At 38.6% G+C, this 72,089-nt stretch overlaps 2 protein-coding genes across 2 annotated transcripts; both read left to right on the forward strand.

Moving 5' to 3' along the window:
- Positions 1 to 1,770: 1,770 nt before the first annotated feature.
- Positions 1,771 to 13,905, forward strand: LOC140929557 (protein FAM124A-like). Its single transcript, XM_073379311.1, has 2 exons — positions 1,771 to 1,792; positions 12,380 to 13,905. The coding sequence occupies exon 2, from the start codon at positions 12,402 to 12,404 to the stop codon at positions 13,431 to 13,433; it is 1,032 nt and encodes a 343-aa protein (XP_073235412.1). The 5' UTR covers positions 1,771 to 1,792; positions 12,380 to 12,401; the 3' UTR covers positions 13,434 to 13,905.
- Positions 13,906 to 18,872: 4,967 nt separating this feature from the next.
- Positions 18,873 to 43,588, forward strand: LOC140930843 (uncharacterized). Its single transcript, XM_073380556.1, has 20 exons — positions 18,873 to 19,234; positions 27,261 to 27,633; positions 27,957 to 28,360; positions 28,808 to 28,846; positions 29,374 to 29,742; positions 30,016 to 30,408; positions 31,524 to 31,562; positions 32,478 to 32,858; positions 33,391 to 33,441; positions 33,968 to 34,348; positions 34,824 to 34,874; positions 35,345 to 35,725; positions 36,523 to 36,573; positions 37,047 to 37,427; positions 37,899 to 37,917; positions 38,422 to 38,795; positions 39,632 to 39,676; positions 40,283 to 40,868; positions 41,391 to 41,707; positions 42,562 to 43,588. Exons 1-20 carry the CDS (start codon positions 18,901 to 18,903, stop codon positions 42,696 to 42,698), a joined length of 5,106 nt encoding a protein of 1,701 aa, XP_073236657.1. The 5' UTR covers positions 18,873 to 18,900; the 3' UTR covers positions 42,699 to 43,588.
- The last annotated feature ends 28,501 nt before the right edge of the window (positions 43,589 to 72,089 follow it).

Genomic DNA, 72,089 nt, shown 5'->3' on the forward strand with positions numbered 1-72,089 from the left:
CTTGAATGTTAATTATGTTAAGTGGCCCTAAGAGTCAGGGGTGAAGGATGATGAGTAGGAGTTAAATGAGGTCTTGCCTCTTCAGCAATACTTTCACTTGTTTTTAATTGTATGTCACCACCTACCATAATGAAAGGTTTTGGGATTTTCTTGAATGTCAATTATGTTAAGTGGCCCTCGGAGTCAGGGGTTAAGGATGATGGATAGGAGTTAAATCGGAGGTCTTGTTTCGTTGTAAACACTGTGTTATCGTCTTGTCACTGCATTGCAGTAACAAGTAGTAGATTGCAAAAACTGCCAATTTGATTTCTATACAAAGAATATGGTATAAACACGAGAGAACAAGTAGGGTAACTACGATCGCTTTTGAAACCTCTGCTTGCGCAAGACTACTTGACCAACTCATGCACCCTTAATACTTTGCATTGTCGGTTTGCCTTGTTTGTCTAAATTCATTGCTATTGGATGCTTTTGGTGGTCAAAGGTAAAACTCAAATGCTCAAGAATTCACAGTTAAAATATCTTTTTCATAGTGTATTTTTCTTATTGATTCAAACAACCAATCAAAATTACCAAAACAAAGCTTCTCTGACTTGAACCTATTCATTTTAGGCTGTATCTGATCAATATGCATTTATAAACTTTTCACACCGTGCAATTTCAGATTTTTCTCGCTTCGATACCCAAGTACGTGATCAAGCCAGTGAACTGATTAAACAAGGTTACGTAATCATTTTATAATTATGGTTTGAAATTAAGTCACTCAGGTGGCAATCGAAGGAAATAGGCACAATTCCTCTCAGCAAAATTTTCTGTGACTTTACTCTCCTCACAGTAGATGAAGTCCATACCCACGCCCGGCTTTAATGCGGAAAGGTCAAAGGTTTGAAACTTTTTTTTTGTCTCACCCTCGGAACTTGACATTATGATTGCATTGGATGGGGCAGGGGGGGGGGGGGGGGGGGGGTGTGACGAGACCCTGATTACATCATCTTTCTTAATCACACATTCCTACCGTAGTTTCAAACAAAACCCTTATTGCTTAAAAGCACGTCAGTTAAGTCTTGTGAGAGGAATTGTTTTGTGTCTGATGATTTTAAGGGCGATATTTTCCTCAATTCGTCGTACCTTTATATACTTTCAGTGTATGTTTTGCTACTTTTTTTTAAACATATGGTCTTGGTTAGTATTTAGGGGCGTTTAATATATAATTTTTATTCATGGTAGTCGTTGTTACAGATGGTGTTTTTTCGTGAACATTATAATCAAGAAAAGGGATAGGAATGCATTTTTTCTGTGTACAGGTGTTGCTTGCGTCATTTACAGTAAATGTTTCGCAACCCTTAACATTCTTATTTTCTCACTCAACTTACACCGTGGGAAATGCAAATAATTTCTGCCTCGAAAATTTTTTCTTAAGGCATTCAATTATCAATTTTAAACCATTTATTGTAATTTTTAAATCTTCATCAAACAAATGCAATATTTTGTTTATTGGTCTTGCAAGAGGAAATGATGACATAATCGAGCCCTGTTTACACAGTGCACGCTGGCCGGACGCGGCGTTATTTTATCGAGGTTTCCTGTCACTTTTCATAAGTGCTCTTCAAATGGAGTACAATGACGAGTGTCGATTGGAGGGGTTCTCTTATCAATCAAGGAAAAACTTGATAAAAAGTCATTAGATAGAGACTCGCTAGAGCAACACACATTGACTTTTGAAGCTACGCTGCTAGTAGCTGCTTGGCGTAAAATCGTTGGAGAGAGAAGAAGTTCGCTACACCTAACTAAGGTAACTTAAGAAACTGAACCTTTTTTTTTGCTATATTTTATATATTTTAAATTACATTTTCCCTCAAACCAGTAAATACAGAAACTTCGATATTGATAATGTTTGATTTTAAGACCCGTTTCATAAAATCGGGTGTAAAATCAGGTTAAATGAATCTAGCGGTTCAAACAAGAGTTCTCAGTGTTTTTAGGGAATTTTTACACGAGGTTTCACATAAGAAGTTTTAAAGAAGATGCAAGCGAATGATTGATCGTTTTTTAATCGCCTTGTGTCATCACCATTTTCGCAGTGAACGACAGTTTGTTTTCCATGAAATTGTCTTAGTTGATATCGGTCTAGGTTTTTTTCTTATTCAATAATAAACGAAACTAAAGTGCTGATTTATCACTTGTGGGTCTTACAAAGTTTTTTCACGATCCAAAATCACATGTTGGCAATGTTTATCATATTTTTTGCTGTGATAACAAACCACAATATCTTGCGTTTATGAATAGCCTGAAGAGATAAATAATATACACAAATTGTTTCCAGAAAAGAGTTTCTCGCCGTCAGTTCTTCACAAAAGAAAAGAGGGGCAAAAAACTCGGAGAGTTTTGAAGTCGACTTCATAAAATATTTTATTCTTCCTGTGAATTGTACCTTTTCTTTACAGTTTACGATGAACAGTTAAGATATAATGCATTAAATTACAAATGAATTGAATTAAACGGAAGAACGAACGCCTAGGTGAACTGGCCAAAGTTTTGGGGGTATGTTGATAACTTGGCTCACGTGGTATGTTGGTAACTCCTCATAGACAGTAACTTGTTGCGCACTGTTCTTGTTTCTCAGTTGAAAAACATCAAATTATTCCCGTTCCTTTAAAAATATTTTTATTCAGACAAATTATTGTCAAAAGAAAGAGTTTAATTTCCATCCATCTTTTTTGTTCGTTTGACGACGCTCCTGGACATAAAGTTAAATCAGTATAACCAGCTCTCACTTATCCTGTTTGTTTATGCTCGTTGCCCGTCATTCTACATGATAGGTATTTAATTGTTGTTTGTCGTTCTTATCAATTTCCCTACATATCCAGTTATGAAAAATAACTTAAGATATGCTATGAATGCTAAGCTTAAGCTTTTGTGCTTTCTTCATAGTGTTTTGGTGAAACTATTAAATGAGCGTTATGAAAACTTTTCAAGACTGGTGGATGTGTTAGGAAACTTGACAGTAATCTACACTTAAAACGACATAAACACGTCACATGAGAGTATTGCAGTCACAAGGTTGTTGCTTATGTTAGTGCTACACCTAATTAACCTGCATGTATCTGTAAAATATCACTGATTCAGTACTGTATGGAAAATTTTAAGTTCAATTTTATACGAAAGAAGACGCTATGGAGCGTACACTTCGGCGTCGTGGCTGTGGAACTGATTAATTGTAAATGCGGAGGAATAGTAAGAAATGAAATATGGTAAGAGTAAGGTGTTAATTTGTGAAAATATGGGATTTGTGAGGATATTCTGAAAAGAGCAACATCCAAGAGGCAAATTGTCTCTGAGATATTAGCCCAGTTATGCTCTGATGACTCCATACAAATCCTTCTAAATTTGACTTGGGTTTAAACGTTTAGACCTAAGTCAAATATGAGGTTACTGGCGGTGAATAACAAGTCTAACAAAACAAACAGTGAAAAAAGAATTCTCCATTTTTCTTACATCAGGCTTCAAAAACAGCATAGCAGTCTCATGTACTGATTAAAGATATGTAAGGTATGGGTAGGGAGTCAATTACATAGAGCATGGAATTGGCTAAAACTCAATGTCACGAGTTCGAATGTTTTGAGGATAATTATGCACTGCCTATCAGCACGCAGGGATGTCGGATTAACACAAGGAAGATTGATACCAAAAAAACGTAGTCTTTACAGAGCTTTAAAACACAGCATCCGCCACAAACTTGTAAACACAGAACTTGAAAATCGACCTTCGTCACACTTGAGTAAACAGCAGTCCAGCTCGTGGGAAAAAACGTAGTTCATGAAAAGAACTGGCTTGAAACTTGTATACCGTTTAACATAAGGCTCTAGAAAATCCTAAACAGGCGAATAGTGGTAGCTTTTCGACATATTTTATGATTTCAGTAACGGATGCAAATCTGCTGACTCATGCTGAAATGTAAACATGCCCTAATTGATTATTCATGAATAATCCAAAAACGTAGAGAACGTTCGAGAAAGTCGCGCAACGCGCGAAAGCAATTTTACTACGTAACAATCAACAAAACAAAATGTCTTTGTGCAGCCTTTTGTAACTTTAAATTCATCATAAAACAGTTCGAAAGGAGGTCTCACTCGTAAAACGTTTTTCAACACTAGAAGAGAAATTTCGTTTCTCTGCGTGGCCACGTAATATCCTCTATTTATTCGTCGAGTAAATTAAAGACTAAACTCGAAGTGATCTCAAGATATCACGGAGTAGTCCGGTCTCATTTCGTGTAATAGCCGAAACAAGCCTAAAAGTCAGGAACTTTCACGCCTAATCTTGTCCCGAAACTAGTGCATCATTTCATGGCTATTTTTCAAATTTTGAACTATCCTGGGTAGCAGTAGAAATCGAAGGGATCTCGAGATATCTTCAACTAATTCGGCTCTCACTTCGTCAAATAGCCGAATAAAACCGAAAACCCTACAGACTTCGAGTGCTCAGTCTTGTCAAAAAAAGTCAACTTTGCACACATTCCTGAGCGCCGCGAAGCTCCGCCGAAGTAATGAACTCTCTTTCTTGCAGGTGCTCATCCTGTCCAGTGGCGGATCTAGGGGGAGGGTGCAGGGGGTGCACCCCCCCCCCCGAGATGACCTGCGGTTTTCTAATACAACTGGTATTCTGCAAAAAAAAAAAAACTATGTGGTTTATTGGTGTTGAAGTAGAGAAAGAGACGAGTGCACCCCCTCCTAAAAAAAATCCTGGATCCGCCCCTACTTTCAGTTTCAAAAATCTAACTTTTTAAATTGGGTTCAATGCACTTGCGATAATCCTTTAGAGGTGACTTAATTAAGCAAAAATAATAACCAAAAGAAAAAAACCAAAGGAAAAGGAAAGGAAAACAAAAATATGATAAACAACCATCGGATCATAAAATAGGAGGAAAGAGAGAATGAAATTTTTGAAAAACTAACCGAAGGTCAGGAACTGACCGGTTTGGGGAGGTGTCGGTACCGCAAGCCACTTTAAATTGTCAAAGGCTGGATAAGAGGGCCATCTCTCCTTTCATAGTCCCACGGAGACACTGGCGGCAGAATATTAAGAGGTTGCGTAATATTTTGCCTTTAGTAATGATAAAAGAATATCTGAGCATATTCATCTGTTAAAATATTGAATAAGAAATTTGCCTTATACGCGCTGAATTACCAAAGTCTTCATTTCCTCAGGGTTTCACAATTTAGGTATTATTTATGTCTTAAGTAATGTTTTATAGTCCTTAGTGTTCATTAGCAATTTAAATTAGGTTTGTTGAGCGTTTTTGAATTCTGGTCGGCTCTTCTTCAAAAAATGACTAGGATGGGCACCCCATGAATGTATTAAAATTCTGTTCTGTAATGTCGTCGTGGCAGATGAAAAATAGATTTCTAGAGTTTTGGTTTTTGCACTTAACGTATCGCAGCAACCTTAAAAGCGATCGTTTTGGATTTTAGCACGCCAAAACAGGTGCCAGTGCACAAATTCTTCCTTTGAACCTGATGAGCAGCCCATTCGACCCGGAATCGGTGATCACATAGTTTGCATAGTCTCCTCTCCGTATATGGTAAATTGACGTCATAGCCTAACATGGTGATAAGACTGAAGGTAGATCAGAACGTTGATATTGATGTCGTTGAATCCAGCAAGTGTTGAGGTGAGATTAAACACTTTGGGTTCTTTCTAACCAATAGAACGTACCTTGGAATCTGTCAAGGGTACCTCTTTTTTTCTTTTTCATGTATCCATGGAAATTTTCCCAAGCCTTAGCCTGAGCATCAGTCCTTCCTAAGGGGCTAGGGGAGAGGAGAATTTTTTCTCTCTCCGTTTTTCGCTTTCATCTTTCCCCTTTTCCCTCAGAAACGCCTGATACTTAGGCTATCCAAGCCTATTTCACCTTGAAAAAATCGGTCACACATTTTGAAAAGTTGCCGGCTTCCCCTCAGCAACAGCACTTAGCCCAAGGATAAAACGGTGTAACCGCACTTGTCAAAGTCCAATAACTACATTTATCATTAGTACTATCTTTAAAGGCTCTTGTATCAAATTCAGACGCTTTAATATACACTTGTATCAAATGAGAACAATAGAATTCATATTCAGTAAGGTCAAACAACAAAAAGAAAGTTCTTTTTCTCTTTAATTGCTGCTATAAATAGAAGTTTTAAATTGCCGCGTCCTCAAAATATAACATGCATTAGTTTGAAATGCAAGGTGCAAGAATATGAAGTCAGTAATTTATACCAAAAGCTGAAATATTGAATTATGAAGAAAATAATAGAAAGATTTACTGAAATAAATTTAGAAGAGTTCTACGCTTGTAACAACAAATTTGACTAATTAAATTCTCCAGCGAGTTATCTGCCTCAAATAGTCTGTGCCATTAACCAAAAACATGACAGCGTTAATTACTAAACAAGCAAAAATAATACCCTTGCTTGTTTGTTTTGCGGCGTATGCACTTAAAAGTGCTTTATTTCTACATAACTTTCTGATCAGAATCGAGGGGCTGTCACCTTTACATTTCCCAAACTCGTTATTAAACTATTGTTTATCAAAGGTGGAATCAGCTAAAAGATTTCGTTCTTCTATACTCGAGCTTTATACCTGGAGAGGCCGGGCGCTTTTAAAGACACCGGCAAAAAAAATGTGAGTACAATATGTTGTAGAGTTTCCATGAAACATTAATTTTGCCAGGGCTTTCGACTTCTTTATTTTTAATGGTTTAAGAGCTTAAAGGTCATGAAATTATGTTTTTGAATATAAGTACACTGAAGAGGAATGTTAAGCTTGCGGTAACAGATTTTCGTACTCGGGAACTATCATGGATGATAATAGTTCTATATCGTGACTATTTCAGGTGTGCATGTAGAGAAACATTCGTACAATTATGTAATTTACTAAGAAGTGTTTAATTAAAATTGGACATAAGTACGACAAGATTTTTTCAGCGCATCGTTAACGTCGTCGCTTAGACCAAGAATGATGCTCGAAACATCTGGACATTTTCAAATCAGCGCATCAAAAAAACTATTTTCTACGTGTTTCAATTGCCCACCAACGCAGCAATTGGTTTCTTTACAATATGAAATCGGTTCACAGAAAATTATCTTTGCTAAGTACACTTGTTTGGATTGTTACGAACTCTCACACATTAATCCCCCCGACTCGCAATGATTCGTCGATATTCGGCCATGCCCGGTAAGTTATGACAGCGCAACATCATGACAAACTATGCCTGAGCCTGTTTTAGAGTCGTACATGGTTGTACAAGGCTCCCGGGGTGGGGACTCCGTATATGAAAGGGGTGGGGATGCTCGTCGTCTGGCTTAGGGGTGTAAATTTCGGATTTTGGTCTCCTTTAGAGTGTTCTAGGCAAAACACCATTATATTTAGCCGTAGAGGTCTCTTTTAGGGTTGCACTCGAAGAAATATTAAAAAATTACTTATTTTCAAATCGTTTTATTTACTCGATTCATGTAATGAAAGTTTAAAATGATCTCTTTTAGGGTCAAAAAAGGGTTGGGCGACGCCCAAGTTGGTCTCTTTAAGGAGTTTAATTCAAAATTTCCGACGAGCATCCCCACCCCTTTCATATGCAGAGTCCCTCCCCCCCCCCGGGACAAGGCTTTATATATGTGTATGTCTTCATCATTTTCAACAACTCTGAATGGTATTGCTTGGTTAGTGGTTTAAGTTGTCGAGCAGCCCCGTAGGCATACTTCCGGATGTCGGAGCTAAAGATTGCAGTTGTTGTCCAAGTGGCTGCCACTAGTTGATATGCTGTTGGCATGCGTTACGGGTAGGTACTGGCCAAGCCGTGGGTTGGTGTACCTGTGTCACTTTCTCTTTTAAAATAAGTTTGTCTTACGTCGTATACAACCTAGAGAAACTTGCTGGAGAGTAGATCGAAGTGTTTTGCAAAAGAAGCATTATTTGAAATTGATGAGTCGCGCGAAGCCTTAACTTCATGTAACGTGGAGCAGAGACCTGGTATCGCATCTACTGACAGCTGTACTGAGCTAAGTTTGCGAAGGACCTTTCACCATTTTTAATAATTATTATTCGGCATCGGATTCTTAGAGTGTTATTTCACGCCTGCTTGCCTCCCCTTCAAGATGGCGTCGCAAACCGAGATAAGGTTAACTCAAAACTCTTTATCACCATGGGAACGTACCATGAGAGGATCTAGAACTTTATTGGTGTAAAGCTCAAGGCCAGGGGAGGGGAGGGAGAGATTTTGCCTCAGGCTTCAGTGCCAGAGTTTGAAAAGAACCTTCGACTGCGTCACTTCACAAATGTCACTTATTAAAAGAAAACACGTTCTTTCAAACTTTTTTTTGTTCTTATTCAAGCTCGCTTAATTTGGCAAATGTACGCGAAAAGCTTCACGCAGACGAATTCCTTAAGAAGCGTATGGCACGAATCCAAGTTTAGAAATAATAAAACGTTACTTGTGTGTTTACGTCTTCAATCAATTGTCCTTTTAAGGACATTCACGTCATATTAGTGCAGTGATGTACCAAAAAGTGTGATGCACGTGCAGGGATGTTACTTTGTTTTTATGTCGTTACTTACGATCCGACAACGGCGATGTCCTTGAAAACGTTCCTCAGAAATACTGTCTCTTCGAGTCCTTGAACTTTCTCACCACTATTTCAAGTTGTTCAGCCATTTGAAAGTCGGGAAGTTAAGTCTGGGCTACGTTAATATGAGAGGGCCGCGTCGGAGCTCAGAAAGACATAGTAAATATTTCCGCCTTGCCGTTTACTTCCTCAGACTTAAAATTCGGTCATTTCATGTCGTAGTCGTGGAGGAACGGCAACGAAATAAAAAGAAAAAAAAAGCTTGCTCACGTACAAAGTTGTTGTTTTCTCTCTTAACCTATTAGATCGTATTGTTCGTTCTGGTTGCCGTCTCAGTCGAAGTTTTGTAAGGCCCCTATTTTAAGCTCCCTTTTTCATTATCTGACCTTAATCTGCCACGAGCCATTAATCGATCCCATCATTTCGTCTTAAAACGTGTCTTTCCTTGCGTCCTTATCTCTTAAGCAGGATATACGTGTACGTGAATTATTGAAACATCATCCAGCTCTTATTTTTTTATTTTTAGTAATTTTTCTTTGAATTCCTTGACCCTAGAACTGATCACTACAGTTTATCACAATTCGGCGATTCTTGTCTTATAAGATACTATTTTGGATTACGCGTCCTCGACGAAATCACATCTTGAGATCGTCAGTTAGTCCGGTAAGAAAATAAAAAGGTTTTTCTTATAGACTTACTATTACATACCTAAAGTTTAGTAATCTCCGTTTCCTTATAGGCCATGACTTTTAATTTCGTCGATAGATATATATGCAGTGCCAGTTGTTGAGTCAACCGTTTTCTACATTAACCGATTGGTTAGGCGCCTGTTAGTTAAGCTTAGTGACAAAATGTTGTGAGCAATCTTTGGCAATTTTTTTTTTTGTTTTCGGGTATGCGCAGGGATCAGTTTGTTTTTCGAGAAAAACAAAGAGTGATCTGAAGCGACACAAGGCCGTTAACACGTTCTCGCGGCCAACGGCGAAGTGGCTGCTTATGCTCTCAAATAGGAACGAATACCATATAAACCGGTTGAATTAAATACTTGAAGTCTTTTGTTAACCTACTTTTCGTTAAAAAGATAGGCTTATTATGTAAGTATTGAGCGATTAATACTTTCGTGCATAGATGTTTGTTTGTACGTGCAGATTGTGTAAACAGAAAATGACATTTTTTACTTGAAAAAGTTTGCATATGCATGGAACATTTGAATGCACGTTTTTTGTTCTGGAATTTACGTTTATGACCCCCCTTGGGTTCTTGTAATCAAATTGCGCTTGCCAAGGTTCGAACACGCCCTCTTGAACTGACGAATATAATGCACATGAGTTGTTGGACAGTTCTGACGTCTTCGTGTGCAGAGCAACCGACCTTTATGGGTCATCGAAGACGAAAAAGTCTGGAATTGATAATCCAAATAATAAAGTTTTCGTGACTTGTATAAACACTTGCGTAATGCATAGTGGGTTAAACCCTCTTCATTAAGACAATTGCTCGTCAGATAAACTTGTCAAATTTTAAATGAAGCTTACAAAATTATCAGTTTAAAAGCTCTCCATTGTCATCCCACGGTAAGCCTTATTCAATATTTAGGTTAAATTTCCTTGTTGAAGTCTCTCAGGAAATTGTTAAAGGGTGGAGATGGCAGTTGGATTAGTTGCGTGAGGATATTAATGTTTTCCGTTTAGTTGTGGTTAAGGATGCTAAATTGTGGAACTTCCTGTTCTTGGAAGGCTATCAAAGTTGCTTTAAGTCCAAATGTTTACCGAGCGTGGCACATTTTAGCAGATTTATGTGGGTGAATCTGTGGAGCGGAAAGCAGAGTCACATCTACTTTGGAGTTGTTAAAGATACTGCGATCAGATATATAGACTAAGAAAAAAAAAAGATTCTCGGTAACTGCGTTGAGCATAACTAAGTGGACATTTAGATCTATTCCGTTCATCTGTTCCTTGCTGGTGAGTAAAAACGCTAAAATTTCACACCTCACTTGTAACACTTTCTAATTTAAGAGGGTAATCTGAAATTTATCCATTTAATTTATCCTTGTTATCTCGCCTTCAGCAAGATGGAAAAAGTATGGTTAAAACAAAATCAAAACTCTATGGTAACCATTAGCTTACTTATATATCGCCTTTCTTAAGCATGCTGCCATACTCCAGGCTGTTTTACAGCAATTCAGACTCTTTGGCCTTCACTAAGTACCGCTGATATCGATCAATTTCCACTCATTTAAAGTTTCCTCAACTATGGCGTTCTTTTTAATAAGCCTGTTTTATATGGTACATTGTACTTTAAGTTCACCAGACACTTTTTCGCATATTAAATGTATCATTGCCTAATTTGCACATTAATTTTCTGGGGTTCTTTGTCCTCTTTGAAACACCTGAAAATCTAAGTCAGTCAGTTCTTATTACCTTTAGATAACTCTCTAACAGTGTTCAAACTCCTGCCAAAGACGCCTTGTAAGAGGAAGTCTGTTTCGTGTCTTTATGTTGATTCTGTGGTGTTAATGGCTTTGTAACACAAGCATAAACTGACAAACCACATCATGGGTAAAAACAATCATTATTAAAATCACGTCATCCCATTGGCTAGTCAGTGAATTATGATATTACCGACGACGTAAAAATCAGATGGACGAAAACCGTATTAAAATAAAATCGCTTTTACAGCAAACAATGGCTTTCTTTTCATTTCTGAAAAGTCAGAAATTGCAAAATGTTACTTAAAATAACCATGGAAAATATATTTAGTTTGCAAATATTGGGCCTTGTTGTTTAAAGCGCGCTAAAAGACACGTGTTCTAAAGACCAAAAAAAAAAGAAGAATTTGTAATCTTTTTTTGCGCAGTTAGCAGCTGATTTGAGCGATCTTTCTCAGGGTTCAACCGCTTTAGTTAATATAAATATTCAAAACAATAAAGGCAAAGTTTTCTTTAGAAATATACTCTCCGGAAAAAAAAATAGTCTAGACGAGGTGAGGACAAGGACTGTAGCTCTCAGATTAAATTTGAAATTAAATATAGGTAGTATAAGAAACGGAAATCCGTTCGTTGTATTAAGCTCAGTTGTAGGATTATTGGCTACCGCTAAAATATCTCTGGCTGATACCTGAACGAATATAACAATTTTTGGCCTCTTTAAGCTCTCGTCGTGGACTAAAAAGCACCTTAACTAAGATTTTTAATGTCTTTTCATTGATTACTTAACTTTTTATCTCGGTATGATTACAAATGAACTTTAGTGATTAAAAGTTCTTATTGCAACCTACCTCGGTGTTGTGTTCGTTTTAGTCCATTTATATCAGCGACTCGTTAGCTGGATTATTAGAATTCCTGCGCTTGATTATTTTCATACCCTTCATGGGTAAGTCAAGTATGCAGAAGTGTATTGGGCTAGTCAGAAATCTTTCGTTATATCTATATCATTTATATATAAAAACTATTTGAATACAGTATGACGTAGAACTAGCAGTGTTTTTGTCCATTCTACGGCGATTTGTATTCTGTGAATTGAAGAACAAATTTTTTGATACCAACTTGGCGTGGTTAAAAAAAAAAATCCCGTTTATTTTCTACCTCGCATTCCTGGTCGGGGTCGGAAGGTCGGTAATATTGATCTTAATTAAGACTTTCATATAGATAGTATATTCAGACTCTTAATTATTACTGACTTACTATTTCATATATGGAACTCAAAATTTCAAAATCAAATATAGTTCAGATCAAGGTAACCACAGATCTAGAGTTTGATATTTTCTTTTTTTTTTTTTCTCAGCTCACTATCAGGAGCACACAGCATGCCTTGGTACGATGATGATGAAAATTTTGAGCAGGAACCTCTTTACAAACCACTGTTTCAAGCTGGGCCTTGCACGGATTTTCGAGAAAAGAACCCTTATATGTGCACCCTAGAGATAAGGATCCCTTATGAGCAGGAACAGAAATTGAAATCACTCTACAGCCCCTTGCTACAATGGATCGACCCCGCATTCCAGCTGATTCAAATCTACCAACAGCACAAAGGTGCCGTTGTTTTGTCGCACGAACATGATCACCTGACAAATATAACGGAAGACACGTACACCAGTGAGCATTTAACCACTCAGTCGCTGAGCGTTGTGTTGTTTTTACGCGAGGAGACAAAGTATCAACTCAACGCTCGATTTGCAAAAGACTACTTAGAATGCCCTCCTTGGGTTTTCCACCATAAGATCGAACTGGCCAGCCGCACAACCTTGCGCTCTGTTGCTCGGCAAGATTATTACGAGTCTTCCCCAGACCTCCCTCTCTGGACCGTTTGCTCAGTTCACTACGGAAACGAGCAACTGAGATTTAATATTTTCGTGAGAGATTTTAAAGAAATGAAAGAATTTTACAGTGTGCTAACAGGAACTGAACCAAGTGCATGCAAACCAGGATTCTGCACATTTGATCTTTATTCTCAGCCTGGGCTAGATATAAAGCTTTCTTTGAAGTACTCGCCTTGTTTGCAGCCTTATCCGCCAAAGCAAAGCCTGCTTAAGTTTAATGTACCTTACATTCTCGACATTAAAGAGAGGCTCAACCTAATTTTGACGCCATACGGGAACAATACGTGGCTGACACATGATCCCGATGGTAACGATATCGTTTTGTCTCGTCGCGAAACTGAATGGTGTGATGATTGTCTCGGCGAGGAACAGTTTACAGAGGTGTCTGACAGTGGACAGTGGAGCGAGACACCCAGTGAGGACTCTTCGTGGGAGATGTGCAGTGTTACGGACAGTGAAGATTTCTCGTGCGAGAGCGGCTGTGACTCTCTCTCGGACTGTGGCTGGATAACCGTTTAAAAAAGCTTTATAAGGAAGCAAGCATATACGAATCATTCTCTCCTTAGTTAAAGCACGAACAAAACAGACAGAGAATCTGATTACATATCACGCGTCTATACAACTTAACAAAAGAAACACGTCGATATCTATTTTGAGATACTTTCCATTCTAAAGGAAACAGTATCCCGTTACTGCACATGTGCCAAAGTTGTCAGATCATTACATAACACAAATGTAATACTTTCGGCTCATCTTCGTATTACTCATAGCTGACGTAAAACAAAGACAACAAAACATCCTTAAATTAACGATGAACCTACCCTAACAATAGTCCATAAAACAAAGACAACCAATAAATTATATTACACCGGGCATGACCCATAATTTCTGTGAATTAGTTAAACCTGCTGTGTATAAAGATTGCTTTCAGTTTGAACTTGAAAGGCCTTGGTTTAAAAATAAATCAAAAACGTCCCCTAGATAATGCAAATTCTCCTCGAGCAGAGCTATTAAACCATTCTATAATTGTCCTAGCCTTTGAGTGAACGGGAAGCTGAGGTCGACCTTCTTCCTTCTGTTACGGACATTTTTTATATGTGATGCTCAAGAAAATGCTAGTCGGCATGAGAACAAGGTGATTTACCTAATAAACAGGAAGCCGGTTGTAACAAAAGAGAGTCAACTCCGGCCTCGTTTCCACCTGTAAATATAAATGAAATAAAGGGTTTTTTTACATGACGTCACGTCCATCATCATTCGTGTCACAAAACAATGAAACGGCGGCAATGTTGGTACACCTACCCCTCCCTTAAGCCAACATAAACACTTACTTCTCACTTAGGGCAAAATATTGGCTTAGGGGAGGGATAGGTGGGTAGTTTGCCCAGAAACGTATAAAGATCCTGGTATAGACCCCAGCAGACAGCAACCGAGACAAGGAATCCTTTAATAGCTTTAATAAAGTAGCAATTCTGAAAATCAAGGTACAAATGAACGATTCTAAGATTACATTCCGATCATATTTGGGGCGTATAGCAAAGCCGATTTCTGATTTCATTACTGAATAAAATGGCTAGAACGAGTTTAAAGACGAACAGATTAAGGAATAAAACGATCGTACCTGAAGAGTAAGACCTCGCTCGGTCGAAATGGTTTGAACTGTCCGTAAGGAAATTAGTGACCGTAAACACTGTCCGAAAACAATTGCTGTCCGCGTGTAACTTGTCTGAGCTACTTGAGAACGAAAAACTAATAATGAAATAAATCACGTGTTCGATTGCTCAATCGTGATCAACTAACTCTTGTGGTTAATGTTTAAATCAAACATATCGTTCGTAACAGATCCTTTTTTCTTATGTAAACACTTTCTCTTTTTCCAATAAATCTGCATAGTTACTGCCCATGGGAGTAAAAAGGTCTTATTATCAGCAGATGCGACTTTCCGTGATAAAAGTCAGCCTCTTCTTTAGCCTTTTACTTCCAGAGTGAATGTTGGGGTCTTGGTGGTGGTTCCAACTTTTGACGAAATCCTGCAGAGTGACTACTCACATGAAACCTCTTTGTTAGTACTTTCACATGGTACTTTTTTTGTGAGAGTGTTATGAGTGACACTTTAAAACTTTTTGCTTACGTTCCAGTTGAATGACTTTAGCCAATGGAGCGTTTTCACTCACGTGACCAGCATCTATGCAAATTTATTCGAAAAAAGAAGGGTTTATGTAAGAAGAGTTCAACTCTCACAGGACTGGTTTGAAACACCATCATAGCTGCTATTTCATTGTTTTTGAACACGAACTTGACGTCATGTGAAAAGGCTCTATAATAGGAGTGAAAGAGTTTTAATGACGTCTCTTTAAACCGGAGACCTCCCCTAAAACTCCTTACGTTGATAGACCAAGGGCCTCTGCCGCCAGTCTTCACTCATTCTCTCTGTCCCTCTACATTTCGGACATCTTTTTATATAAGACAATCATTTCCGTGTTTCAGAGAGTTAGCTGGATAGAGGCTCGCTGACCTTAGTTCGAAATGGTCGATTCAACTCTTCGTTTTTTCTTTACAAAACGTGGTAATATGTGGTTAAAATATTTATGTACCTTTATTAACGCAGATTATGTCGCTCGAAATCAATGGCCAGGAATGCGCATTGCATTCAAAGTTAAATCCTCATCTCACTTGATTCTGTAGCCTGCTAGCAAGCTCTCTCTGGAGCTACAATGCAGGCGATTGATTTGGCATAGCACGCAATGAAATGCATCAATTATACCTCAGAAACTCTAACCTGTTGACGATATAAAGATTTCAATCTTATGTGGTCAGTAAAATCATTGGGAACTGGTTTTTGTCATTTTCAGCGACTTTTTCAAATTCCTTTGGTAAAATGATTAAATAACTTTTAAAAGTTTTTTTTAATGTATTCAATTATTTGAATTAATTGTCTTTTTTGTGACTAACGGCTGATCATGTGATAGCCTGCCCTGCAGGCGTGTTTTGTCGAGCGAGTAAGCGCTGTTTTTTCCGTGTGTAGTCGCCACCTTTGATTCTAAAAGCAGAGAGAGCTTGGGAAAGTGGAAAGCACTATCCGTAGGATCCGCTGAGCACAAAAACCCTGTTCCTACCCCCAATTGCCGGACCTTTTCGCCAAAACCCGAGGGAATTCTATTAACTGCCCCTCTGAACTCCCCCCCCCCCCGAACCATCCTCGTCCATCTAGAGGGAAAAGCCTGAGGACAAAGGTGCCCCTACTCCGACCTCTGCTTCTTCTTTTGTGATTGTTTTTACTTAGACCGTCTCTATAATATTAAACAATACAGTAGTTCTTGGGTTTCCGTAACAGCCATTCTTTTAGTTATCCAGAGCTTTATTCTTTTTCTTTTTTTTTCTTCTGTATCGGGATTTTATAGCTTCCTTGATTTTGGGTAGTTTACATGCCGTAAATCCTCCGATTAAGCCCTCTGGGTGGCTTAGTTATTTCAGGCCCATTTGAGGGCGGGGGCTTAATAGAGAAGGGGGTCTTATTTAATTTAAAAGAGACGATGGTTTCATTTTTTCATAAAGAACTAGAATACAAAGTAGAAAAGTTGGAGGTCGTGCAGCCGAGGATCAGAATCAAATCCCAACTTTCAGTTGGTAAATAAACTAAAACGGATCAGTCCACACAAAGTTTTACGGTCGTGATTAATTAATACTTTCCGCCTATCATTTATTAGTGACTGGAATAATCAGGGGAGGGAAGGGGGGCTTATTAACTTTCTTCCCCTGGAAAGGGGGGGAGGCGCTTATTTGAGAGGGGGAGAATAATAGAGAAAGAGCGCTTTTCATATGCCATGGAGTCTCATCGTACACTACCCGCGTGTACAGTGGTTTCTTCAGCATAAACCACCCACTCATCCTATGGTTATAACCCCAACAGCATGTTGTGGAAACTCTTTATCACTACACATGCAATTCCCGTCACTATTGGTTGAAAACCACTTGCACACAGCGCACAAATGACGTCAAAGTGACTACTGTGCGAAGTTTGTCTGATTTTTTTCTCCATTTTCGTCATCTTTATGACAAAAGTCAGGCAAGCATTACATTTTAATGACAAAAGTCCAAAAAAAGTGACGAATTCGCTAATGTAAATCTCAATACACTTATTCACGATATCCGCCATCTTTGAAAGCGCTTGAAATGGCGGTCGAGTTTGTTTGTTCTAGACAAAATAAAATGAAGAACTTATTATCTTAAACACAATAATCTTAAATTATGGCTAGAAGTGATCGTTGTTACTTTTTTGGATGCTGTAGCGACCGTAGATCACCTCAAAGCAATAATAACGTAGAGCTTGTGGAACTCAAACTGTACTTTTTTCAAGTCAAAGGTTTTTGAGAAAAAGCACATAACAGCTATTCTAGACATAAAATCCCCTCACACACCCTAAATTGTCTATTTCCCAGGAACACTTTCCTTCCAAGGACAAATTATTTTATCAAATCTCCGGCCAGCCAGCAAAAATTTTCCCGTAGAACAGGTATTTTAAAGAACGAATCCATTGGGTGACCCTGCACTATCAAGCGACACAAGCAAAACGAAGTTTAATGAAACATGTTTGTTTTCACGTATAGCCACAATAATAATAATGAAGAAACAATTTGTAAAATCTTCGGTCAAAGGTTATCAATTGCCTCGGGCAAAAAAAGTAACATTTGGGGGGTCGTAAGGGCTTCAGCGCTATCGGGATTCTTTCAAACTGAGTGCTATGGAAGGTTCCAAAATTCTCACTATCAAAGGAAAAGCTTAAATAAGGAATAAGAACTAGAACTAGAACTTAAGAATGGAACGGCAAATTACAAGGTCTTACAAAGAAGTTCACCCCGGCTCGGCAGAACGGTAAAATACTGTGGAATCGGCGATATTGGTGTGCAGTGGAAGGACATCAACATGGCATTTGGAATCAAAAAGGAACATGCGAGTAGGAAATCAAAAGGCTGTATTCTACAACGATGGACCATTTCGAACTGAAAGTTCGTACAAACTCAACTGTTGCGTGGTTCGCATGAAACTATTTTCAATTTTTTTGTGTTGGAATTTGATTACGTCACATATTAACTAGAAAACCTTTGTCCTTTAAAATAATAATAAAAAAAATCACACGTAAATGGGAAGTAACTGTCAAAGACGACCCTTAGCTCTCATCACAGTGGTTGGTTAAGTTCTTAGCTTAAATAAAATGAAATCATTTAATTATATCGATATTAAAAGCCATGCCTGTCGCTCCAGAATCTGTCGCATTGATTTCTTTTGGAATATTAAAAAATTCTCCGAATCTGAAACCAATGGGCTCTCTGTGCTCTCCTCATCCAAGTGCTAGCTGACATAATATGAAAAAAAATGTAAATATAAGATGGCTTACCGAAGGTTCTTTTAAAATCGCCTCAGTCTTTATTTTTTCGTTTTGTAAACATATCCATTGCACCTTAATTAATTACTGATAATAGAGAAGAATATCAAGCCTGTGATGAATATCAATGTAAGAGACCTAAAGAGTAGTTAAACAAGAATGCATGTTTGACAATTACACAGTTAAAAGATACACATGGTTGCTCGAAGTCTAATCAGAATTAACTAGATTACTCTTCTGATATTCCTGTGGTACACATATAAATTCGAGATGTATCATAAAATGGCAAGAAAAAGACGAAAGATCGCCAAAAACTGTAAGACCTTAAAATCATAATGAAGTCTCTTTCGCTACTGCCGTGAGAAGATATGGGCTTCAACAGTGCGATATACTTGCGCGTCGATGTTATTGTATAAAGAATTCAACAAACAGTAACCCAAAAAGATTAATGATCCGAGTACAAGGAATAGTTCACGCGACATTGAATGTCGAAAGCGGAACTTTTGCATTTTGCATAATTAGTACTTTACGATTAAAAAAGAGGTCTCAGTAAGCATTCTGCCATAAATTAAAGAGGTCGTCGCCAGCAGACGGACTTCAAAAATGAAGAAAGTTTTGATGGCAGTCTGCCTCCTGCTTTTGATGATGGAGACAAATGCCTGGCGAAGAAGACGACGGCGAAGACGGTCCTGCCAAGCTGTTAACTGCCTCGTCAGTAGCTGGACAAGCTGGAGTTCTTGCTCGCATCCCTGCGGTACTAGCGGTACACAAAGACGGACGCGGCAGCAGACGAGGGCTGCGTCTTGTGGTGGAAGCTGTCCCTACTCTTTACTGGAGACGAGAAGATGTAACCGAGATGCCTGCCAACATGGTGGAACACCCCATAGCAGTGGTTGTACATGTAGAGCAGGATATGGTGGAAGGTGTTGTGGGGAAGGTGAGCGCACTTATTACCGAATTAAATCCCTCCAAAATTTGTCTATGTTTTTGAAACAATGAAAAGAAAAATAGAAACGGTGTTTGGTAACGTTTATAGTGAAGTTAAAACCTGTTCTTGATGGATGAAAGTTATACCTAATTGCATTGAATGCCCTTGCTTGTTCAAATGAACAGGAAAACAAAGCGTGCACTTTTTTTTATGTCCTCATTCTTCACCCGTAAATTTGCTTGCATTACCTAGATGCCCATAGCAAAAAGTCAGACGCTTGTCAGAAAAACTTCGTCAAAGTGTGTTTAAGATACTCCTTCTTGAGAAATATAAATTGATTAAACAGAAAAAAGCTCGCATATGAAACAATTTTTTCGTTCAGTCCAGAGGAAAGTTTGAAATCTGTTCGGCGCATGATGCAAAGGGAGGAGGGAGGGTCAGGCCTGGAGACAAAAAGGTCAAGAACGAGGAAAAAAGCCCGCTTTATCACAACACGAAATGAAGTCTATTTTAAGTACTTTTTCCGATCAAGCCCGCGGCTAGTAGGCTTTAAGCTAGTACTTTTCCAACTATTATTTTCACTATGAGTTCTTTTTCGAACGAGCTCTTAATAATCTTTTTACTAAAGGGACTGCGTCGTGGCTGTCTGCCATTCATTTTTGTTGATAAAGAGATACGGCAAACGGAAAAAGTCAGATTCGAGTTGAGAATTTTTCAAAATAGAAAATGAGCAGATAAAACCAGCTCAACAAAGTTCTTATGGATAAAAATTTGCGTGAAACTACTTATCTATGTGTAGAAATAATGAACAGTAAGGGAAACATGGTCACGTGGTACAAATTCGAGTTTGCCGTTTGACGTAAACGTGATGATTAACCTCTCTAATAGGGCCAGTTACGCGTCCTTGGTCGCTTGGAACTTGAGAAATTACTCGCTAATCACAAAATCACAGCTTCTTGTCCAACCAATATGTCTCCTTAACATTATATCAAACGTTACAAACAACAAAGATGATCTTTGAAAAACTGTTAGGCTGACAAGTTTTCAAAACCCACAACTGCAATCCGCTTTAATCTTCTTCAAGTTTGTCCATCCATGCCTCCTTTTGTATTTGCTGTGTTAATTATACCTTCTTTGAATGTTTTGAGCGGTTATTTTCATGTTTCACCCAGTTTGGTGGCAACTCCTACTCCTTGAATTCTAACAAATTTAGTGACACAGCTCTTTTAATGCTAATTTATTTCTAATGCTAATTTATACCTAATTTATTTCTTAATGCTAATTTATACCTACCTTATTTGGACCCGTCTCACTCCGGCTGCCCCTCCGGAGTCATATTTACCGGTAATTAAATTTATATCGTTTACCAGTCTTGCAAAAATGATAAGCTAAAATTCTGCCATTCTCATATCAGAATCTGTATGGCATTCAGAAGCATGGTTTAGATCTCTTAAGCTATTGATATTTAACCATTAGTATCACTTTGACTCATTTCTCTTGTTAACCCATTAATCAAGAATTAGTTCATGCGTCAGCTTGCGTATGTCGAGATATTGAGCTCACGGGAAGTTTGAGCACAGGTCACCCAGGCTCTGTGATAGTACCACAGTACGGTTCTAGTAAAATTACAGTGTTTGTATGGGGTAGAAATACCATCCTAAAATTTCTAGGAAATACTAAATAAAGATCAATGAAACTTACTCTGCAGTTAATTGTTGTTGTCCTTATTGCTCCAACGAAGTTTCGTGATAATTTGCAGTAATTTGTTCAAATTCACTCTATATACAATAGTAATATACAAGGTAGGAAACATGAGATGCCATTTTCGCCGACATGCTCTCATTCAATAAAACTTTTTCCCCGAAATTCGAACTCCAACGGAAAAAAAAAACATGCCAGGATCGTAGAAATAGGATAGCAGCAGATATAGAAACCAATGTCGCTTTCCCAGATAGAGAAACGAATCCCACAGACTTTGAAAAACTCGAAGGATATAATCCAAACAGACCGAGAATATGCTCGCCGAAGCAGCCGGGCCAGATCAACGCGCTGCCAGGAAAATGAGGCCTGGCACTGTACAAAAAAAAAACCATCCCGGGAGTCCTGAGGTGACCTTTCTTGGGACCGATACATCATTTGCCCAAAGCCACCCTACCCTGCTGAAAAATACTTGATAGAAGGCAACTGTTCTTCCTAGCCAATCACAATTCGCCAGAGCAAACCCCGCACACGCGCCTTAATTTAAATGGCTACAAAAAATAAATAAAACCAGGATAGTCTGCCGAGTTACAAGGCGCCCCCTTTCTTTTCTGGGAAAGCTTCATTGGTTTCTATATCTGCTGCTATCCTATTTCAACGTGTCAATTTTGAGACTTCTTGGTAATTTCAACGATACAAAAAACCTCTTTGAGGCATAAAAATTGATATTAGACTTTTGTACTAAGTCCGTGAAACAAAATAATTCGTTTAACGTCCCGCTTGAGTTCAATTACATAATCAAATAGTAAATAGAACGTCGATCCATTCATAAATTTCTAAATTATAGTTAATGGATCGTTATCGACTTTTTAAGTAAGCGTACACTTAATTGCACTTTCAACCAACACTCGGCATTTATACTAGTTAATGACGTCAAAGAAATCGCATGTTCTCGATTCTCAGTTTTAAGGCAACATTTTCTTGTATGATATTTTACACTTTTTCGTGTTACCACGTGCTCCGATCAGAGCTATATTTTTTAACCCTAAACAAACCGCCGGGCGGTAAGATTTCATTCTATACTATAATCAAGTCAGTGAAGCCTATAACTACGGCCAATTGAACAGTTCTTTTTTTTCACTTCTTCAGAATACATAAACTTCTTGTCATCAGAATAAGGTGAGGTACTTATACAGATAGGATTTCGTTTTTTTCAGTTTTAGAACGCTTTCAACAATGTCGTTTTGGGAACGTGCATCGTCCACAGCAAGTGGCCAAACATGCAAAAAGGCACGATCTTTGTCTGACTGAAGCAAGGTATAATTGCCGGTTCAGTTACTCCAAAAACCACAGAATAGAATTGACACTCATACATACACCTCCACTCTCAATAACTGCTCAAAAAGCAAGGACTGGAAATTCTGAATTCCCTACTCTCTAGCCATATTATTGAAATTGTCAATTTGTTCTGATCAGTACATTTCGGTTTGCAGTCAAAGGTTTCGCCGAAATCATCCAAGCTGATCTAAAATGTACAATGAATGTGCAGTGGAAAACCAGAAAAGCATTGCAAACTGGGACTACGGAAACATGGAAAACAAAGAGAGTAAAACCGAAATATTGAAATACGTATTTTTATAGACTTCTTTATTGCCACTTACTACATTACGAAATTAAAGTGATTTGAGAGCAAAACGTAAAACAATTTAAACAGGCCACATAGTTTGTGCAATATATATGTATAGCTCGATTAAATGTCTTAACGTCATTATAGACATTTGACAAGACTTTCGGGACTGTAAAGTTAGAAAGTGATTCAGCGAAGGGCTCTTATTGATAGTGACGCGAAAACTCCCTTTCTAAAGAAAAGAAAACGTCTGCAAGATATCTATATTTGTTAAACGCAAAGCAGTACCTTTATGTTTAACAATAATAGTTTATCATTCATGAGGTGAAAATGCGTTTGTTGCTTAAAGTCAAGACAGAGTTGAACGGTTGAAATTACGTGATCTTAACCTGTATGTGTGGTAATTATACCAAGACTCGTTTAGTTACAGTTAGCTTGATCCGATCCACACTCCTCAATCTCCACGTTTCACAGGTCCAATCCCACTCTTCCAACTGCAGTAGTCGCGATTACTTGTACAGCATGGTTGGCTTAACACATTTAAGACAAGATGCTGTACTCAATGCAAAGCATCTTGATTAAATTGTGTTCATGGGTTTATTTACTATAAGATTGTTTAACTTCACTAAACGAATACCTATTCTATAACCAATGCTATTTTCGTCTTGCTAACCTCAACATGCAAAACAGTTGAATGTTTTGTGCTTACCACCGTTCATCAACAAAGCGGAAATTCGTGGTAACAGAACCGTGAATTTTTTTCCGCTTTCTCTGAATATAACCTCAAAACACATACCAATATTTGTTCACCAAAGCTGCAAGCTTTGAAAGGTAGAGCAATGAGGTACTTTACCCTACTTTGCTATTTCCTGGTGGCTTGCGGCGAAGTGCTTATAGCAGATAAAATCACTGCAGACGAACTCCATAAAAGAGGTACAGGGTCAAAATGTACTTTTCAGTTTTAAAGCATTTTTAAAAGCATTTTACTGATCTCTCGAACACAGTTTAGCAGACGTATTAGAGACATTGTTCAACTGCAAAGGTCACTCCGTCATGTTACAAAAAAGTAAACGAAGTTGTTTTTGGTAAGTTAAGTGTTTTCCTTGCACTTGTCAAGAGCAAATTGGCATTTGGTGGTATTTGAATTGCAAGTATATTTGCGGTTTCGACAGATCTGGTTGTTAGGATAAGAGTGAGTGTTCGGGTTACAGTACACTTAAGACTGATAAGTCTCATAGTGGACACCTGCCCTCAGGTCAAGTTTTGATTACCGATCACACTTGATTTGGTTCTTTAAGCTATATAAAAAACGAAGGGACAAATACTGCGGCTTATAAACTTGCCATATAAACTTGCCATTGAAATCCTCAATCTAGTCACTGCTTAGCTCAAGAACATTGTAACTGACATGGCCGTCGTTGTTGGTGAGCTGTAAGTGCTTAATAGCTCATATTCTGCAATTTTTTTCTATCAGCTTTCTTTGGAGTAAAAAATGCGACGATTTAAATCAGATAAAAGATTGTAAAGTAAATTTCTGGCAAAGAATTAATGCACGAGGTTGAAAGTTCTAGATCGTGACAACAATGCAGGATTTTTTTCCGCGATTGGAACAATGCATGGTTGCTAGAAGGTTAAAGTTTACCCAAATCAATCAATGTTCACATAACTTAGGGAATGATGTTGGGCATAAGTTACTGCCTTAAAAGTAACATTTAAGACTGAAACTTAAAAAAGTAGTGGTAAGCAAACGAGGTAAATTTCCAATACGCTACTGAAAACTATAACTTTGTTTACAATATAAAGTATAGTTCTTGGACCGGCACTGAGACAATACCGGATAGGGCTTCTGTTGACACATGAGAACGGCTTTTTTGGCGCGATTTCTGTAACGGAGGAAAGCTGCGCTGATCAAGAAAGTGGAATTTTCTGTGCCACGCTTTGATGAGTGTGAAAGGGAATTCGGACCGTTGTGGATGTGAATGAATAAGAGCGAGGATTGGAATCCACTAAGGACTAGGATTTACTTCCCCAAGCCCTCTTAACCAACTACTCCGACACGATGTTTAACCTGAGATCAGCTTTTACTTTTTTCTGACTCCATTGTTTTTCATTGCTTTTGAGTAACCGGTTCATTCTACAGCCAGAACACGTATTTGCCAGTAAATCACAAGCGACTCAGCTCTAACCCTTAATCATAATGATTGCAGAAGAATTCAACTTGTTGGTGCACAACAACTCAATTCAGTGTGTCAATCTTGAGGCTTCTTAGTAATTTCAACGTTTAAAGAAACGTATTTGAGGCATAAAAAGTGATATTCGACTATTGGACCACGTACGTGAAACAAATTCGTTTAACGTCTCGCTTGATTGTACATATATAATCAAATAGTAATCACGGCCTATAACGATCCGTTAACTATGACTTAGACCTTTAAGGGTGGATCGACTTTTTAAGTAGGCACTTAATTTCACTTTTAAATCCAGTACTGGGCATTAACGACTTCAAAGAAATCGCACGTTTTCGACTCTTTTTAAGCCAACATTTTCTTATGTGATATTTTACACGTTTTGTTTTAAAATGTGCTCCGATCAGAACTTTATGTTTTACTCTGAACAAACCGCCGGGCGGTAAGATTTAAAGGCTGATTTAAAGCTGTATATAGATTTCACTCTATACTAAAATCAAGTCAGTAAAGCCTATACCAAGACTTGTTCAGTTACAATTAGCTTGATCCACACTCCTCGATCTCCACGTTTCACAGGTCCAATGCTGCTGTTCCAACTGCATTTGAACAATATGGTTGGCTTAACACATTCAAGGCAAGATGCTGCACTCAGTGCAACGCATCTTGATCAAATTTTGTTCATGCGTTTATTTTCCAGCCGATTGTTTGGCTTCACTAAAGGAATACCAATACTATAACCAATGCGGTCTTCGTCTTGCTTACCTCAACATGCAAAGCAGCTACGTGTCTTGGGCTTGTTTTAACCGTTCATTTAACAAAGCGGAAATTCGTGGTAACAGAACCGTGACTTTCTTTCCGCTTTCTCTGAATATAATCTCAAAACACATACCAATACTTGTTCATCAAAGCTGCAAGCTTTCAGAGGTAGAGCCATGAGGTACTTTATCCTACTTTGCTATTTCCTTGTGGCTTGCGCCGAAGTGCTTCTAGGAGATGAAATCACCGCAGACAAACTCCATAAAAGAGGCACGGGGTCAAAATGTACTTTTTCAGTTTAAAATTTTAATACCATTTTTAAAGAATTTTACTGATGTCGGACACGATTTAGTATGAGACACATTGTTCAATTGCAAAGGTTTCTCTGTCATGTGACAAAAAAGGTAAACGAAGTTGTTTTTGGCAAGTTAAGTGTTTTCCTTGCACTTGTCAAGAGCACATTGGCATATGGCGAGGTTTGAATTGCAGGTAACTTTGCGGTTACGACAGATCTAGTTGTTAGGATAAGAGTGAGTGTCAGGGTTTAATACAGTACACCTAAGACTGACAAGTCTCATAGTGAACACCTTCCCTCTGGGAGTGGTTAAAGATTTTAGTCAAGTTTTGATTACCGATCACCACTGATTTGGTTCTTTAAGATATATGGAAGCCGAGGTGACTGGTTTGTGCGTCCCTCTTTTAAAAATATTGCGGTCGGAATGAACTTTGGCAATAATTATATAAACTCGCCATTGAAATCCTCAATCTGGTCAATGCTTAGCTCAAGAACATTGTAGCTGACATGGGCTCGTTGTTGGCGAGCTGTAAGTGCTTAATAGCTCATCAGATTCTGCAATTTGTCTATATCAGCTTTCCTTGGAGTAAAAAAAGCCTTAAATCCGATAAAAGATTGTCAAGTAGATTTCTGGCAAAGAATTAATGCACGAGGTTGAAAGTTCTAGACCGTGACAATAATGCAGGAATTTTTTCCGCGATTGGAACAATGCATGGTTGCTAGGAGGTTAAAGTTTAGCCAAATCAGTTATCTTAAATGCGCATAAGTTACAGCACTAAAAGTAAAATTCCTTTAACTGTGCAGTGCTATAAGCATATGAAAAACTGAAACTGGAAAGTAGTGTTAGGCAAACGAGAGAAATTTCCAATACACTGAAAGCTAAGTCTATATTTACAATATAACGTATAGTTCTTGGGCTGGCACGAAAATCATATCGGATAGGGCTTCTATTCACACTTAAGAACGGTTTTTTAGGCGCGATTTCTGTAACGGAGGAAAGCTGCGCCGAGCGAGCGAGAGTGGAGTGTTCTGTGCAACGCTTTAGTGTTGTGTGAAAGGGAATTCGGACCGTTGCGGAAGTGAATAAATAGGAGCGAGGACTGGAATCCACTGACGACTGGGATTTACTTCCCCAAGTCCTCTCGGCCTACGGCACGATGTTCGATGTGTGTGAAGCAATTTGTTCCAGTGCTGTGCCGTTGTGATTCACACTATGCCGGACAGCTTTTAGTATCGTTCTGTGTAGTTGTTATCTAGCTTAAAGGAGCGGGAGTAAAGTCACTCATAAAGGTCCAAAAAAGAGTTGGAATCGGGTGATGAATAGTTTAGTTTCTGGAAGCTAAGAGTACCTCTGTAACATCCCTAGCTATACGTTCCTGTAGGGCAGATAGTTGTTCTTTCTGACCTTCTAATCATTCTAATCTCTGAAACAGCGTAAAGCAAGCTAATGGTTTAACACTTGTTCCTTTACAGTATTGGATCCATGTGTGGGTTACAAGATTTTGAACAGCATTGATCGTCGTGTGGGATACACTGGTCAAAGCCCAATCGGATGTGATCAGCCTGGCCGAGGATTTACCGAAGGCTGGTATCGCTTCACTGGTGAAGCTGGTGTTAGGATGCCCACCAAATGCCCAGCTAAACGTCGCTGTGGTACGCATGCTCCAGGATGGTTGCAAGGGGGACATCCTACCGTCGCTCAGGGTATAGTGAGTCGTAAAGTTTGTTACCATTGGTCAAGCAGTTGCTGTCAATGGAGTAATAACATTAGAGTCAGGAATTGTGGAGCTTTTTACGTCTATGAACTAAAGAGGACGCCTGCCTGTTCGCTTCGATACTGCGGTGAGTGTAAAATTGACTTTCCTGAAATCATACACTTCATACCTAGACTTTGATAATCTATTTGCCACGAAAGGAATGATAATAACGGGCTTTTCGTTCTACTTTTCGTAATACTATGCTAAAAAAATGTCGCTCAGTTTGCCGGGATCTAGGTGGTAATTTACGGTCCTGGTAGATTAATTTTATTTACCACTAGCATCCTCTGAAAAGTCATTTTCATGTGTCCTGCATTTTCGTAAAGTTTTTAAAGTTCTGCTACATCGAGTAATCCCATGTTTCATTGTCTGTGGCTTACCACTATCCTTAAAGACATTTACTGTGTTGAAGTCAAAACGATTTGTTTTCAGGAATACCTAATGAATGCGAGGTCTACACCTCAATCAACGAACCTGAACGCCGAATGGGTAACCCCAACCAAAACAATCTGCAATGCGATCGAAATTTCATCGTGGACGGAAGATGGTATCGCTTCATTGGCAACAGCGGTTCTCAAATACCAGAAAATTGTGTTCCCGTGAGAAGATGCGGAACACATGCTCCTGGTTGGCTAAGCGGGGCCCATCCAAAACTCCAAGATGGTCTTGTTGGTCGAAAAGTTTGTTATCACTGGTCAAACAAGTGCTGCAATTGGCATAACGACATCAAGGTTCGAAGCTGTGGTACTTTTTTCGTTTATCAGTTAAAAAGGCCTCCAACATGCACGTTACGTTACTGTGGTAACAATAACGCAGGTAAGTGTAATGTGCTGTAGCTGATCTATTTTAGTCTTATTCTTATTCATGAAATCTTGCTCTGGCTGCTCAACTCTACAGCTGATTTTGTTGTCCTATCAAAAAGTTCTTGAGCTGGCAAGAAACCTCGTAGAGTTTTGGGTAATTAACCTGGACGGACAGCTAAATTGGACAAACTATTCACGTTCGAATACAATTGCAAGCAAAGTTTACCACTGAAAAAAAACCGGGGACATTTATGTTTAGTGAGCCAATTTCAGAAACATCCAGGTCCACGCTTATGATGATTATCTGCAAATGTATTTCTGGGATATAATAAAAAGAGGCGAAAAATAGGCATATAGTCCAGGGTTTAGGATCCTGGGCGGCAAACACCTTTCCCAACTTTTATGGGAGTATCTTCGGGACATTTAATGATTTGTTTGATGTGCTTCGCTTGCTTTTTAGGAGCGCCTACCACACTGCCACCACCAACAACAACACAAGGTATGCATGTACAAATCCACTAAAAAGATATGACGATTTTTTGTTATTACTTTAGAACGCTAAACACAAGTTAGAATGAAAGGAATTCCCAGAAATGTAATAGTTAAGGCCTATTTAATTCTACTATGCATCAACTATCGGTGTATGACGTTAGCATTCAATGACCTTGGTGGAAACGATTTGCAAGTTGAGAAGATTGAGCCATATTATTCAAGTTTAACCCTGTTGTGTCAACAAATGAAAAAAAATGAATATATGCTTTGGTTTTCCTTTGATATAATCATCTGATATCTTTCCTTACGAGTTCCATTCCCCAATCCGTTAGTTTAGCGTAATAAACCAAAAATTGTGGAAATCACTATGATATAGCCCCTTTAAGAAATATTTTCTTCCTTTTATTGATTTTTGATACAAAATCCACATCATATCAAGATGGATCTACGTTTATATCGCTACAGTCACCATGAATGCGTTTTACCATCAATAAGAAATATTGTAATCAATAATCGTTCTTAATTTCTTTCAAGCGCCTGCCCCATGTAACAGTTACAAGCTTCTAAACAACATTAACCGTCGTGTGGGATACACTGGTCAAAGCCCAATCGGATGTGATCAGCCTGGTCGTGGGTTCACCGAGGGCTGGTATCGCTTCACTGGTGCAGCTGGTGTTAGGATGCCCACTAAATGCCCAGCTAAACGTCGCTGTGGTACGCATGCCCCAGGGTGGTTGCAAGTAGGTCACCCTACCGTAGCTCAGGGTATAGTGAGTCGTAAAGTTTGTTACCATTGGTCAAGCGGCTGCTGTCAATGGAGTAATAACATCAGAGTCAGGAATTGTGGAGCTTTTTACGTCTATGAACTGAAGAGGACGCCTGCCTGTTCGCTTCGATACTGCGGTGAGCTAAAATCCTATCCCAAATCATTTTCAGATACTTCTTTCTTTTTTCCGCCAAATTTAGGCATATTTCGAAACTGATCTTCTGCCTCCATTGCAAGAAATTCCCCCGAAAATTCTCCTTAATCAAGTTGCAAGTAAACAGAAAATTTGCATCCTTTCCAGCTACTTTAAATTACACTACATAAATGTTTTTATATAAGTCCTGGCGGATAAGTAGTGATTATGAAAAAACAAAAACCCTTCAGTTGAATGCAACTTTATTTGTTTGCAGGAATACCCAATGAATGCGAGGACTATGAAACGCTCAACCAACCTGACCGTGCAATGGGCAATACCGACCAGAGCAGACTGCGATGCGATCAAAGAGCACCAGACAACATCGTGGATGGTAAATGGCATCGCCTGATAGGCAATAGTGGTACTAAGATTCCAGAATCATGTGTTCCCATGAGAAGATGCGGAACACATGCTCCTGGCTGGCTTAACGGTTCCCACCCGCAACTCCAGGAAGGTCAAGTGAATCGTAAAGTTTGTTATCATTGGTCGAGCAGGTGCTGCAATTGGCAAAACAACATCAAGGTTCGAAGCTGTGGTGATTTTTATGTGTATAACTTAATCAAGCCTCCACATTGTTGGCTGCGTTACTGTGGAGACAATAATGCAGGTATGTGTAAAATTCTGACACAATTTTCTTATAATCATTTTTTTTTGCTTCTCCATTTTATTTTGGCGGAGCCTCAGGATAAATGTCGAGGACAACAGAATAGCTTGCACGGGTTATTGCAGGTTATTGCTAGCCCGAAACAAAAAGGCCTTTCCTAAGACATGTACACCCCTTGATATTGACTAAATGACTGAGAAAAGTAAGCTTTTTTTCAGATGTTTAAATCTTTGGTGTCTAAATGTCGCCTCGGAAAGAAATGGATACCCAAGTGCACAAATAATAATATTTAATACTTATATTGCGCTTTTTCTATAAAAATACTCAAAAGCGCATTACAATATTATTAATAACAAAATTAAAAACCAGTAAAATTACCCGGTAAAATTACAATGTTTAAAAATAAATAAATAAATAAATAATCTAACTAAAAGCCTTCTTAAATAGATATGTTTTAACAGAGCGTTTAAAAGAGTGGATTGATGTTTCCTGTCTTATTGGCAGAGGAAGACTGTTCCATAAAAAGGGGGCAGCCATCGACAACGCGCGATCTCCCAAAGTCTTCTTCTTTCTTAGCCGAGGCCTTTCTAACAATATACCATTATTGTTACGGCGTAGTTGGTAACGTGAGTCCGGTAAGACAGAGACAAGATCCTTAAGATAGATAGGCGTAACACCGTGAAGAATCTTAAATGTAACAAGGAGAACCTTAAAATCTACGCGCAAGCGCACTGATAGCCAGTGGAGTTCTCTTAGCGAAGGAGTAACATGACAATACTTAGGTGCGCAGTAAACCAATCGAGCACTGGCACTGGCACAAATGGAGACTAACTGACAACACTGGCGTGAATTAACAGTGAACGCTTTTAGTTGTTCTCCACATCTTACATTCGGGCCAGAAAACGTGCCTTTGATCTTGATCCTTTCGTTATAGAAAAATTTCTTCCTACGAAAAGACGTTTCTTTCATTTTAGTTTTCTTCTTCAATCCAATTTTTGACAAAAAATACACCTGGAAGGATAAATCAAGTAAGGCGCAAGGAATACAACTAAAATTCCCATTTAATAGGAAATGTCTCAGCAATTCAACAGAATGAGAAAGTACTTATTTTTTTGTAGGAGCACCCACCACACTGCCACCGCCAACAACAACTCCAGGTATGTACTTTTTATCCTTAACCAGATTGGCATCTCACTGTAGATTTTATGCTTTGCCTTAAAAAATAAATTTAAAAACAAAACAAAACAGCGATCATATGATTAAACATCTTGCGGGTAAGGGGTTGCGCATGGAAAAACACCCATATTCTGAAAACAAACAAAGAAACAGAAACTTGTCAATTAATATTACCAAACTGCCTTTAGGATGTTGATCAAGGAATTTAAAACATATATTTATCTAAAATAGCATTATTTGGCTTAGTTGTTCGTCTGGTAAAAGATCAACATTCTTGAAAGATTGTAGAAGACGTCGTGAAATTTCTTAGTTATTCTCTCTATATAGTTCGCTCCATAACTAATAAATAGAAACCAAAAGTTGCTCATCATTATTTCTTTAAGCTACAAAAATAGCATCTCTGAGTACTAATATATAGCGTATACTTTCAGTTATAGCGCTTTTCAGTAACACGCGAGTTGTAAACTTTATACGCCAGCTTACAATTGCTTTTTTCGCTCAACCGTCATTGCGGCATAATTACGATCACAAGCTACGAACCTTAAAACACGACACAAAACGGATGGAAATCCACCAATAACAAATCAAAAACCATGACCTCTTGAAATCGTTGAAGTAAACCTTAATTTGTTTTCTATATGGGCGCTAGATGATTAATCGAGCAAAGATCACAAACGCAAGTTGGTTTTGAACTTCAGAGTTCGCGTGTTTGTAAAAAGCTCAGTAAAAGCCTTAAGTTTTCACTGACTAGTGTAAGTTCATCTTATCTATCAAATGCGGGTTGCAGTCCTTGCACAATAAACATCAACACATCCTTTTAAGTAAGTAGTTACTAAAAAAATATTCTTTTGAGCTTTGTCTTTCCCGAAGCTAATGTTTTCATGCGTTCTCTTTAGCACCAAATCCATGCAGCAACTATCACGTTCTTGACGGTTTCAACCGTAGCGTGGCAAATACAGATCAAAGGAATTTGAGATGTGACCAGAGACACCTGCATCCTTTGCCAGCCTGGTATCGCTTCAGTGGCGAAGCTGGCGACAGAATGCCAACATCCTGTGTACCAAAATTACGCTGTGGTACGCATGCTCCGGGCTGGCTGAACGGTTCACACCCGTCAGTAAGAGAAGGCATTGTCACTCGTCGAGTTTGTTATCATTGGGGTTCCAGATGTTGCAACTGGAAAAACGATATTCAGATCCAAAACTGTGGTGCCTTCTATGTATATCGGTTAGTTAAGCCTCCCACGTGCTGGCTGCGTTACTGTGGTAACAATGCAGGTGAGTTTTTTTGTTTTCGTCCCTTCTAGCTGTTATCGGAAAAGATCTTGAATTTTATTCGAACATTCGTAGTGAGGAAATTGAATTAAGGGACAGAGCCAAGTGTTTTCAACTGCAAAGGTAAGAAGGTGTCCTTATTGTTAAGGAAAGACATTTGGTATCTGTTGGGCCAATGGAGCATTCCGTACTGGTTTTGTTTGAGGGATTTAGGTGCTATTGCGTTCTTTGAATATACTCATCTCAATGTAAATACGCTTTTGATTGGTAATTTTACTGGCCTCAAAATTATAGATAATGAATAGAATGGTATGTGGAGTGAGAAGAACTTGGAAAATTTTGTTAGTTCCAAATGGGAATCAGTTATTAAACCTACGACATTCAAGGCACTCTACCTTTCGAAAAAGTGCGAACTATACTTTAAGGGATTCCAATAATCTGCATCCGCTTTTTGTAAATGTAAAGTTTATTCTTTTGACACTCAATTCTGCAAAGGCATCAAACCTGGATATCTTACGTCTGCAATTCTTTTCAGGAACGCCTCCACCACCAACAACGACACCACCTCTACCAACAACAAGACCAGGTATAAAAAACGTGAAATGGTCTTACAGAAACAACATTACACTTTGACATAAAAATTGTTGGTAATGTAAATTTACATTATCATAAACGAATTTGACTAACGCTTTAGCGTTGGCAGACGATCATTTTGTCTTCAGGTTTTGTTTTGTTACATTGCCCGGGGGATCGGAGTTAGCGAGGTTCAGGGAGCAATAATGTCTTGTTGAGTTTGTTGTTGAGTTCCTATTTGATCCGAAAGTTTTTTTTGGATACTACTTCGGATTGAAACTCTATGTGGGAAAGTGTCTCCAGTTAGTGGGGGACACCAAAGATTTCCATGCAGGTTTATCAGTTCCTGAAAATGTCAAGTGTCCCCATCTCAAAAAAATCAATGAATTTAATTTGTTTCGTTCACGTTGATTAGTTTAATGCTGCCCAGGTTTATTCATTTTACTGCTTTTTTTTCTTCAAAATAGCATATAAATTGTAATAAAAGTCTTGTTGAATTCTCCATAAAGTGAGTTTATATCTCCACTTTCCCTTTTTAGCACCAAATCCATGCAGCAACTATCACGTTCTTGACGGTTTCAACCGTAGCGTGGCAAATACAGATCAAAAGAACTTGAGATGTGACCAGAGACACCTGCATCCTTTGCCAGCTTGGTATCGCTTCAATGGCGAAGCTGGCGACAAAATGCCAACATCCTGTGTACCAAAACGACGTTGTGGTACGCATGCTCCGGGCTGGTTGAACGGTTCCCACCCATCAGTAGGAGAAGGCATTGTTACTCGTCAAGTTTGTTATCATTGGGGTTCCAGATGTTGCAACTGGAAAAACGATATTCAGATCCAAAATTGTGGTGCTTTCTACGTGTATCGGTTGGTTAAGCCCCCTGTGTGCTGGCTGCGTTACTGCGGTAACAATGCAGGTGAGATTTAGGGTTTTTTTTTTACTTCTAGCCGTTTTTGGAGGCGATTTTCATCTATAGTCAAACCTTCCTAATGTGAATTAGTTGAAACAAGGCAAGTGTGTCCCTATTATAGAGACCAATAGTATATAGAGGTGTATGATTATGGAGAAGTCTGTACGGAAGTTTTGACGGATTGGCATTGTTATCACACTAAATGGTTTTGCTTGTTGAATTTTAAATCTATTAGACCTTAAGGAACAAGGGATAGAAATGATCAGCCAGTAAATTTTGGATGGCAAAAGAAATGAAATTTCTTTGTGATATGTCAATTTCAAAATCTAGGTAGGGTAAAAAATGTGGGGATTAAAAACGTCAAAAGTTTAAAGGAATTTCGATAGTCTGAACCTGCCTTTGGTTATTTTAAAGCACTAAACTTTAACGACGAAGCAAAATGTTTGAGTATGATTCGTTTTTATATTTATAATCTTTTCAGGAACACCTCCACCACCAACAACGACACCACCTCCGCCAACAACGACACCAGGTATGAAAAATAGAACATGTTCTTTCACAAACAAACTTTTACTTTCCAGGCATAACCTTCAGTTATTTAATCTGAGTATTTTTTTTTTATTGAAGACTTAGATATTTGATTAATCTTTTGAAGAATAAATGTCAGCGAAGGATCTCTCTGTGTGAAACCCCGTTTTCAGCAATTTTCGGGAAAGGAAAGAGAACTATCGGCCTCCACCAGTGTGGCCTGGTTCAAATCCTGGCGTCAATTCACTGTCTGGGTTGAGTTTGTTGTCAGTTTGCTTTCCTGCTTTGGGACGTTTCCACAAAATACTCGGGTTTTCTTCTCATACACTTACACATGCATGGTTAAGTCTAGTTTTGGTGTGGGCAGTGTCTCCAGGAGTGTCTTGTATCTGTCAGATAACCGGTTAACTTGTAACACCAGTCTTGTTGCTTTCTTTGTCGGGCTGAGGTAACGTTATCCCTTCTCTTCTTTAGCACCAAATCCCTGCAGCAACTATCACGTTCTTGACGGTTTTAACCGTAGTGTGGCAAATACAGATCAAAGGAATTTGAGATGTGACCAGAGACACCTGCATCCTTTGCCAGCCTGGTATCGCTTCACCGGCGAAGCTGGCGACAAAATGCCAACATCCTGTGTACCAAAACGACGCTGTGGTACGCATGCTCCGGGCTGGCTGAACGATTCCCACCCATCAGTAGGAGAAGGCATTGTTATTCGTCGAGTTTGTTATCATTGGCGTTCCAGATGTTGCAACTGGAAAAACGATATTCAGATCCAAAACTGTGGTGCTTTTTACGTGTATCGGTTAGTTAAGCCTCCTGGATGTTGGCTGCGTTACTGCGGTAACAATGCAGGTGAGATTTAGTTGTTTCTTTTTTCCTTCTAACTGTAGTTTTTGGGGACTTCCTAATGTGAATTAGTTAAAAGTGGCAAGTTTGTGCATTTAAAAGGCGATAGTATAGTTAGGTGTGCTATTATGGAGAAGTCTGTACGGAAGTTTTGACGGATTGGCATTGTTAACGCACTAAATTGTTTTGCTTGTTGAATTTTAAAAAGGTTAGATCTTGAGGAACAAGGAAAATAATGATTAGCTAGTAAATCTTGCATGGCATCGATGATTATAATAACTTAGCCTCCTTTAGTAAGAAATTGGTTTTTTTCGAACAATGCCCTTCAGAAAAATAGTTTATTATATACAACTAAATAAAGCGCAGGTAAGGGACGGGCAAATGGGGAAAGGAGGACCAAAAAGCATGCAACTTTCTTGTGATGTCATTTTTGTCCATTTCTTGACTTTGCCTTTCTTTTTTTTTCTTTTTTTTTCCCTTTTGTTAAAATTGTTATCTGTTTTAATGCAAAGTAAAATATAGTAAAATTTAGTAACCGATAATTAGACTAGACTTAAATGAATTATAACTGTTTATAAAGAATAAAGGAAAAAAAACGCATAGCAAAAGGAATGAAATTCAGTCCGTTGTTAAGTTAGGTCAAATTGAAAATCTTGTCAGAGCCAAAAATATGTCGATTAAAAACGCCCAAAGATTAGGAGAACTTCAATAGCCTGAACCTGCTTTTAGTTACTTTAAAGCATAAACTGTAACAATGCAAAATACTTGTGTTTGATTCGTTTGTATATTTGTAATCTTTTCAGGAACACCTCCACCACCAACAACGACACCACCTCCGCCGACAACGACACCAGGTATGAAACATAAAACATGCTCTTTTACAAACAAAATTTTACTTTAAAGATGCAAATTTAGTTATATAATATGTGTATTGTTTTGACGATATAGATATTTGATTTATCTTGTAAAAGATTAAATGTCCGCGAAAGGTCTCTCTTTCTAAAAAAATCCTGTTTTCAGCAATGTTTGGGAAAGGATAGAGAACTATCGGCCTCCACCATGTGGCCTGGTTCAAATCCTGGCGTCAATTCATTGTGTGGGTTGAGTTCGTCTTTAGTTTCCTTCTCAGTTCTAAGAGGTTTTTCTCAAAATACCCAGGTTTTCTTCTCTCATCACACACTAACACACTCCTGGTTGAATTCCAAATTTGATATGCACAGTGTCTCCAGTAGTATTGTTGTATTTACAGATAACCGGTTGACTTGTAACACCAGTCTTGTTGCTTTCTTTGTCGGGCTGAGGTAACGTTATCCCTTCTCTTCTTTAGCACCAAATCCCTGCAGCAACTATCACGTTCTTGACGGTTTTAACCGTAGTGTGGCAAATACAGATCAAAGGAATTTGAGATGTGACCAGAGACACCTGCATCCTTTGCCAGCCTGGTATCGCTTCACTGGCGAAGCTGGCGACAAAATACCAACATCCTGTGTACCAAAACGACGCTGTGGTACGCATGCTCCGGGCTGGCTGAACGGTTCCCACCCATCAGTAGGAGAAGGCATTGTTATTCGTCGAGTTTGTTATCATTGGCGTTCCAGATGTTGCAACTGGAAAAACGATATTCAGATCCAAAACTGTGGTGCCTTCTACGTATATCGGTTAGTTAAGCCTCCTGTGTGTTGGCTGCGTTACTGCGGTAACAATGCAGGTGAGATTTAGTTTTTGTTTTTTTTTTTAACTTCTAACTGTTTTGGGGGACGATTTTCATCTACAGTCAAATCTTCCTAATGTAAATTAGTTGAAAGTGGCAAGTTTGTCCGTATAAAGGGCGATAGAGAGTTGTACGATTATGGAAAAGTCTGTACGGAAGTTTTGACGAATTGTCATTGTTATCACACTATATGGGTTTGCTTGTTGAGTATTAAAACTGTTAGACATTGAGGAACAAGGAATACAAATGATGAGCTAGTAAATTTTGCATGGCGAAAGGAATGAAATGTCTATGTCGATTTCAAAAACTAGTAAGAGCCAAAATTTTGGCGATTAAAAACGTCCACTCAAAAGTTTAAAAGAATTTCGAAAGTCTGAACCTGCTTTTAGGTATTTTAAAGGCCCTAAACGTTAACGACGAAGGAAACTGCTTGAGTATGATTCGTTTGTATATTTGTAATCTTTTCAGGAACACCTCCACCACCAACAACGACACCACCTCCGCCAACAACCACACCAGGTATGAAAGATAGAACATGTTTATTCACAAGCAAAATTTTACTTTTAAGGCACAACACTCAGTTATTTAATCTGTGTTTTTTTTTATTGAAGATATAATTATTTGATTTATCTTTTGAAAGAATAAATGTCCGCGAAGGATCTGTGTCTGAAACCCTGTTTCCAGCAATGTTCGGTATAGGAAAGAGAACTATCGGCCTCCACCAGTGTGGCCTGGTTCAAATCCTGGCGTCAGTTCATTGGGTGGGTTGAGTTTTCTTCAGTTTTCTTTCCTGCTGTGGGACGTTTCCACAAAATACTCAGGTTTTCTTCCCATACACTAACACATGCATGGTTAAGTCTAATTTTGGTGTGGGTAGTGTCTCCAGGAGTGTCCTTGTATCTGCAGATAACCGGTTGACTTGTAACACCAGTCTTGTTGCTTTCTTTGTCGGGCTGAGTTAACGTTGTCCCGTTTCCTGTTTAGCACCAAATCCATGCAGCAGCTATCACGTTCTTGACGGTTTCAACCGTAGCGTAGCAAATACAGATCAAAAGAACCTGAGATGTGACCAGAGACACCTGCATCCTTTACCAGCCTGGTATCGCTTCACTGGCGAAGCTGGCGACAAAATGCCAACATCCTGTGTACCAAAACGACGCTGTGGTACTCATGCTCCGGGCTGGCTGAACGGTTCGCACCCATCAGTAGGAGAAGGCATTGTTACTCGTCGAGTTTGTTATCATTGGGGTTCCAGATGTTGCAACTGGAAAAACGATATTCAGATCCAAAACTGTGGTGCTTTCTACGTGTATCGGTTAGTTAAGCCTCCTGTGTGTTGGCTGCGTTACTGCGGGGATAATGAAGGTGAGCTTTTTTTTCCCTTCTCATGTTTTTGGGACAACAGTTATTGAAGGTGCACCATACAAAAAGCTGCCCATGCAAGAGTTTGGTTAACTTTGCTTAAATTTTACTTGAGGACACCTTTGGCGAAAATTTGGATTACCGTTGGTGTGGGTCAAAACCTTTGTCGTTCTTCTATTGCTTCGGACTTAATCCTTTACGCTGAAGCATTTTTTTCTGTCCTCTCCAATTTTCTGCTAGCGCTTGTGGTATTAACAATTCGTGAATCTGGTAAACAGGCAAATGAGGTGCTTTTGGCTGCTTAAGAAATCTCAGCTTGGGTTTGGGTGAATTTGTTTATAGGCCGTGTTTCAGCAAATTATCAGCAAAAATTGTTTCTTCTTTGGGACTGGGTCATTAATGTGTGGAAAACTCAAACAAAAACAAACAAAGACGGCTCTAAACAACGCAGTAGCCTGAGAATACCGCCCATGATATTTCCCGACGCCATCATTGCTGGTTTCCCTTCATTTCGACCATCAGAAGTACTACCCAGATCTGACACGTCATCAGCATGGAATTTCGGCATTCCTTAGGGAAACCACTGAAAAGGTCGCGTCGTCCTGAAGCTGTAAACACTGGTGAACCATGATAATATAGAATCCATGCTATGAATTCAAAAAAATATGTCATCGTCTTTTTTCTTTTCTTTATTTCTTTACTTTTTATTTGGGAATAAACGGGGAACAATTTCTTCACCTCTGCAATTTCACTGCTTTTAGTTTAAAATTGAATTTTAATGCTTCTCACGATAGGAATAAATTAATGTAACACTCTGTATGTTATGCCTTTCCTTTCAGGCCTCACAACGACACCACCATCACCAACCTCACCCACTCCACCAGGTAAGAAAATTACTTTTCATTTACTAATTAGCCTGGCGAGTACTGATCGATCTTAAAGGTAACAAATAATGCATCTTGGAATGTCAAAAATATTTCATAACCTCACTGCATTGAAATCATCAATAGACACATCCGCTTCATTAATTTAAAGAATATCTGCTGAGTAGTCCGTTTGTATTTCGATTGGTTCAGAAATTTCGCACACATCCTTCCCACCATCATTTAATGCATTATCGTTGCTTTGTATTAACGGGAGCTTCGCTTTTAGCCCTAGATCTATATACTACGTCCATTCATCTGTACGTGTTTCCCGCCATCGATCCACTTATATGTGACAGACGGCGTATTTGTCCATGTCATTCTCTTATCCCCTACGTATAGATCTGATCCATTTCAGTGTATATTGAGTACATCCATTGATTAGTGAAAGCATGAATCCATCTATCTGTTCTATTCATCTTCCTCATTGCCGCGAATACTAAGGAACGCATAGTAAGGCAACCGCAACGGTAAATGATAAACCAACGAAGAACTCAAAGTAGATTTCAAAACAACGTTCCATCGATTATGCTTACTTTTTAACTTACACATTCTCCCGTCCTGTAGGTGTTAACCTCACATGTGGCAAGAACGAAATGTGGATAAGCATACCAAAATACATCCTTCATGGCCTAGACAGGGAACATCTTCGTCTGAATGACCTAGAATGTGGAGCTAAAGAAACCAAAACTCACTTCATTTTACATACCAAACTGACAGGATGCCAAACGTTGAGTAGGAGTACCAAACATTTCGTCAGCTATACCAACAATGTATTAGAAATCCCAGTGGCGCCTCATCAGATCATCACACGAGTGCGAGAGGTGGAGATTCCCTTCACCTGTTATTACTCAAATGCAGGAGTCGTTTCCTCTGTTGGCCTTGAAGTAAAGAGCAAGAAGGTCATCTTCTCCAAGAAAGGACTTGGAAAATTTGTACTGGAGATGAATATCTTCCCAGACAATCGGTATCTCGGCCATTACACGAAAAAGGACTTCCCAGTGAAGGTTCCCCTCAGGAAGACGCTCTATGTTAAGATAGGAGTAGACACACAAGACAAGAGACTGGAGATTTTGGGAGAAGAATGTTTTGCTACACCGGATCCGAACCCAAGTAAACCTGGAGTGTCCAAATATACCTTCATAAAAGACGGGTAAGGACCATTTCACCAAATGCGTGCGCATAGCGGCATGGTTGACTGCCGTCAAACATACAACAAAAATACGGTTAATCTATCATCATCATCGTCATCGTCATGATCATGGTCATCGTTGCCATCATCTTCATCATCATGATGTTGCTGCTGCTGCTGCTGCTGCTGATGATGATGATTATTAGGCAGCTCGAAATCCATACCTGATACTGTTCGGTAATTTCTAACCTTTTTCTTAACGGAGAGAAGCTGCGCCGTGCCGATCACTAAAGTGGAGTGTCACGGCATATCAGATATATATAGGTGCTCGTATTATGACGAATAGCTTTTCATGTTGTCACAAAAAGCTATCCAGCACTGGTGAGAACATAGTCTAATAGTATAAAATATTAGTGCTTTTGACACTTTACCCTTCATCTAGTAACCTCCTCTCCCTTGTCTGCCTTGGTGCTGCAGTACATCACTAAAGGCATTGTAATATATCATGTTTCTCCTTAATAACTACTCTTTTTTTTCTTACAGATGCGCAGTGGATAAAACGGTCAAATTCCACCCAACAAATGACAAACGTACACAGAAATTCAGTCTAGAGGCCTTCGCATTCGTGGGTGATCATATGTTTGTCTATATGCACTGCAGAGTGAAGATCTGTAACGCGTCTGATCCTAACTCGCGTTGCGCACAGGGATGTATCCGACGAGCCAAGAGAGCCGTAACGACTCTGGAATCTAAGGATGATGAAGTCACTCTCGCCCAAGGACCCTTCATGCGAGAAGACAGCGATGAGAAAACAGAGCTTCAAGAAACAGAAAAAGAACTCCGTGCTCTGGAGAAAGGTGGTAAGTTCAAAATTCATTCTTCCAGGGCTAGCAATCAGGCAATCTTCTCACACCCTTTTGGCCATATCCGAGTCCCAAAAACTCTCACTTTCAAAGAGAAGCTATTAAGTGAAAAACCTTTCTTGTGAAAATGAGTTTTATTTGCATAAGAACAACAACAAAAAAGTATTTTCGGATCAATGGCTTTGCACTTTAAGCCTCGCTTTGAAACAGATTCTCGAGCATCTCAGAAAAGGCCTTTTATTTTTTTGTGTTACATTCATGCCATTGTTTCTGAACCATCGAAAGCCGTCGGGTTTTTCTGGATGACTCTCGTAAGTTTTTGGGTTACCTTCGGAAATTAATCCGACATGTACTGTCGGTGGAATGAAATAATGAGAAGACACATTCCCTGTTTGCAACTTACATGTATTAGAAATCTCGGACCAAAAAATACAAATTCTTATATAATTAACCGACTGGAATGTAACAATCAGAGATTGCCTGTTATTGGGTATTTGCTCACCAAATCGCTACAAGCCAAAAAAAAAAGCAATGGGTTTAATGAGGAAAAAAAATAAAGACGTGCAGCACACGTTATAGCAGATTTCTTTGCTGCCATTGCACTACTTACTTTGTCAAAGTTGACTAGAATGGCAACGCGACCGTCTTTTTAATCTCTAAAATCGTCACTGCATCAATACCAGCGAACTTTGCGATATAGAAGTCGTCGGGAAATACCGGCAAAGAGAGGCTCAGTTGTACCAGTTACATCACTCATGGAAACTAATGCGAGCACTGGTTGTCCTGTTCTTTACGGACGCAGATTCATGATGTGGATAATGGCTCTATCTAATTCTTTTATTACTTTACAGGTCGAAGTGCCGCTCTCAACATCGCTCTAGTAGCAGCTGTGGCGGTCTGTGTTATGGCTGTTGCTTACCTTCTGTTGAAAAGAAAGAAGCTTAAAGGTCAACAGGAATATCAGCCTTTAACTGTCGCTGCTGAATGAAAAATTGCATTAGATTTTTTTCGTTTGCAGTATATAATAAAGCACTGCAAACTATGCAATTCTTTTAGTCAGGAAGGTTAGATAAGCTTAAATGATTTGAATTTCGAGTACCTTTTATTCACCTAGCAAAGCACAATGTGATAAAAGCTTGAATTGCGAGAAGTTATCAAAATGCGCATGGTATCCTTTCAATTGGCCAATTACTGTAAGGTAGGCTTGATAGGCAAGACTTCTTAATCTTTTCCTAGATGTGAAGCAAGTCGCCTTTTAAACTACGATCCTACATAATTAGTTATCTTTAGTTTACAAATCATGAGCTTGGAATGCTACTTTTGTTGTGACCAAAATATGTGTCCAAATCATATAATTGTTGTAATTTCCTGCACATAACAAAATAGGGATCGCGCTGTATCAAGAAATCAACTGAAAACACTGATCACCAACGGCTTGTCGCCTTCACTTAAACGTTTACTGAATAATGTGCGTAAAAACACGTTGAACTAACTTGATACACGTCCACACCTACACCCACTGTTGTACGTATACAAGATTGGTGGCTTTCTTGTCTATTTACGATCTCAATGGGGCGCTTATCTGTTGAGTGTTTTAGAAAACGTAAGCACCCATTGGATCAATTCAAATACCGGACTCCAGCTCATGATTCGCAAACGAGAAAGAACACTACGAACACGTTCTCATCAAAGTAGACTTAAAATCAGAGAAAGTGTGAGGCTCTCGCCCTACACACTTGAGGTGTTCAGTAAAAACCTATACAATAACGAGCAAAGCAAGTCCACAACAAGACGCTTTCTCAAGAGCAAGGCATTGGAGAAAGATTGAGTCTCATTGTTATAACGTATAGGTTAACCTATCAGCGAATAAATTGTAAAAATGGCACTCGTCTCTGTCAGTTTGTGTTAAGTACTGGCTCGGAAAAACAAGAGCACCAAGATAAGTATGGTTCACAGGAAAATGCCATGGCATTGCCGCAGGTTATGGGAAAGGGAAGGTGGTGGCCATAGTTAGGGTTGGGTTGAGAGGCTTTAGATTCTCTCCTTTTCTTCGTTTATAACGATGAAAGTACGATTACACACGCATGAGTAGTTTTTTCGCTAGAGCACGAAAATATATCCGGTTCATTCTTGTTCCTAGAAGCCTAAATCGTTTTGACCAGCACAAAAAATTGGTGTTGTCGCTTACTCATGGATTAGTATACTTGTAATTTATATCATTTTTAATCCGGGGAGCGTAAAATGCCCCAATTTACAATTCCACATTCCTGATTTCATGGTGGCAACTCCATGATACACGGGTGCGTTAAACTACCTCTTTTGAGACAAGATTAAAGCAGGGTGTTATGAGGCCGAATTGGGCGATCGGATAGTAGATCTTGTGCGAAAAAGAAGAAGCCAAGCTTTCCTGTTTTAACCCAGTGACGCCCGGGACTTCTTACGTTTTCAAGTGATTTTCTACATATACACAACGCATAGGATTTCGTGACTCCGTATTTGGGGTTACCATGGAAAGTGGTGCTGCCCTTAAACATTGAAGCCTCGAGTTTTCTGGAAACGACATTCTGACGTAGTCATTTCGCGGCGTTGGACACAGTCGGTCATCACGTTCTTCTTAGTCGCCTTGAAACATCATTTTGGCATCAAAGGAATTTCACTAGCTTGGTTTCACTCTTACCAGTAGAACAGGTCACAGCGTGTTGCATTTGGTGATGGGATCTGTGATACCTTTCAGCTAACATGTGGGGTACTACAGGATTCCTACCCGGGAACTCTCCTTTTAGCCCTCTACGCTAGCAAGTTGTTCTAGGCCATCAAGGAGCATTTGCCTACTGTGCATGTGTATGCTGATGGTACACATCTTTATTTATCTTTTAAACCCGAGGGTAACACCAATGAGAAGGAGTGCTTAGGTGTTATGGAGTCATGCAGGCTTATTGTAGTTTGCGGAACGAAACCAAAACGAAACCGAACCTACTGTAGTTGGTAGTCTAATAGTCTAAAAGTCTAATACCCACAATTCTAGATCAGTCTTACAAGAGAATTTGAGGAGAATAAACATCATGACGTTTTTGTAGCGTAGTAACCCAGGCACTCGATCGGACAATAGAAAACACCAGAAGCCGACGATTCTGACAAAAAGGCTTCGGATTATCTCTGGTTTCTTTTTTTCGCTAATTCGAAACAAAAGGAAACAAAACGAAATGAAAGGAAACCGGCACAAAAAAAAAACACGGATATTTGAGAAAAACTAAACAAAAACAACTAAATGATTTAAAAATGAGTTTGTGTATGATTTCACGACAATAAAGAAATCGACGTGTTCTTAAACTCGTCACGCATAAGAAAAAGAACGGGAAAAGGACATTAATCCCCTGTTGTAACGGCTGCTGCAAATCCTGTTTTTATTGTCCATTTTCCCTTTTTTCGAATAAAAAGACAACCATCGCAGATTAACGATATCAATCAGAATGAAACTCTCATCTAAAAAAAATAGCAACAAAAACAAACAACAAAATAATAATAATATAAATAAATATATAGCTGGCCGTAACAGTAAAATTCTAGTTTTATATGCAACCATAACCAAACGACTCTTATTAACAACAGATACTTGACCATACTTCTGTGTTAAATAACACTAGTACGGAAGATTTAGTAAAGGTTCTTTCTTAATAATTAGAAATCATTAATTAATTAATAAATTGTCAATACTAAATTAGAATCAGAATTATTAATACTAAAACACAGACTGTCTTTTGTGGTCTCTGAATATTCTTTTGGGCAAAAAAATTTTCCTAAAATTTTCCAGTAGCTTTTTAATTTCCCGTACACTACGAACTTCTAGATGATGGAACTGTGGATAACAATTAAGAACTATACAGCAACATAAAAGCAATAAAAAAGTATGAAACCTATTGGCCTGACCTTCATTGGTTAAGTTTTCGCTCGATATTTCACGCCGCCGATATACTGTATGTTTCCTGCAGTGACGTGAAAGACCAGGTGTGAAGTCCGGCTGTAAAAAATGCTAAAATATCTCGGCGGCGTAAAATATCAAGTGCAATATCCGCCTCTGTTCGCCTTCTATAAGCATGCATGCTTTAATAAACCAACCTTTGGTGACAAAGTTTTTTTTAACAGCGGCTTGATTGACAGAGATTTGCAATTTTTATCTAAACCGGTATTTCTGCAATGAAAAGTGCTGACTTTATATCCCCCACTCCCCCCTTGCCTGACCCTTAGCGCTAGTAAAGACTCTACCGCTTTAAGAAAAGACCCTCAAAACCGCCCGCTCTTAATTTGACGTGTGGTCACGATTGGCGTACCGAACTTAAAATAACAAAACTAAACTGAACAAAACGAGAGGGAATAAAAGTCTGCAGAAGACAATCAAAGAGACAGATGTAACACCTCCTTCAACAATTTCAAGTGATAGTCCTTTAACTTATGTTGCACATAATTATCAAAAGCAATCTTGACCATTCCTTTCCATATGGAAGAATGTTTTCGTAAGATGCATTCTTTCTTTACAAAGTAAAACTTTGACACTTCTTTGGTCCACGTAGGCACCATTGTGACCTTTCCCTGTTCGTCTTTGTTTGGGTAGAAATATCTAAGTACATAAAATGTTTCAAAGTATCTTTCATGCACCTGTGTCTACCTTTTGTTGTGAACATCCAGTGCCTAAATTCTTCTGGCCATTGACATTCTTTAATGACGTAAGCTTGTTCAAATTCTGCGTCATGCTCGCAGTCGACTAAACCTAGAACTCGCTTACCACCAAATTCTTTTCCAAAGATTTCTTGCTGGTTATTGTTCCTTTTTGCCTCGGAGACGTTCAGTTCGTTTTGTTTCTTGAGAATGTCTACTTTTGCGTGGTCAAAACAACGATGATGGATGTTGCCTTGGGGAGACTTATCTATGGGGTATACGCTCTTAAAACAAGGGCACAATCGCCGTCGGTTCCGTACACGAGAGATTGCATCCCTTCAGACTTCAACGATCTTGCCAGGTACACATAATCACGCTTTTCTTTCGAAACAGAGTTTGTTATCGCTGCCAAAGTTTGTCGGGTGCTTATTTCTGTTGTTCTTGTAGGCGAACATTGGATTTGGCAAAGTCACCGTGGTGACATAAAAGGGCCCGAGCTTATAGGTCATATCAACGCCAGCCACTGCTGATGGATTTGAACCAACTTGACAGAATCGCTTCATCCATCCGATGGTGTAGTCGGTGGCTGCAAAAAGTACTGGCTGCCGCTCGTTTTTCTCCATCACTTTTTGGTCTTGTCCCCAGGCTTACGTTACGGAGGAAATTTCCCTCTTGCTGTAATGATAATAACTTGGTGATGCCTGGAGCCTTACTTGGACCAGTGCTACGAACCTTTTTCCTCCCTTTCAACTTTCCGAAGTTGATTGTAAACTTGTTGCCTATCTTTTGGAATGTCTGAAGGAGAAACCACTGAAACAACACCACCTTCCTTTTCAGTTTCACTGCTTATCCGTTTTGCACTGCTCTTGTGACTCATTTTCCTTATTTCTTGCAGTACACTCGGTTTAGTTCTTACATGAGGTTCCCAAGTGCTTTAGGAGCTATCGTATGGGTTTGATAAAAGCATTTTTGCTTCTTGTGGTGTCATCTCTACTGTGTACTGCATAACCGCTAAGCGCAGGAATTTATCTTCATGTTCGACTTTGGCAATCATATGCTGGAAATCTTTGCTTTGACTAGACCAGCCGTATTGCCTTCGGATAGTGAAGAGGTCGAATGCGTTCAGGAGGCTTCTTTTAGCTTCTGAATTAGACCTTCCAATCCTTGTCATCGCGCTGATCTTTCCCTGGCCGTCTAGAAAGACCTAAAAGTTCTCAGATAAGCTGGAATGCGCTCCATACTAGACACCATTACCATCCACGGTGAGGTCTTTGTAGCTAACAGCTTCCAGGTCCACGACAAACCCTGCACTCTCTGTCACGCCAGCCGGTACTGTGGAACAGATCTTCTCCTTGGGAACCTCTTGATTTACGCAGATTTTCCAAATTTTCTCGGAGGTAATTCCAGTTCTTACATTTTTGTAGACAGGGAAACCGTTGATCGATCCATAGAAATAAAATAAAAATAGCGTTACACTATATCTAGTGATAAGCCTCAACTTTCCTTCCCTAACTAAGCGTTTGAAAAAAAAAATTGATTTCTAAGCAAAAAATAAGAAATGGGTCTCAGGAAATTTGTAGATGGTGGTCTGGTTCAAAAAGAATTTCATAGTTTAGAACTTTATGAGGACTGACCCTTTTCATAAAAGGATGAGTCACATGACTTGTCACATCCATTTTTCCTATATATTTTTATTCATATCTACACCATTTTAAAGAGATTTGATTTAATTCGTTTTCTACTATTTTATGACTATATGTACAAGGTTTATATATGGAAGTAGTTGGGGTTTGAAAATTAATTACATCCTGTAAATTGTAACGTTTTCATTCTAGCGAGAAAAGGATATTGAAATATTGCCAAGAATAAAAATACTTTAAATTTGACATGCTTAGCATTAAACCAAATACAAAGGAAAAATTAAAAACCGCCAGTATAATTATTGTAATGTTTAAATCGACTTCCAACATTACACTAGTGTCAGAAACAAATATTGCTCCATTTATCCATCCAAAAAGACCCTAATTTGATTCCTAATTCAGTACCCAGCTCGGGTTTTAGTTATTTCATTACTTAAAAAGATAGTGATATTTGCATGACTCACTTTCAGTCTCCAATGGAGAGAATAGCAAATCACTGTCAAGACATTTCGACAACCTGTCATCCTAACCCTAACCCCTAACCCTAACCTAAACCCTAACCGCAACCCTAACCCTAACCTAACCCTAACCCTACCCCCTAACCCTAACCCTTTACAGTAACCCTACCCCTAACCCTACCCTTAACCCTACCCTAAACCCTAACTGTAACCCTAACATAACCCCAATCTAACGTTAACCCTAACCCTAACCTAACTCCTAACCCTAACCCTAACCCTAACCTAACCCTAACCCGTACCCTAACCCTAACCTTAACCTTAACCCCACCCCTAGCCCTAACACCCCTAACCCTAACCCTTACCGAGGTTTAGGGTCAGGGTTTAGGGTTAGGGTTAGGGTTAGGGTTAGGGTTTGGGTTAGGGTTAGGGTTGGGGTTAGGGTTAGGGTTAGGGTTAGGGCTTAGGGCTTAGGTTTAGGGTAAGGGTTAGGTTAGGTTTGCCTAAATCATCTTTAGAGTCAAAGTGAGTATTATAAGATAACATGTATAACATATTCCACAGACTAGTATCAACGTTGTGCTTTAGAAAGCTGGTTTACTAACTTAGAACAAACGCCACTGAATGGTAGCCAACAGTTACAGCACCGTATAAAAGACTTATTGACGTGATCAAGCAAAACTAGCTGCGAGAGAACGACTGGAGAATTGACAATTTGATTAACGATAGACGACTGTTTAACTGTGACAATAGACAGATCGAAACGCACCAATTACTGATTGCAAGTCTTCATAGGCAATAACACCACGGCTTAACTGACAGATTATCAATAACATTGCGACTTAATTGACCAGTCAGATCGAAAACCAGAGTATAATACCATCAACTGACGTGATACAACTCACTTTGACTCTGAAGATGACTACCGCACAGGTTGGCGAAACGTCAGTCACTGTCAACAACAACAGTCCTACTTAGGACTACGTTCACCCGGACGATCAAACTCAACCTACTTTTGAATATTTCTTATATCATGTGTATTTGTCTGTAACGCACAGTAGAATTCCTAACGCTTAACTTGTTTAATTTTCTTAAACTTGGCGATATTAAGATTCCTATTGAAATAAGTATATTGTACTTATTTTGGATGAAACCTTCAGAGGTGTAATGATTTTTTAACATTCCTTTCAATCGTCGAGCATGACTGTCGAGCAGTCATCTACATGTCACACTTACAAGCAATCTCGACCCAGAGCTCTTCTGCGCTCGACCGCCAGATTACGTAAGCACTGGGGTCGATTTTGTGGCGTCTCGACTAAGCAATAGGAGGATCATCAAAGGACATACCAGGGTTTGAGTACGTGTAACCCCAGCTCTTCATTGGCGATGGTTAATCATATCAATCCCTTCAAAGTTTATTTAATTTTCAGGTTCATCAGGCATTCAATTGGAAGCGAAGCTTCTTGTTGTGATCTTGCTTCAATAGCAGGGTCAGACGAAGATGATGTATTAGAACACTTTTGTGTTCCGTCAGCACAGCTTGGGCCTTCTAGTACTCCGATTCTGTCTTTTGACAGATCTCAGAAAGAAGGGCTGACATGAAATACATATGTAGATTGCTTTAGATTCGTCAATTGAATCCTTAGCGTGATTAAAGGTCATTGTGAAGAGTGGAAAGACAGACTTCATTTCTGCACTGCGAACATTGCACAATGCATGGTCTGACCTCTAGACTGCCACGCTGGACATCACTTCGACATTTTGATGAACCTTCACCGTTTGGAGGCTAATGACCCCTGGATTCCAAACTGGCATAGTGTTTATAACACACCCTTAGATTTTTAGCATTTTACATGTCCCCAATAAGGTCTTGAGGGTTATGCTTAATTTCATATCTTTCAATAAGGCTGTCAAATTTGCTTTCACCTGTATTATTTTCACAACCCTTAAGGCAACATTTAGCACCTCCGGTTAAACGCCCATTCATAATTACAGCCCCTGATATCTCTTTTAATGACACAAAGTCATGCAAAGGTTTACCTCTGTTTGATAGCCAGTATAAATCACTGGTTATGTTAAATCTGGAATTCACCTGTGATCTCAAGTCAAAGACAGTTGCATATGGTGCAAAGAAAAAAGAGTGTGATTTTCCTTTTCCATCTATAACTAGAATAAAGGTAACGAATCGTTTTGACTTGAACACCATGCTGAAGAAAAAGCCAGGGTGCAAAGCAATGCAATACAAAGCAGTGAACAATAAGGGGAGGTCCGTGGGAATTGAATTGAACTAGCATTAAAGCTCTCACTAACTGTAATTTTATCACAGTTACCAAATACAAGACTGCCAGCAATTGATAGGGTAGAGCAGATATATGACAAGCAGTGGCGGATCCAGACGACCTTCAGATGAAGGAGGGAGGGGAAGGCGGTCTCAAATAACGTTTTTTTTCGGCCCTTCGGGTCTCAGTTTTGTCTAAAAACTAAAAATAAGGGGGGCCCTCCCCGGGATCCGCCACTGAGAAGGAGAACAGTGGCTGCTAAGTTAAAGAAGTTAAAGGAAAGTTAAAGGAGCTGTGTCACGAAATTTAGCCAAATTAGGAAATTACAAAATGCCCGTTAAATTAAGAGAAACATAAAAATAACCGCTTAAAACTTTAAAGAAAGGTTAAAATATCATAACAGAAACAACAAATGCCACTGATGGCCGGCAAAACTGAAGAAAATTGAAACGGATTGAAATTAGGGTTTTTGAAAACTGTTCATCCCAACAGTTTTTCAAAGTTGATCCCTGCTGCTTGCAATTTCAAAAATAATGCTCAGGAGACCAATTGTTTGCCTCGGATCTCTAATTTTGTCATTTACCTGTAATTTCTTTGCTTACCTTAAGTTCCAAAGCGATTGAGGGCGAGTAACTGGCAAAATTAAACAAAATGAACTGGACTGCCGTGACACAGGCCTACTTTGCAATTGGCCTTGAACAAGTGTTGCAAATGACTTTTCAGTTCATTAGGACGATGACTGTAACTACAACGCAAACCACAGCAGAAGTCGAATAGAGTAAATTGGATAGGAGGATGAGATGGAAAAGCCTTGTTTTAAACTGTTGTAAACACGAGCATAATAACAGTAACATTGCCCACTGAAGCGCACCCAAATTTGAATACATTTTAGTGACAAAGACGTGCCCCACTCCTTTAAAATGCCATTTCTTAATTGGAATTTGGCAGAAACTTGAAGGCATATAAAGTCTGTACGGAAGCCTTGCAAAGTTTTGTAATGCTTCTGAAATAGAAGCCATTATGACATGACTGTATAAAACAGATTCCACAGTTAAGATGGAGAAAAAAAAAGCATTCTTCAGGGAAAAAACCAACTTATGTTGAAGACTAAATCATACAGCAAAATTGTTGTTACCAATAATACAAAAAGTACCATTTTTTTTTATTCATGATTGGTTTCTTTATATTTCCTTCAAAATAATTATTATTTACAGTACAGTACTAATTATACCATTGATATATGTCACGTTTCTTTTGATTATTATCGTTCCTATCATTCTTATTATAACTAAAATTATAAAATTATTTGTTAAAAACATTTTTCTTGTATTTTTTCCTTTATTTGAAATAATTATAAATTATTATTAAAGTTGTGATTTACTGCTAATTATGTGTCACACTTGTGTGTTCAACACCAGAGACCAGTTGACCACACTTTACTTACATACACCAAATATGAAAACCAAATACAGCTTATTGTCGAAGGCACGCTGTTTTTTAAGAGGAACAATGAAATAATTTTAAAGGCCACGCAAACACAGCAACACGCGATATCATGAACAACAATATTTACTTCGCAGGAAGCAGCTATTATAATGCAACACTGATTAAAACTACCACACAATCAGTAAGCTTATTTGAATAGCGATTAGATACGTAAAAGACAACAAAAATTAAATTCAAAAACAAGCAACCAACATAACAAACACAAGAACAGTGAGACAAAGGAGTAAAGACCTTCTACAAAAGTAAGTATTTAGAAAGAGACAAATCAATCCCACCGCTGTGTCAGGGCTGTGAAATTTGGAGGGAAATAAAGAAACAGCAAGAAATCAACAAAAGACCACACTTGATTAATATGAAGAACGGCTAATTCAATCCGAAAAAAATGTATGGAATTTAAAGGAGTGTAATCAATGAATAAAACCTCCTATTTTGAAGGCTAGGAGTAATTTGGATAAAAAAAAGGTGACTGATCGATGATGATCTGACTGGTGCCACAGAAAAGATGGCGGTCCCGCCAAACAGCTCTCGGCACAAATCAGCAAAATTACACAATTACGCACACAAAACATTATAGAGGTTTACACAAACAGATAAAAGCAACAATAAAGCACACACACTTACGAAAACAATAGCGATATTAGCCTAGCATTTTATCTTTATTGACCTCTGTTGTTCTCTCCTTGATGGCGAAGCACTCACACGTTGCTATGTGATGTCACACTGGCACCCGGAGTGGGTCAATAAACGTAACTGGAAAACAATAGAGTCGCCCCCTCCCTCCTGTGGCTGCCTGATGAGCATCATTAAGCTTGACGGTAGCTGAGAGTCCACTTTCTCAAAGGAGCGAGTAAGGTGATGTACTTCGTTTGCGAATTTGGCTTGTTGCTCGTGTGGAACTGGAAAAATGGTCACTCTAAAACAAAGTCGATTTTGGACTCGACTACCACGGCACATTTTCGAATTTGCAACTACTGAAAATCACAACAAACGCGAAATTTCGTGGTAGGCCAGGGTGGCTGCGGACTTAGTATAAATTTGACAAAAAAAGTTGGAGAAGGAACGAACCCTGTCAAAAATTCTGGTTATTTCTTAGCATGCAATGCAGTCGTCATGTTGAAAATCGAGGAAAGGCCAGGATACACAGCAAAAGGCTGTAGCTCAGCGGGGGAAACGAATAAGAACAAAAAAGGTGATTTTTTTGTTTTTCTATGACGTTAAAAATGGTCATTTTTTTTCTTGTCCAAATTCAAAAGGTGATATTTTGCAAAACAGCTGACTTTTTTTCGCGTTTATTGGATATCCCAATTTGAAGGGCATTTTACTCAATGCTCAGAACTCATAGCTAACGTTTGCGCGATTGAAAAAGCTGCAATGTTTTAAAGAAGTGTAGTCTTGTACGGCTGTCAATGGGTTAATCAAAAAAATAAATAAAAATAAATTCTTACTGTTAATAGTTTTGATTCTTCAACTGCTCAAACAAAAACCTTTCAAGACTAGCAACATATCATCACTGTTTTATTTGACAACAAGCATACGCAGCAAGATCTGGGGGAGGCTACTAGTTGCTGGCCAATATTTAGTTTTACGGTAAGAGTTGCATGAAGGCCAACTTGAACGGGTGGTGAGTTTCAAAACTAGACAAGAGACTAAGAGAGGTAGAGTTAGAACCGCTAATTGAGGGTCAGTTCATTTAGGGTGATTAAGTGTGATACTATGGCCTGTCAAGTGACCTGGCTAACCATTTACCGTCGAATCGTAACCCTAACCCTGGGTATGAACTACCATTATTAACCCTGGCTTTCGCTTTCTATGGTCTCTCTAGTAAGTTTCTAAGTAAGTTACATGCGCGTCTAGAATGCGCCCGTTAGACTAGTTCAAGATACGTTCCGTTTTAGCCATATTTCTCCAATTTTGTGCCTATTGCACTCACAGTGTACACTGAAAGAGCGTATTCATTATAAAATAGTTATACGGACCTTTAAAGGTATTTAGTATATACTAAAACAGTGGATAGTGTTTTTCGCGCGCTCTGATTGGCTACTCAAACTCCGGATATCCAGTGGTATTCACTGATTTACCTCCAGCTACCCCGAGCAAGCGACGCCAATGTCGTGTAGGTTACTAGCAAAATGGCTTCTCGGTTCGCTACCGAAACAAACAAAGAAATTTCACAAATAATCAAACAAGCTGTTCCCAAAATACTTGAAGAAAGTGAGGAAATTTGGTTTGGAAGTTTTAACAGGTAAAACTTTGTCTCTTTGACTTGAATTTTTATGAAACCGGTGAAAAAATTTCTTTGTTTACAAATGCAAATTAAACATAGATAAAAACAAGAAGAAGAAGAAAACTCAAACACCCTAAGATGGTCTAGTCAGCAGCCCAGTAACCTATGTCTTGTCTTATCTTAGTTATGTCCACTAAATAACTTTGTCAAATGTAGACGAATTCTCCTGGAGTTTGATTCCTAAGACCATACACAAATTCAGAAAGATAAAGAATATCTCGAAGTCCTTTGTTTAAGTCCTCCATAACGCGTGAAATCACAGCTCACACAGGTTCAGTGATAGCGCCACAGTACGAATCGAGTGTTACTTCAGTATTTGTGTAGGATAAAGTTCCTATGCTAAATGTGTTTTAAGGTGGCTGGATACAGTTTAACAGGGTAATTACCTCCCACGTTTGAGCATAAACTACGTCGCCATAAACAACGATTTGGAAAAATTGCCACCACAGTTGTATTAGATAAAGATGAAAATTTGTTATGATCAGGGTTGCAATGACATCGAAGTTGTCATAGCAACGAAATGACGCCATTACCTATTTTACTATTCGCCCAACCTCGAATTAGCGCCCACCTCGAGTAAGCACCCATCCTAAAGGCAGAAAAAGTTAATAAGCGTCCAGCCTCGAATAAGCGCCCACCCCACCCCATTCCCTCTCACAAAAAACTCCAATAAGAGATAATAAGAGACCCTCCCGAAGACGGAGTTTTCTTCAGAGTATTTTACAGAAACCTTGCTTTGTTACATCTCCGCTTTTTGTAATTTAGCATTTACTGTTTTGTTGCAAAATATACCAGTACACTTGCTGAGAATGGTGAAAATTTAATAAGCGCCCAGCGTCATAAGCGCCCACCTCGAATAAGCGTCCACTCTCAAGGTCAAAAAATTTAATAAGCGCCCAGGGCGGTTAATCGAATAAATACGATAGTTTTTCAGAGGCCATACCGATATTTTTCAATCGCCTTAAAAGTAATTTTATCCTTGTCTGATCGCTATAAAATTTTCACAAATGATTGACAATTAAAATTTGTCAAAATGTAGGTTTTAGTAAAATCGATACTACCATGACAACAATAAACGAAAAAATTTTAAATTTATAAACGCCTAATTTTGCACGTTCTAGACCAGCTACTGAAAATCCAAACCAAGGAACTTAAAGTTTGGTGTTCATCAAATATGAACCTCTGTAAGAAGTAAAACATTATGTCTGTTTGAATTCAACTAAAACGAAAATATATTTCAAACCTTAAATTTTCAATAACCGTGATAGATTATTTAATAAAAACTTTATAATTGACTCAAATTGCGGGCTCAAATTATTCTTAAGTAGCGTCAGAATGCTGCTTAATATCATAGTTCGATGCTAGGAAATTTTAGTGTATTTTTGTTCTTGCAATCTTAAAAACTAACCTGTTTTCTTACCACCTGTCTAAGTGCATCTTCATTGAAAATTTGGACTTTTAGCGCTTTTTTTTTATATCTCTGAAACGACTCGAACGATTTTTTTTCAAAATCTCTTGACATAATCTTCATAATATATTTATAATATCGTCTGAAACTTTCACTAAGATTGATTCACTGCAACACCTCGAATTTCAAGACAAACCTATGCTACGAACCTGTCAAAAATCCGCGCTACAACATTCACTGTTTTAACGTTATGCTAATTTTGGCAAATTAATAAGGATTTCATTTCAGTGTGAGTTTTGTCAATGTTTTACATTCAAAAGATGTGATAAATTCAAGCCAAAATGTAAGAAGGATTTCATTAGTATGTATCGAGGACCCATCGAGGCGCTCTTGTTAGCAGTTTGGGAAACATTTTGGTCTACTTTAACAAATTAAAGCGAAAGATTTTTTAACGGCTAGATAAATTTTTTTAATTTATTAAGATTCTTGAGATTAACCGTCCTTTTATGTGACCTTTTAGTTTCGATATTATTGATATATCGTAAGGCAGTAAAATAAGGGCTGCAATACGCTTTTTATTATTATTATTATTATTATTATTTTTTAATCAAAATCGAAAGAACCTTAATTTTTTTACAAAAATCTATCTAGCCTTTAAAAAATTATTATTAGTGACAATTTTTCACATCTTTGTTCATGGGGACGTAGTTTATGCTCAAACTGGGAAGTATTGACCCTAAAAAACTGTATCGAGCCACGTTAAGAGTGGTTGTCGGAGAAAACCACGCAAAATGTTACAAATGTTAACTAAGGGGGGTCAACGAAATAAGTTCATGGTAACATCATGTATAGGTCAGGTGGAGTATTGAAAAAAATATGCCAAACATAAGTTCTTCATCACTGCTCTTGTATTAGAGATACGAGCATCACTTTATTCGATCCCGTCGGACGTCATTTTTATAAGCAAATTTTGACCTATTCTGAAACTCACCGATCCCTCAACCTATTTGTCCATTACACTAGGCTTGTAGAAATAGGACTGCCTCAGATATGGAAACTAATAAAGCTTGACCCCAGCTAGCGAAACGAATCCAGCACAATTCATGAAACGTGAAGAAGAGTATAAAAATGGCCGTTAAGATGCGGGCCAAAATGAATGGCACAAGCAAATTAGGACCGGGAACTGTACAAAATCAAATTCATCCTGGGATCCCTGGGTGACCTACTAGACGCCACTGCCCAAAGTAAATGAGGGCTATTGTTCTCATTAAACAATCGCAAATCGCCGAGGAAAATCCCGCACTCGCGCCGAAAAATTCGGTAATAACATCAGATTTTGTGACTCTTTGCTTTTCTTTAATTTTGGCACGGGCAAGGTATTTGCTTTGGCGATTCGCCATTGGCTAATCGAAACGATTTTACCAAATTTCGTATGAGCATTGAGCATAACAACAACTAATAACTGCAGAGTAAGTTTCATTCACTTTAATTTTGCATTTACTACTGAACAGGCATTCCGCTATACACATATATATGAAACAAAATATCAGAAGGAATGAATAGTTTCCCGGCACACCATCATCTCTCTCGAAGGACTCGTTCTTTACTGCCCTTGGCTGGTTAGCTGTTTCATCCCACAAATAATGGTCCTAAAGTGGAACAGAAAATTAAAAGTAGAAAACACAAGCAAGCTGCTTACTATGACAGAGGAGCTTAGGTGTAAAACCCCCTAAAAAAAGGAAACGCGGTGCGAGTCGTAGCTTTGCCAGCCGAGTCTTATGGTTTAAGGCTAAACTGGAGGATCAGGTGGCGTTACGATCCCACAAGGTCCACACTGAAGATGGAAGAGTTTATCGCCGCAACCGCTCCCATCTTTACAAGGTCCCCGAGAAATATCAACCCATCTCAGATGTCAAAGCAGTCAAATCGGAAAGAACAAGCAGGAATCCAATACCTAGTTATGTAGTACAGAGGACACGCAGCGTGTCAAGGTATTTTCCTTATATTTTCATGTGCAGCTTTTCGATGGTGAAGTTCTCAAAGAAACTTCATTCCACATACTCTTTATACTTTGTGTCGTCCAACGAAATTGCATTTTCTAGCGTTGTGAAAGATAATAAAAACAATTTTCTTCGAGCGTTATTCTTTCCTCCGCAAAAAAGAAACAAACAAACAAAGAAAACAAAAACAAAAACAAAACAAAAAAATATTCAAGTTCTCTTCTAATCTTGAACTGACGCGTAAACCGATCATGTTTAGAGAGCATGATCTAATGCTTTATATACCATGATGGCTAAGCCAATCAAAACACTATAATTGCAATATCCAATGATTCAGTTTTTAATTAATATAATTATACATACCTCTCAGACATTTATTTTGTCCCTTTCCAAAATATCCTTCCTTGCAGACACACTCAAAATCTCCGTCAGTGTTACGGCACTCTGTACGAGTGGAGTCACAGTTGTGAGTTTTGGTCTTACACTCATCTATGTCTGCAAATGAAAAAAGTTAAAGATGGGTCATCAAACTGATTTAGTTCACCTTTTATGCCTATCGTTGGATGGAATGAAGTGCTATGCCTTTGATAAGTCAACTTATAGATATTTGCAGGTCCTCTGAGACTTCAAAAGGACAGTTTAAGGTGGTTCCTACCTTCTTTCCAATTGACAGTTTTAACTATAAAAGGATAAAACAAAAAAGCAATCCAAAGCCATAACAGCACTCTTGTAGAGTTGGATTATACAATGAATGCTTGATTTAAAACAACCATTATTTCGTCATTAGCAGTTACCATGGCAGCGTGTCTTAAGGATTATTTGGACCTACTTTTTAGCTTCCAGACTAATGATTAAAAAAAACCTTTACGGAGCAGATTTTTTGCAAAATTAAAAAAAGGACATTATTGTCCAGTGGAAATTTCCTTCCCTAGAATCTTTTAATGTTTTCTCTGTCGTTTCCTTTCAACTCTAACAAAATATTAAAGCAATAAAAATAGGGGGTCACCGGACTTGTTTTCTTGTAAAATACTTCGAGATTTCACAAATTCCCACGCGTTTTTTCCTGCTTTTAAAGCCTGAATTGTATAAGAACATGGGTTACTCATGCGCTGTGTTGACTACCAGTGACTGTTGCGTGTATAGTTGCAGGCATCCATCAAGTTAATTTGGTTACAGTCTTTGCAGAAAAGAAAAACTTACACGCGTCCAATTTACGCATTGTTACTAGGTTGTCCCATTCAATGTAGCGTTTGGTAACTTGAAACATCGCCTTCTGGACTCACTTTTCAACATCACGTGACAAAGCGAAGTGGCAAAGACAAAATTGTTTGCAGGAGACTGTCGGGTAAATCGACTTTAAGTTTTTAATTTTTTTCGTCGATCTTTGTAAGGACGCTACACAGTAGCTTTGGGGTAAACAAGACCCAAACAACGAAATGTAGCCAAGAAGATAAAGTGTGGTTAATTATATGGTAGTATTCTAGTTCATTATTTTTGTTGTTGTGCTAGTACTTAGAGAGCCATTGCTCCTTAAATCCCCTGTCACGATCGATCGTAGTGCACGTCTAAGTGTAACATTAAAAGAATTTTTCGGTTCCAGAAAAGGGCTGCCTGTGTTATTTTAGGCGTAACAATGCTGCATCCGAACGTACCGCAAGGTTATCTAAGAGACTGGACTAGATACCCGGTTTATGATGATATCAAAGTTAACAAGTTTTGCTTAATTTATAAATGTTTAAATGGTCAATGCCCTTATTACTTAGGCAGCAATTTAGTGCATGACAGTGACATTTAACGGATCTAGAATTTCACGCTTGGGTAAAATTGCTATACGCTGTCCTTGGTAAAACCGTTAAAAGGAAGGTGGAAAAACTTTTCTTACTTCAGCCATAAAACTTTGGAACTCTTATGTCTCCTTACCTGTTCGTATTAGCTCTAAAACCAGCATTAGATCATTCAAACGTAACTACATTAATTATTTAAAGGAATGTTATGCCGGCTAAGATAGTTTTCCTCTTAATTCATAACTTATGTTCATCTATTTATTTATTTCACTTCATTCATATTATATTCCTCTTATCTATTTCCATTTGATTTGATTAATTATTTGGGGTATTTGCCATGTTATTGTAAATGATATATCATTGTGTAAATTAAGACGAAATCCATTAGGAAATTGAATAATTTTAATTTTCAGACTGGACGAAAACCTTGTACCAGAATAATTTAAACAATATCACATTCTTTTTTTACATTTTACAAGAGCTACATTGTATAAATGTAATTATTAAAAACTGAATCATTGGATAATGCAATTCTAGCATTTTGATTGGCTTAGCCGTTATGGTATATGAGCTATTATACCATGCTCTCCATATATGGTCGGTGTACGCGTCAGTTTAAAATTGGAAGCTAGCTGAGATTTTTTTTTTCGCGAAGGGTAGAAGGGCGCCCGAACCAAATCATTTTAATTCATTTCTTAGAACACTGGAAATGCAATTTCATCGAAAGAAAAAAGACAAAAACAAACAAAAAAGCCACAAGAGCTTGTTTGAAAGTTTGTCAAAAAACACATGAAAACACATGGAACTAAAGTACCTTGACCAGCTACGAAAGAAGACAAGTGTTGTCTTCGTGATCACGAAGCCATTCGCCGATCAAGTCACTCGCCGATAGATAACTGCAGCTTGTTAATCCGACATCAAGAATATAAATCACAAGTAACCAGCGACAAATACGGGCTATGCAGCCATTCACTAAGGCAATCGAGGCCGCAGTATAGCTTCTTTTCTCGTTCAGCAAAACCAGCTTGTGGCTTCAAACACTGCTTCAAAACAAGCGACCGAGGGAATAGTTTTTCTCCGTTATTCTTGCTTTTATTACTGCACCGAAAATCCAAATTCACAGTAATTTCGACGGCTGTCACTTAAAAATTCTTTTCCTTCACATTATCTGCAAGGTTTTTATAGCTGTTCTGCTGTGTAAAATCGTAGAATCCCGATGAGTTTTTAAAAAACTAATGTTCATCGCTGCAATGTTTTAAGTTTTCATTCATGCAGTCCAGGCGAGTCCGTTCGCGCGTTGACAGTTTTGATAGACGTGTGGCATGTGAATAGCGGAAGTCCCTTGTCTTTTCCGGTTTGTTCTAGTCGGGGAGATTCAACGAGATTTTGTGGGCGTTTTTTAATAAAACAATTATTCCACTCGCGCTTGTTGGATATGCATGAGATGATTATAGCCAACTCGTCGCTACGCGCCTCGTTGGCTATCTATCATCTCATATCCAACGCGCCCTCGTGGAATAATTGTTAATTAGTTATCTGTAATAACACCAAAGAAAATTTCTTATGAGGGCCAGAGAAAATAAAAGTCAAATTTCACCAAAAAACACCTCACACATGAAATGTTTAGAATTTTACCTGTGTTTTCACACTTCTTGTGAAATTTAACATTATTTTTTCGGGCTCCAATGAGAAATAGTCTTTGGTGTTATTACAAATAATTAATTATATCTACAGCCCTTGAAAAGTGTAAAAAACCATGCTATATTGTTTAATTTTTCTGGTACAAGGTTTTTGTCCACTGGAAATTGAAATTACTCAATTTCCTGATGGATTCCGTCTTATCTGATGGACAGCTTTATCCCTTTAACTGAAAGTGCAGTCGGTAAGTTGATTAGCTGCTCTCCGAAGAAGAGCTGTATGTTTGATCCGATGTCAACACCTATGGTAATCAGCTGTACTGATGGGCTATTAATTCTGGAGAATTTGCGGATGATTGGAAATGTGGGCTTATTAATCCTATCATGAAGAAACCTGGATTGGATTTGCTGTACAAAAATTACAGACCAGTTAGTTACTTACAATACGTATCCAAGTTGACTGAAAAAGTCGTTTTTAATCAAGTTTACGATCACATGGTTTCAAATGTTATTTTTCCTGCGCTTCAATCTTCTTACAGGCAATTCCATAGCACTGAAACTGCACTTATCAAGGTAATGAACGATATTTTGTTAAAGATGAACTCTCAACATGTCACTATGTTAATTTTATTGGATCTCAGTGCTGCCTTTGACACTGTTGATCATCGAATACCTTTAGAGAGGCTATCTGACGAGGTTAGCATACGTGGGACTGATCTAAATTGGTTTAGATCGTACTTGTCCGATAGAAGTCAGCGCGTTGCTGTACATGGAGTTCTTTCTCGTCCTTTTGACTTGAACTGCGGGGTACCCCAAGGTTCATGTTTAGGGCCTTTGCTATTCCTAATATATGCGTCTAAGCTGTTTAAGATCGTGGAACATTATCTTCCCGATGCTCACTGTTTCTCAGATTATACGCAGCTGTATCTGAGTTTTAAACCTCTCGGCAACACTGCTGAAGCTGATGCTATACAAGCTATGGAAAAGTGCATTGACGCGGTGAGGAAATGGATGATTCAAGATCGGTTGATGATCAATGATGATAAAACGGAGTTTTTGTTGGTAGACACAAGTTATGATTAATTGGTAACAGAACTTCGTGTCGTCCTGTAATCATACTCGTGATTAAACAAATCGGACTCCCGCTACGCGGACGTCCGATTTTGTTAATCACTCGTATGATTACAGACCGAACTGGACTCCACTCAGTCCTGTTACCATTACTTATTATTATTACTATTATTATCATTATTATTATGGACACTGGTTTAGCCGCCATTAGTATAATTCGATTGTATGATCTTAATATCTCTGCATAATGGCATTCTTTATTTTATAGAATTTTGAACTTTTATTATTAATTATATCTTTTAAAATTTTTAAATTTGGTCTTAATATTTGTCCCCCCTCTGTTAAATTTACTCAGTGCCAAACAGTTCTCCGAAATTCATTAAAAGAGTCACCAAATGATTCCTTAAAAGATCTCTGGAAATCGTCAAGCTGTCACACTAATATTCAATATGATGTGTACAAATCCACTAAGGAAGTTCTTAAAGATTTCCGTTCTAATCAAGAGGATAAACTGCAACACCACCTAACATCTCAAGGTTTCTTCTTCTCAAACGTTATGAAGTATTCATTGTCGTCTGTAAATTCTATTTGGTCAGAAGCCCAGTCTAATCTGTTCTCCAAGAACGTTTACAATTTTACCATCCGCTACATCAACAACTCCCTCCCTACACGTAAGAATATGGCAAGATGGGGATTATCACAAAGTCCTGATTGCTCCTTTTGCCTTAATCTTGAATCACTCCTTCATGTTGTCGCCGGTTGTCAACAGTACCTTGATCGCTTTACCTGGAGACACGACTCAATCCTTAACTTCTTTGCCAAGTCACTTCAACCTGTAATTAATGTTCACTCTTCACTCTATGCAGATGTTAATGGTTTTCTGAACCCCTCAATAATAACTGGTGAAAATTATCGTCCAGATCTTCTTTTCCTAATCCAGTCCAAGTGCCTATATGTTCTAGAATTAACAGTTGGTTTCGAGTCTAACGTTAACAACAATGCGGTGCGTAAAAAAAGAAAAATATCTGAACTTGATCAACGAAATGAATAGACATTACAGATATGTGAAATTTGTAAAACTCTCCATGAGCTCCCTTGGCGTTTTCTCCCATGAATGCTCCACGTTCTTAGACATGATGAATGACATTGGCATTGACAAAAAGCATCAACTTTATATAATGAAGTAAATGATAAATATAGCCATTAGAGCAACATATTACATCTTTTGTTGTAGAAATACGAATTGGGATAGCCAAGACTTAATGCAATTTTGATTTCTTTTCTTTCTTCTTCTTCTTTTTTTTTTTTTTTGATCATCCAATCTCAAGCAGCATTTGTAAATTGCCTACACGTAGTGAGATTTACAATTGTACATTCAAAAAACACAAATAAAGTTTCCATTATTATTATTAATTTCAATTGAAATTTAAGGGAGGGCCACAGCTTTGTCACTGTTCTACTGGAAAGTGCTACCCCTAATAAAAAAAGTTCTTCTTCTTCTTATCACTATTATTATTGTTGGTATTCTTCTTCTTCTTCTTCTTCTTCTTTTTCTTCTTCTTCTTATTTTTATTGTAATATATTAGGTTCCAGGCTCCTTGTATTTTGCACTTGCGCAGAACATTAAAAATGGAGAACTATGCACATGGTTCGTTTTCATGCTGTAGTTTCATGACTTAAATATTACAATTACAATTATTATTATTATTATTATTATTATTATTTTTATTAGTATTAATATTATAGATGTCCGCTATGTGAATAAGGAGGAGAAAAAGACTTCAGTTGGAAAAAACAACAACAACAACAACAACAACAGATTAGTCCACCGGCCACCCGATCAAAGATGTCATCAGGTGAAAGAGTGGTCTCTAAGTTTTGTGCAAGACAACACTCTTTCGCTAAAAAAGCTGTCCTGCATGGGGAAACTCGCGCAAGATCTGGGGTAAGCCTAACTTTTTGCTTTTTGCTGCCAAGCATCACAGAAAAAGTTTTTTTTTTTTTTTCATCGATTTTGAATCTGAAGGTTAAGAATATGTGACCGTGATTGCAAATGAAGAACAGCTCATTTCCGCAGCCGCAGCAGGCAACCCCAACCCGAAGTCTTTGCCACACTCTTTCCAACAAGGTAGTGGCTCAACTGTGGACATGACATGGCTGATAAAACAGGGAAAACTTTATATGGAGAGAACAGACTGGATGGCCTGAAGAAAATGTCAGTGACCTCTGCTTATGTATAACCAGTCGGAAGTTTAAAACTTTTGGGCAAGAAACGTTTCAAGGTAGGACAAGGAAAAGTACAGCATCAAGTTCGTCACTGTTACTGGTGCTTGCAAGTCCATTCTTGGTTTGAGAGTTAGAGAGCATGCACCTACAACTGCTGACCATGTATAAACAGACTATACTTGCCATGGATTACCATGCTGTTGAGAGTGCAGTTTTTATACAAAGGAGGATTGCCTATCGCAGTACAAAGATATTTTCTCAGGAGAAGGAAAAATGGAATTATACATTCAGTTTAATTGCTGTCAGCGAAAAGAGTACGAATTGCTCTAAAACAGACGCTTAAAAAGGAATTGGACCAGTTGTCCAGCATTGGAGTGATTCAGAGAGTTGATACTCCTACTGAGTGAATCTCGGCACTTGTCCTAAGCACAAAAAATCAGGCTTTTCACAGAAACCACCTACCCCTGCCCATGATACATGATGTTCTTCTCCTGCTCTCATATCCAGTCATATGAATTATGCAGTATTGTAACCACTTTTGAAATACCTTGAGGTATTTGTATTGTCTCCAGCTCGGAAAAATTTCAGAGGCGAATTGATTTGGCACTTGAAGAACTACAAGGTCAGAAGGCTATAGCAGATGACATCCTTGTCTTTGGATCAGGGGACACAGATTAGGAAGCCCTTGGAGATCATGACACGTAAAGAGAGGTTCTCAACCGCTGCCAGCGGAAAGGCCTCAACTTGAATGCCGATAAGATGCAATTCAGACATAAGGAAGTCACTTGCCTGGACCACGTCGTATCTTCAGAGGGTCTCGGCGGTGATCCAAGCAAGCTGAGAGCCATTAATGACATACCGGCCCGCAAAGACAAGCAAAGTATCCACTAGAGAGTACTTGGCATGGTAAATTATCTGAAGAAGTTCTCCCCTGAGCTAGCCGACTTAGTCAAGCCGTTGAGAGAGCTAATCAAGAAAGATGGCTATCCAGTGACATATGCAGCTAGATCACTTACTGCCACTGAGGTCAGCTGCGCCCAAATTGAAGAAAGAACTGTTTTCAATTGCCTTCAGCATTGAGGGGTTTGAGGGCTATTTCTATGGAAAAAAGGTCTTTATTCAAACTGATCACAAACCCTTGGAGTCTATTATGTTTAAGAGTCTGCTGACTGCCCACAAGAGGTTGTAAAGAATGTTGCGACTACAAACGTTTAAATTTAAATTAGAAATAGCTTACAGTAAAGGAATCGAGATACATAATGCAGATCCGTTTAGCAAAGCTTATCTCCCTTCAACCAATAAGAATGAAGAAGTCAAGGAAGACGTGTGGAATGTCAGTGACATGAGGTCACCAACCGAAGTGGAAGCCGAGCACATGAATATGGCAAAGTTTGGACCTGCCAATTCGTCAAGTAACTTTGTCCGAAATAAAGGCTGCTAAGGCGGAAACTGATGCGGTGCTTCAGTTGTTAGCCGCCGTCATCAAGCAGGGCTGGCCAGAGAATTTGGTAGCCTGCGTAGCTTGGCGGTTTTGGTTGGGCGCGCTAAGTAATAAAGGCGGGCGAGGGCAGAGAAACCGCGAGGAGATTGGGGCGGGAGCAACTTGAAAAACCGCCCGCACGGACGGGGGGCTTTTTTGAGTCGGTCCGTACGCCAGCGTACGGATCGTTCCGATTGGTTCGGAATGTTCGCCTGTCAATCAAATATTTTGGTAATCTCCCATGGGAGAGTTTCGAGGGACTGAACAAACTATCTCCGCAAAACAAAATCAAAATATCAAAGAAGCGTTGACCGGAGCGTCGTCGATCTTGAATAGTTGACGGGAAAACAGGGCAATTATACTGAAGCCTAAACAGGAAATGGCCATTTACAGTCTTCTTCAAAGGGATGTGATGGAAATTTTATTAACAAGATTTGGCAAGAGCATGATCTTTACTGTCTTTGAAAACCTGTATGATCACAATTTCCCCTCTAAAAAGTACTATCGACGACCCGATATCGGAAATATTGTGGCTGAGCTGTACAGCAATGGACCTTTTGACAGAAACAGTAAATTTCAGTGCTTCGAGAACGGTCACCTCAATTTTCTCTATTACTCGGTGTTAGAGAATAACGCACTCCAGCGCAAAACATCGAACGGTGTCCGCGATTCTGGTCGATGAATCGCATACAGTAGAAGAAAGACGCACAGCGTAATTGCTTGAAGCTACAACTCAAATCTGAAGATCGCGCTATACGTAAAAATACAACATGCTGCAAACAACACTTAAAAAGCCGGGCCCAGCGTCCAAATATTCACGGACAAAGAAACTACAAACCAAGGCTCCTTGGTTTGTAGTTATCCAGATCCACTGGTATTTTAGTCGGAAAAGACCAAAGAAACTAAAATATTTATTTAGCCGTAATAAAAAGCTTTAGGCTTTAAGAGTGGTCAAAGAAATTAGTACTTTACAACTGCATCTGAGATCAACAAATTCTAATTAGCAACACTAACATTAACCACAGGAAATAATTACTCAATACGGATTAAACAAACCAACTTCATGACCTCTAAATAAATGTAAAAATAAGATCTGCTCAGTCAAGTTTAGAACGCAGTGTAGTCACCTATGCGCGAGATAGCCACAAAGAAAAAACCTGTGTTTGTTCAAGCAAACTCCAATTCCGGCCAAGGTCACGTTTTACACTATATCACGAACTTTTGTGTCGTGTTTAGGCTGTCAACACTTTATTTCTGATTGGCTGGGAAAACTAAAAACCAAACAAGTTGTCAACAGGATGTCAAAATGAGTTGAAGGGGGCGGCAGTTGAAAAGGCCACGAATCCGGGCAGGCGGTTTTTATTTTTCTCGCGGCTTCACCGCTCGTTCTCGCGCGCTTCTCGCGCGAATTTCGCGGCTACGCCGCTCCTAGCCTGCGCCCGGCTCGACAAAACCGCCATGCTACGCAGGCTAAGAATTTGGCGGCTGCACCTCCCTCTCTTCATGAGTATTGTAACTTCAGAGAGGAACTGTCGGTTCAGAATGTTTTGTGTTAAAGAGCTAAAGAATCGAGGTACACTTAGTTTGAGACAATGTGTTATTGACAAAACACATGCAAGCCACCTGGGTGTCTAGGGCTTTCTGCGGAGGGCTAAGCTAAGGTAACTTTAAGCTTTCTACTGGCGTATTAGCCGATTCCAGAGTTCATCTCTAGGTGCAGTGTCTGTAATAGTTGCAAACCAACACAACAAAAAGAACCTCTAGTGTGCAACAAAATATCAACGAGACCCTGACAACGCATCTCGTCAGACCTCTTTAAGCTCAACGGTATTGATTACCTTGTTATCACTGATCGCTATTCTAACTTTTTTGAACTGGGCGTGTTGTGGTCAAAGACCTCCAAAGAGACTATTGCTAGCTGAAACCTCATTTCCCAAAATGCAGACTGCCAGATACAGAGTGTAGACTCAATACGGTCAATTGGTCGCGGTTTGACTTTGGTGAAAATCAGAACTTTGCTAAAGATTTCCAGTTTGAGCATATCAAAACGTCACCTAGATATCCCCAGTCCAATAGGAAACCAGAGACCAGTATAAAGGTAGCAAAGTTTGTGCTAAAGAAGTTGCAGATTCAGGCTGTGATCCACATCAATCAATGAATCAATCAATCAATAAATCAATCAAAACCTTTATTCATGCACGCTGACATTTAGAGTATGGTAGCTGATGGGGTCGTGTATAGGATATATAGTTACACAAATTTTTCGACTAAAATAAGTTACCAAGAGTAAGATCAAAACACTAAAAAAAAGAATAAAATGAAAAAAATTCTTAAAATACTTTTAAAATTAACTCTTTCGAACAATTTGACAGATTTTTAGACTGTGAAACGAATAAAAACATCGAAAAAGTCTTACTGTACAGGTTACTAAAAACACGTACTATTTTAGACAAACCAGTATCTTTAAATGCATTCTACTCGTGAATGCTTTAAACAAAGCTAGCTTGTGTGTCCCGATGAAATTGAATTTTCTAACCTTGTAACAGGTAATTAAAACAATTTTCTTTGGGCACCATTCTTTCCTCCGAAAATAATGGATAAAAATAAATAAATAAATGATTTCGAGTTTAATCTTGCCAATAAAAAACCATAGAATTGTATCATCCAATAATTCAGTATTTGATAAATATATAAATATACCTATACATTTATCTTGTCCATTTTTGAAATACCCTTGCTTGCAGACACAGTCAAAGGATCCTTCAGTGTTCTTGCACTTTGCAACAGCGTCATCACAGTTGTGAGTTTGGGTCTTACACTCATCTCTATCTGCAAATCAAAATTAATGGATAGGTTATCAGACTGATTTAGTTCAACTTTTATGCCCATTGAAGGAGAGAATAAAGTGCAATGCCTTCAATTAAATAACGCAACATGATCCCACGGATCACTTAGAGGAGGTGTGTGACCAAATTTACTAAAATTCCAACACTCGGAACTGTCATCAGACTGCCGTGAGTGATAACAAAAAAATAACCACTCAAAACATTAGAAGAAGGGACAGATAACACAAAAAATAGAAAACTTGAGGAAAGAACGGGCAAACATGAAGGAAATTAAAGTGGATAGCAATTGTGGTTTTTGAAGAGGTTTTCAACGTTTATTTTTGTTGTTAGGAAATTTTGGTGTAATCCTTGAGAGACATATCTGTTTGAAACCAAGCTGAAGGCCCCGAGTGGAAGTCCCGCTCTGACTGCTGTCTGGATTTGTTCTCAATTGTCCCGAATTCAAATCCTCGGCCACGCTTGTAAAATAGCCAACTGGTTTACCTCAGTACCAGTTAGCATTTTTGACCATGTTATGTTCCATTTTAATCATTTGTTTCATTATCCCTGAAAGCCCCATATTAGGGGCAGGATAATTGAAGTATTATGATAAAGTTTATCATAATCATAATCATACATTATCATAATAGTAATCATGTTATTGGATTTTAGCGCTATATAAATAAAATTATTATTATTATTATTATTATTATTATTATTATTATTATTATTATTATTATTACAAATTATACCAGTAAAAGTAAATTGCAGTTATTTTACACTATATAAACCTTCGAGTTTAAACCACAAAATAATTTGATCAGGAAGGTTAGCTTTTTCTTTTTTCCTCGGTGCCGCAAATTTTTACGACGAAGTCACGGTTCGAGGTTGCCCGTTATAGTGAGAAGTGATGCCATTTGCTTTTATTGAAATGAGTGGATGAAAATTGATCGCTCTTTTCTGTATACAAATCATGTCCAGTTACATACCGAATTAACTATTACGGCTGATTCTTAAGTCGTGGTACTAGCCGATTAATAAAATCGATTTACAAAGAGATAGGAATTGCTCTTGCTGAAAAAAAAAAACAACAACAACAACATCAACTAGCTTAATAACGAACAGCCTGCAAACCACTAAGCTGAAACTTATGTCATGTTAGGCCCCTTTCAAACGTGGAATTTCTTATGAGTGCCGAACACCTATTTTAGTCGAAGAATATAATTAAAGACGGCAGTTGATTCAGACGTCGGATATAATGGTGCCGAATTTAAATCCGTTTGTTTAAATATTCCCAGTCTCTAGAAAAAATTTTTACCCAATATGGATAAGGGGTTTCTATAATTAATGCATTATATTCGGCACATCACATGTGAAATGCGACTTCTAAATCAAATGTTGAACCTAAGTTGAATTTTCGACTGCAATTCAGTCGCAGATTCGGCAAAGTCGTATTTAATTTAAAACTGTTGATTCAGACATCGCATCTCAAAGCAGTTACCTCGCGAATTAAATTAGGCACATGTGAAATTCGACGTTTGAACTGGGTAATGGTAACAGTGCGCTATGATACGTATGGCATTATTTATATTCCCGTAAAGTTTGCTTTCAATTTGCCAAATTATGTTACTACCTATATGCACCACACAGGTAAAAAATAGAGTAAAAAAGAAAAAAAAAATAATGTCACGATAATCTTGCCTCAAGAGGATTCGAACGCGGACCTTCCGAATACGTTAGAACTATAAAGGTCGGTACACACTAGGCGACAAGTTGCAGCAACTTGTCGCGGCGACACGTTGCAACGACAAATCGCTTCGTGTGTACTGGAGAATTTTTGTGAAAAATCTTTGTCGCTGCAACAGAATTTGTCGCCGCAACAAGTCGCACAGATTCAGTCTGATTTGATTTTTTGCGACTTGTTGCAGCGACAAAATTATGTTGCGGAGACAAAGATTTTCACAAAAATTCTCCAGCACACACGAAGCGATTTGTCGCTGCGACGTGTCGCCTCACCTTGTTGCTGCAACTAGTCGCCCGACCTGTACACACAGAGTGATCTGTCGCCGCAACGTGTTGCAGCAACTTGTCGCCTAGTGTGTACCGACCTTAAATGAACTCTTCCATCCACTGGACCACCCCAGTAAGCGTTGACAGAGATTGTTTAAAAGAGGTATATATTCCTTCTCTATGGCGATTGACAGTTTTCGAGGATGTTTTTTTCGGGTTTCCCTGTAGAATTAAATCTTTAACTGATCGAAGCCAGACGTAAAGCTCACAATAAACCCATTAATACTCTTTCAGTCTTGGCCCATGCCGGGGAACGTTAAAGAAGTTTATGATCGAACTATCGATCTCGCGGCCACCGACTGAACAGTATGACCGTACGATTCTCTCCCTGCTCGTCTTTTCATCGGTCGCGGAAAACATTAACACAACATTGTTTATCTTTATTTCTATTGTTTTAGGTTAGGGTAGCAAACCATTTGGCTTTTAGCGTTAGAAGAACTGCTACATGATCTCTCTCCCCAGAATGAAGAAAAACAATATGGCCGCCAAATACATCCTTTTAGCTTTGAAAGTTCTCCTTATTGACAAACCTTGAATATTTATTTCGGCAAACAAACAGTTAAGTTGAAAAAAGGATTTTACAAAAGTCTCATAAGTAGGTCTCCTTTTCAATTTTAATTTGCAATATCAGTCGATTTACGCAACATTTAAGCTTCTGGCTCAGTTTTCGTTTGCTTCTGCGTTGAAACTGGAATAATAATTACTCCGGCGTAATACAGTGTAAAGATTTGTAGAAAAAAAAAAAACAATAAAAACTTGCAGATTTATGGCGAAAAATGTACTTTAAAAACGAGCTAAAATATTCAAAACGCTCTGATCACGTGACTGATGACGTCATGTCCCTCTCTTGGTTATGAAAAAAATTGTCGGTTGGAACATTACTTTCCGGCAAATTTTCTCTGCCGTGTGATGAACCGTCAACGCTCTACAGCCCTCGGCCTAGTTTCCCGACTTTTTCGCTCATGTTCTGACGTAAGCTTTAGCATCAACGGTTTAAACGAAAACGCCGAAAATTTAAATTACTACCCAATTCTGAGAAGAAAAGTAGAGCTTTATTTGTT

The sequence above is a fragment of the Porites lutea genome, chromosome 3 (genome assembly GCF_958299795.1).
Source record: "Porites lutea chromosome 3, jaPorLute2.1, whole genome shotgun sequence".
NCBI lineage: Eukaryota > Metazoa > Cnidaria > Anthozoa > Scleractinia > Poritidae > Porites > Porites lutea.

Excerpts from the sequence above, each read along its gene's own strand:
- LOC140930843 (XM_073380556.1), top strand. The coding sequence starts at position 18,901 with ATGAAGAAAGTTTTGATGGCAGTCTGCCTCCTGCTTTTGATGATGGAG. Across the intron at positions 27,634-27,956 it reads TCGCTTCGATACTGCGGTGA|TCAAAACGATTTGTTTTCAG; the intron begins GTGTAAAATTGA and ends ACTGTGTTGAAG. Across the intron at positions 30,409-31,523 it reads CTGTGGAGACAATAATGCAG|GAGCACCCACCACACTGCCA; the intron begins GTATGTGTAAAA and ends ATTTTTTTGTAG.
- LOC140929557 (XM_073379311.1), top strand. The coding sequence starts at position 12,402 with ATGCCTTGGTACGATGATGATGAAAATTTTGAGCAGGAACCTCTTTAC.